At 45.6% G+C, this 53,475-nt stretch overlaps 3 protein-coding genes across 6 annotated transcripts; 2 read left to right on the top strand and 1 right to left on the bottom strand.

Moving 5' to 3' along the window:
- The first annotated feature begins 218 nt into the window (after positions 1 to 218).
- CRTAM (cytotoxic and regulatory T cell molecule) lies at positions 219 to 14,697 on the top strand. Its single transcript, XM_068171962.1, has 9 exons — positions 219 to 438; positions 4,099 to 4,251; positions 6,040 to 6,192; positions 6,365 to 6,496; positions 9,426 to 9,596; positions 10,030 to 10,755; positions 12,920 to 13,066; positions 13,731 to 13,814; positions 14,546 to 14,697. Exons 1-9 carry the CDS (start codon positions 390 to 392, stop codon positions 14,695 to 14,697), a joined length of 1,767 nt encoding a protein of 588 aa, XP_068028063.1. The 5' UTR covers positions 219 to 389.
- A 2,097-nt stretch (positions 14,698 to 16,794) lies between these two features.
- Positions 16,795 to 37,338, top strand: JHY (junctional cadherin complex regulator). 4 transcript variants are annotated; one of them, XM_068171956.1, is made up of 10 exons: positions 16,795 to 16,844; positions 17,370 to 17,399; positions 20,769 to 21,175; positions 23,263 to 23,750; positions 27,648 to 27,751; positions 31,677 to 31,942; positions 32,683 to 32,938; positions 35,088 to 35,168; positions 35,763 to 35,888; positions 36,584 to 37,338. In XM_068171956.1, the coding sequence occupies exons 1-10, from the start codon at positions 16,812 to 16,814 to the stop codon at positions 36,779 to 36,781; spliced, it is 1,989 nt and encodes a 662-aa protein (XP_068028057.1). In that variant the 5' UTR covers positions 16,795 to 16,811; the 3' UTR covers positions 36,782 to 37,338. The 4 variants fall into 4 exon arrangements, with proteins under 4 accessions (XP_068028057.1, XP_068028054.1, XP_068028055.1 ...); XM_068171953.1 differs by having other exon boundaries at positions 31,383 to 31,942; XM_068171954.1 differs by lacking the exons at positions 16,795 to 16,844; positions 17,370 to 17,399 and adding an exon at positions 19,361 to 19,380 and having other exon boundaries at positions 31,383 to 31,942.
- Positions 37,339 to 45,119: 7,781 nt separating this feature from the next.
- BSX (brain specific homeobox) lies at positions 45,120 to 47,112 on the bottom strand. The gene is made up of 3 exons (XM_068171975.1): positions 46,787 to 47,112; positions 45,783 to 45,979; positions 45,120 to 45,412 (listed from the first exon to the last, which is right to left on the bottom strand). The coding sequence occupies exons 1-3, from the start codon at positions 47,052 to 47,054 to the stop codon at positions 45,173 to 45,175; spliced, it is 705 nt and encodes a 234-aa protein (XP_068028076.1). The 5' UTR covers positions 47,055 to 47,112; the 3' UTR covers positions 45,120 to 45,172.
- Between the last annotated feature and the right edge of the window lie 6,363 nt (positions 47,113 to 53,475).

Genomic DNA, 53,475 nt, shown 5'->3' with positions numbered 1-53,475 from the left:
TCCGCGCATCCCTCCCCTGCTGAGCCAGGCGGGGCTGGAGCGGCGAAATTCGGAGTCCCCGATGATGCTGTCGCCCACGGAGGGACCCGTGAGGTCACCGATGTCTCAGCATCCGAGGAAACTCGAGGTGGGGGCAGAGGGAAGGGGCAGAGACCCCGGGGCTGTGAAGTCACCGTAAATGTGCTGAAAAGGGACCGGTGACAGCGGCAGCCCCGCAGAGGGAGGAAACCGAGCCCAGCTCAGCCCAGCTCAGCTCAGCTCAGCTCAGCCCAGCTCAGCCCAGCTCAGCTCAGCCCAGCTCAGCCCAGCCCAGCTCAGCCCAGCTCAGCTCAGCCCAGCTCAACCCAGCCCAGCTCAGCCCAGCTCAGCCCAGCTCAGCCCAGCTCAGCATGACCGTGCCCGGGGTGCTGCTCACCCTGCCGCTGCTCCTGCTGCGAGGTAAGCCCGGGGTTATCTCATCCCAGCCCTTCTTCCCAGTCCAGCTGGGAAAAGCATTCCCAGAGCTCCGGCACACCGGGCACAGGGCTGTGCTGGTGGTGTCTGGGTGACAAAACAGTGTCACCCCATTCCCAGCTTTGTCACCGGGTTTAGGAGTCAGTGAGCTCGCTGACTCCTAAACCCCGGATCAGTGAGACCCAGTTACTCCTGGCAGCTTGAGGTGACAAAGGTATCAAAAGATTCTGCCTAAAATTTGGGCAGAGGATCCAAACGGATGCTTGCTTTGCTCGGGTCAGAAATCCAAGTGTGCCTCTGTTGGTGCATTGGGTGAAGTCAGAGAGATTTAGGGAGAGCTTGCAAAGTCCTTTGTACAAGAAAAGCACTTCAGATGCTCAATCGTCTCACTCCTGCTAGAGAATGCAGTTATTCGGATCTCCTTTGTCTTCCGGGCACAGGAGTGTGACAGGTCCACGTCTGACTGTGCCAAACAGAGGATCCAAGAAGGATCTAACAGAGGATCCAGGGAAGGAAGCAGCAGGGCAGCAATCCATGACAGGATCCCTGCAGGCTTCACTCCTGACCTTTGCAGGAGAAATGGGTGCATGACCCTGGGGCTGCAGCAATATTCCTTCTCCCTCCTGGAACAGAAACCACTGCAGGGCTGTCGCTGACAATTTGCTGATTCTCAGTACAGCCCCTCTCCCCCGTTTTGCCCCAGACTCCTGCAGGATGAATTTGTAGCTGCTGCCTTGGCTTCCAGAATTAATTCAGCTCCATCCACAGGTCAGCAGCCAGGACAAAGCCAGCTCATTAAATGGGGTGATGGTGGATTACAGTCTCACAAATAACTCTGCACCAAAACTCATTAAATGGGGTGATGGTGGATTATAATCTCACAAATAACTGCACCAAAACCAGCTCATTAAATGGGGTGATGGTGGATTACAGTCTCACAAATAACTGCACCAAAACCAACTCATTAAATGGGGTGATGGTGGATTACAATCTCACAAATAACTGCACCAAAACCAGCTCATTAAATGGGGTGATGGTGGATTACAGTCTCACAAATAACTGCACCAAAACCAACTCATTAAATGGGGTGATGGTGGATTACAATCTCACAAATAACTGCACCAAAACCAGCTCATTAAATGGGGTGATGGTGGATTACAATCTCACTAATAACTGCACCAAAACCAACTCATTAAATGGGGTGATGGTGGATTACAGTCTCACAAATAACTCTGCACCAAAACTCATTAAATGGGGTGATGGTGGATTATAATCTCACTAATAATTGCACCAAAACCAACTCATTAAATGGGGTGGGTCGGTGGGTTAGAATCTCACAGAGAACTGCACCAAAATCATTAAATGGGATGATGGTGGATTACAATCTGAGAGATAACTCTGCACCAAAATCATTAAATGGGGTGGCTCTGTGGGTTACAGGCTCACAAATAACTGCACCAAAACTCATTAAATGGGGTGGCTCTGTGGGTTACAATCTCACAGATAACTGCACCAAACCTAACTCATTAAACAGAGTGATTGTGGGTTACAACCTCACAAATAACTGCACCAAGACCAGCTTATTAAATGGGGTGATGGTGGATTACAATATCACAAATAACTCTTCACCAAAATCATTAAATGGGGTGGCTCTGTGGGTTACAATCTCACAGATAAATGCACCAAAATCCTTAAATGGAGTGGCTGTGTGTCACAATATCACAGATAACTGCACCAAAATCATTAAATGGAGTGGCTGTGGGTTACAGGCTCACAGATAACTGCACCAAAATCATTAAATGGAGTGGCTGTGGGTTACAATATCATAGATAACTGCACCAAAATCATTAAATGGAGTGGCTGTGGGTTACAGGCTCACAGATAACTGCACCAAAATCATTAAATGGAGTGGCTGTGGGTTACAATATCATAGATAACTGCACCAAAATCATTAAATGGAGTGGCTGTGGGTTACAGGCTCACAGACAGCTCTGCACCCATGCTCTCAGTGCAAGTCTCAGTGCAAGGAGCTCTCAGTCACTTCCTGGGGGCTCCAAGAATAGCAACCAGAGTAGAACCACTCTGCTCAGGGCATCCTGCAATTTCCAGCGCCAGATTTCTGCCCTTTCTTGCCAGGAAGGTGGGTCTGGCACTTGATGGCAGAGTGGTTTTTCTGATTGGGCTCCACGTGGGACAAAAGCCTCCACACCTGGAGCTGCCATGGGGACACCTCCCACATTTAGTGACCACAGTGGCTGCAGAGCACAGCCCCTGAGCAGGGAAGAGTTGCCCTGTGAGTCATGCTCTGAATAAAACCCATTTTCCAGTGGTCTCCCATGGAAATTACCTTTCTGCCCCGGGTTGGAAAAGCAAGAAACACCCCCAGCTCTTCTTGCTCAGCCCCGCCACAGTCACCCCAAAGGTGTGATGTGCCAGACCCCACGCTGCTGGTGGTGACAGGAAACCATCACGGGGACAGAAATACCCGAGGGGCCGTGGAAAACCACACACAACCCCCAGCTGCCTCTAAACAACTCTCACCTCCTGTCACAGCTCCTCTCAAGGACGGGCACAGCCACAATCCCCATGGGCAGCTGCTGCCTTACAGGGAGACAAGGCTGATTCTAGAGGTACAAAAATCAGCTCCAGCAAAATTCCTGACAAAAAAAAAAAAAAAAAAAAAAAAAAAAAATCATTTCTGAGCGATTTAGAATTTTTAAGAATGTGAAAATCTTCCCCAAAGCCCAAAAAGATTCATTTCCCCAAACTGCAGTGGGAACTGGCAGCCGACAGCTACGTGGAAAATCAAATCAAAACACCCAAAACAGGAATGAAAACAAAACTCTCCTGCTGCCCATTTATTTAACTCCAAGCCAGGCACCAGTGTTAGCATTCTCCAGGGCATGGTTTTTTGTCTGGAGAAGGCAATTCATTCCAGGTCATCAAATATTTTCACCAAGTGTTTTACCTGCCTTAGAATGGCTGGAGAGAAAAAACACATTTTACTGCCCGCCTGTGAAATGAGCTGGGAGAAGAGAGAGTGAAATTTCATTTTAGTAACCTGTGCTAGGCCAGGTTTGGGCTTTTTTTTCAAAAGAAGTTTCATTTCTGAGTTTAAAAAGCCTCATTTTTAGAGGTGTTGGAAAATCATTCAGTCACACACTGAGCAAATCAGGTTCAACAGCTCCAGAATGGGACATAAAATCAGAGAATGGTTTGAGTTGGAAGGGACCTTAAATATTACTTAGTTATAATAATAGAAAAAGTGAAAATTGAATGTTTGTGTTTAAATACAAGGAGAGAGTGCACAAAATGTGTCTGCTTCAGTTCTTTATTAAACTAATAATAAAATAATGAAATACTTTCTAATAATGAAATATTTCCTTGTCTAAGAACTGGTTAATATTTAAATCAGGTCATGCTGGCAGGTAAAATCCCAAACCTTTGTCCCACAGTGACATCACAGCCTGTGATGACCTGTCCAATGACAATAATTTATTTCTATCCCTACAACCACACTGGCAATGTAGAAATATTCAAAAACCATTGCAAGAAAGGAAAATTAACACATTTCTCTGTGCAAAATATCACTGCTTTGCTTCGTGTCACAATTTCCCACTTGTTTTTCCCCCTGGTGCGTGGCAGGGGGGTTTCCAGGGGCTGCCAGTGACTCTGTGACTCTGAAGGAAGGAGAAAATCTAAATCTTCACTGCAACTTCAGCACCCCCAGCAACACCAACTTTACCCTGCAGTGGTCAAACCCTCAGGGCTTCACCATTTTCCTCAACACCCACCAGGGTAAGTGTGAAACCCCAGCGTGATGGCACTTCCCACCAGGGCTGGGGACACTGAGCTGTCCCTGCTGCTGTGACATCCACGTTCTCTGGACAGACAGACATCATTCTGTCTCTCAGGAGGAGCACAGAGAGGAGAAAACAATCTTTATCTCTGCTCCTCGGTTTTCCCCATGTGGAATGTGGTGTGGAGATTGTTCACCTGCAGTGATGGCTGGGTTGGATTCAGGTGAAGTTGTTTGGGGTCAGTGACCAATGGGACCCAGCTGTGGCTGGGACTCTCAGCAGAGTCACGAGTTTGAGTTAGGTAAGTAAGAAATAAATATATAGAATAAAATAGCATCTCTTTCAATAGTATATTAATGTAATATAGGATAGTTTTAATAAAGCTATCCTTCAGCCTTCTGATCTGGAGCAGACATCAGCATTTCTTCCCTGAATCAGGGTCCACCACATTTTTACTGGATGCCACCGGTTGTAGCTGGGTCCAGAGGATCCTGTCCCTTCCTGGTCACCAGAAATTGATGCCTTTTGGGGCTACCTAAAAAGAGGCCAGACAAAATTAAGGGAATAAAAGCATTTCTATTTATTGAAGGGTCTTCAGGTACATTTAGGGCAGACAAAACCCACCCAAAAATGGACTCATGGGTTTCACACTTTTATAAGTTTTGTCCATTTGCATATTGGGGGTGAATCTGCCAATTACAGCTTCAGCTAATGAAGTCATTTACCCCAAGTTTGCTCCCCCAACTCACTTTTGTTTCCATCTCTCTGGCCTGAGGCAGTGAGGTGTCCTTGATTGCCAGGCCTGGAGAGGAATTGTTGTGTCTGCCCCAAATGGGGAAGCAGCAGCTCACACTGGATGTGGAGTTTAGAGTTACACACTAAAGAACTGCAGGTTACAAATTGATGGAAAATAGAAAATCTGAAATCCTAAGTCACCAGCTCCTTCCCTTGGTGGGGTTTGAGCTGCAGCCCTTTCCTGGCAGAAGGGAAGTGGTGGTAAATCATTTGCTGAGGGATGGAAACCCCCTGCAGCCGAGCTCTCAGGGATGAGCTGGAGCTCCCAGCAGTGGCCAGAGGTCAGCACAGAACCCACTCTTGGCTTCAAGGACAGGAGGGGACGTTCCTGGCAGCCCTGACACTCTTCCACTCACAGGAATTCGGCGCAGTGCATCAGGAGGAGATTTTGGGGAAATAGCAATGATTTTGAAATGTGCTGGCAAAACCAAAGTTGCCATTTCTGCTTTTCCCCCTCCCATCTCTCCATCCTTCTCTCTCCTCCTCTTGGTCCAAATGCAGGACGAGGAGTGCCTTGGCCTTCCCCTTCTGCAGCTATTCAGCATTCCTTGTCAAATCCTTTCTGTTTTAATTATAAGAATGACTGGGATTTGCCCAAATTTCTGGCATTTCCTTCCAGCTCAGTATTTTGTCAAAACCTCAGCTAAAAAAAATTAAGATAAAAAGCAAAGTTTTGAGGTCTCTTTCCCCCTGATGATTGTACAAAGCCCCAGTTTCAGTTCAATTTAAGGGCAGAAAGTTTCATTTTCTGTGCTGCAATTGTGGGAAAAGTTCATGGACTTGTTGGGCTGACCCTGAGGGCTCCTGTAAATTATGCAGCAGGAGGAAAGAATTAAAGATTAGAAAGTCTAGCGAGAGAATGGAGAGTAGGAGATGCTTTCATTAGAAAAACTGAAACTTTAAAATGCCATAAAATGAAAACTCTCCTCATGCTTTGACTTCCTGTGCTGAGCCAACCCCCGTGGTGTGCTGGCTTTTCTGTTCCTTGCAGTTTTAAGAGACCAGAGGTACAAACTGCTCCATTATTCCAAGGATGAATTATCCATCCAGCTGTCCAACCTGACAGTGCAGGACGAAGGAATTTACAAGTGCTTCTACTACAGCAGGCACGTCCAAAACAAGAGCCAGAATGTTGAGATTTTGGGTAAGTTCCCTCACCTGGTTCTTTGTCCTTAGAGGAGCAGAACAGAGCCAGCTCCTCAAATCTACACCTGAATTTTCCCATCATTTTGCTTTTAGCTCAGTCCCCTCTGATAATGCTGATGAAAAGGAGTAGAAAATGCCCCAAAAACTGATCCTAAATCTTCCTGCTGCAGCTGCTCCTTCCCACCCCGTGCTGGAAGTCTCCCAGAATGAAGGAAGAGGCATCAAACTCTCCTGCTACACCCAGGGGGGCAGACCCCAGCCCCAGATTTCCTGGCTGCTGGACAACGGGATCGAGCTCCCAGGTAAGAGCTCAAAGACTCTTTGGGCACCAAAATTGGTTTTTATCAGTTTTGGGTGGTTTAAAGATGCTGGAGGGTGAAATATCAGCTGGGTCTGCCACTCATGGCTACAGCTCGGTGCAGGTCTGGGGAACAGTCAGCACGGAATTCCAGTGGAATAAAATAAACCCAAACCCCTGGAACTTCAGCATTAAATTCCACTGGGATAAAATAAACCCAAAATCCTGGGACCTCAGCACTGAATTCCAGTGGAATAAAAATCAACCCAAATCCCTGGAACCTCAAACCCTCTAAATTCTACAGGAATAAAATGAACCCAGAATCTCGGAATTTCAGCACTGAATTCCAGTGGAATAAAATAAACCCAAACCCCTGGAACCTCAGCACTGAATTCCAGTGGAATAAAAAAAAAAAAAATAAAAATAAAAAAAAAAACCTTGGAATTTCAGCACTGAATTCCAGTGGAATAAAATGAGCCTAAACCCCTGGAATTTCAAGCCCCATAAATTCTACAGGGACACAATGAACCCAGAATCTTGGAACTTCAGCACCAAATCCCAGTGGGATAAAACAATCCCAAAATCCTGGAATTTCAGCACTGAGTTCCACTGAGATAAAACGAACCCAAAATCCTGGAACCTCAGCTCTATATTTCAGTGGAATAAAATAACCCCAAACCCCTGGAATTTCAAACCCCATAAATTCTACAGGGACAAAATGAACCCAGAATCTTGGAACTTTAGCACCAAATCCCAGTGGAATAAAATAACCCCAAAATCCTGGAATTTCAGCACTACATTCCACAGGGATAAAATAAACCCAGAATTTTGGAACCTCAGCATTGAATTCCACGGGGATAAATTGAACCCAAAATCCTGGAACATCAGCACTGAATTCCAGTGGAATAAAATAAACCCAAACCCCTGGAATTTCAAACCCATACATTCCACAGGGATTAAATGAACCCAGAATCTTGGAAGTTGGGATAAAATTAATCCAGAATCTTGGAAACTCAGCACTAAATTCTAGTGGGATAAAATAACCCCACAATCCTGGAATTTCAGCATTAAATTCCACTGGGATAAAATGAACCAAAACCCTTGGAATTTCAGCACTGAATTGCAGTGGAATAAAATGAGCCCAAACCCCTGGAATTTCAGCATTAAATTCCACTGGGATAAAAATAAACCCAAAATCCTGGAACCTCAGCACTGAATTCCACTTATTTGGGATAATTCCACTTTATTTGGGCTAAAGCAGCCCCAAAATCCTGGAGACACGAATTTCAAAGCTCCAGCTGCCTTTTTTCTCCTTTAACCTGTCTGCTGCACAAATAACTGCCATTCTACCAGTGCTATAAATAACATTATTCTACAAATCTCTGCCCTCTCAGCTCCAGTGCACATCTGTATCAAAATGTGAGAAAAACACTCAGGGATGGCTTTTTCTTTCACACATCAACAAACTCTTACTTGTGTTTTGCATCATCCAGCAACATATTTAAAGCTGAACCTGTAACCTCCCCTGGCCCAAGACGGTTTCTTTTTAAATAAGAGCTCTAGAAAACAGCAGAGAATTGTGTTTTCTGGCCTGAAATTAAAGTTAATAATAAGAATAAATCAGGTTGGCAGATAAAACCTGGAGGTTTTCAATGCAAAAAAAAGGTGTTTTAGAGCAGTGCATGGTGGAAAAGCAGGTTTTCAAATCCTGCCTGTGTTTGGGAAGAGCTGGGCTGTGTGTGAGGGCCTGGGAATACCAGCTGGGAAGTCACAAAAAACTCAATATATCTCCCCTGATATTTTATCTCTGTCTCTCACAGTAGTTTTCTCTTCACGTTTGCATGAAGAGGTGGGAGACACAAATTTAATTGTTTGAAAGACAAGAAAGCATTGCCCTAATCCAGTATTTCTCCAAATTCTGTGTTCTTCTCCATTTTTTGAAGGCTTGGAGTAAATCTCCTTCCTCCCCCTTCCATTCCCAGCTTTAATCACTTCCTGCAAATATTTACACTAATCAGAAAATAGCTAATAAATCTTAATTACTGACAACACCAGGGCTCAGCAGGGGCAAAGCAGCTGTAATTACTGAGCTGCTGCTGACAAAGATGATTTCTGAAATCCTTTTGGAGCTCTTACCTGGCCCTGCTGGGGATGGAAAAGAGGGTTGAGAGATGCTGATCTGGAAAGGTTCATTTGGAAATGGGGAATTTCTTTCATTTAAGGGTAGCAGAGTAAGGGGAGCATCAAAAGCTCTGCATTCTAAACAGAAATATTTGTGCCCTTCAGGCAAACACCTGAAACACCTTCCCCTCCACCAGGGCTGTTCAAACACATCTCTGCTCACATCAAACACGACTTTATTTTTCCATATCATCAACATTACCTGGAGTAATCAGGTAATCAGTGGTACTGGGAATCCCACCAGACTCCTAACCCTTGCCTAATTCCTTGTGGCAAGGCAAGGAGCCCTGGTGTGTAAATTCCAAGAGCTGGAAAAGGGGAAGAGTCAAACCCGTGCTGTAGCAGCACTGTAGGATTTCAGTGTGGCCCTGTTCTTTTGAGAGTTTTAAAGTTTTTCTAAAAGTTCCTATGCCTTCTGATATTTGCGTATTTCAACTGAGTTTTCTCACACGTGTTCATGTAAATAATGATTGTTTTGCATTCTTCTTTGTGGGAGGAGAGAATTGATGGACTGTTGGTTTGCCCAGTGTGGTTGGAGAGGCGGCAATTCCATCCTCCAATCCACTGCCACTTTTGCTATTGTATATATACTGGAGTCAGAAAATAAAGTTGGCTTTTTAGGTTCTTTTGCTTTCCTTTTACATCTAGCCTGCTTCTGTGAGTTATTTCGTGTCGCAGTGTGACGTTTCAGGGTGATAGAAACACTTTTATTTATTTTATTTCATTTTTTTTTTCTCCCAACGGGTGTGCAGGTGACACCAGGCACCAGCTGGGAGCTGATGGGAAGACATGGAGCACAAGGAGCACACTGAGGATCCTCAGCTACAGCCCAAAAGTGACAGCCAGCTGCATCACCCAGCACCCTGCCCTCGGGGCACGGGGGCTGGTGGCATCTGTCCACCTCCAGGACCTCCCCAGCACGGGTACTGCAGCTCCTCCAGCTCTGCCTCTCCGATTTCACTGCCCTGAGATGCTGAAAATGATGCAGATGCACACAGAAGCGTGGGGTCTGCTTTTAAATGAGCAACCTGGGCCAAAAAAACAAAGGGTTTGGAGCTGTTCCTCAGTGGCAGAGCTGGGCAGCAGCACCTGCCCCAAGCTCTCCACAGCAAAGTGTTTCATTTTATTCCTCATTCCAGAGCAGCAAATACATTCTGAGGGCAGGAAAGCTGAGGGTGGGACTGGAAGTGAGACCCTTGATCAGACAGAAAAGCCAATAAACAATCCAGAGCATGGAGCAGGGCAGAAAACCCAAACAATCCAGAGCATGGAGCAGGGCAGGGTAGTTTTTCAAGGATCTGCTCGGTGGCAAAGCCTCTTGTGATTTTTGTAATTTTTTGTGGGGGGTTTCTTTAGGCTGCAAACAAGCAACCCGACTTTCAGAGGATGCACAAGTTCCCAGCCCTTCAGACAATCCAGCAGTTTCCAGTTCTCCAGAGAATCCAGCAGGTACCAGCCCCTCTGCATCCCCAGAGAATCCAGAAGTTTCCAGCCCCTCTGCATTCCCAAAAGATCCAGAAGTTTCCAGTCCCTCTGCATCCCCAGAGAATCCAGAAGTTTCCAGCCCCTCTGCATTCCCAAAAGATCCAGAAGTTTCCAGCCCCTCTGCATCCCCAGAGAATCCAGAAGTTTCCAGCCCCTCTGCATCCCCAGAGAATCCAGAAGTTTCTAGCTCTTCTACATCCCCAGAGAATCCAGAAGTTTCCAGCCCCTCTGCATCCCCAGAGAATCCAGAAGTTTCCAGCCCCTCTGCATCCCCAGAGAATCCAGAAGTTTCTAGCTCTTCTACATCCCCAGAGAATCCAGAAGTTTCCAGCCCCTCTGCATCCCCAGAGAATCCAGAAGTTTCCAGCCCCTCTGCATCCCCAGAGAATCCAGAAGTTTCTAGCTCTTCTACATCCCCAGAGAATCCAGAAGTTTCCAGCCCCTCTACATCCCCAGAGAATCCAGAAGTTTCCAGCCCCTCTGCATCCCCAGAGAATCCAGAAGTTTCTAGCTCTTCTGCATCCCCAAAAGATCCAGAAGTTTCCAGCTCAGTACCAACGACAGCCCAGCCATATCTCACAGATGTCACATCTAATGGTGAGTTTGGTCTCAGTCACCTGAATTTATCAAAGCTGAAATCACAATTACAGAAATGCTGCAGGGCACAGCGTTCCATCCCACGTGCCAGAGGAGTGTGGGACAGAGCGCAGCATTTCTTGCTTGTTCCCTCATTTTCCCAGCCAAAATCTCTCTCCTTGGAGGAGGAAGAACAGGAGCAGGGTGGAAGCCAGGCTTGGATGCTCCGGATGGGCTGCACTAGATGGCACTGTGCAACAACTCTTCACAGAATTTAGAGACTCACAGAATTCATAGAATGACCAGGTTGGAAGAGACCTTCAGGATCATCCAGTCCAACCCAGCCCCAACCCCTCAACCAAACCCCGGCACCCAGTGCCACATCCAGGCTTGTTTTAAACACACCCAGGGATGGGGACTCCACCACCTCCCTGGGCAGCCATTCCAGAACTTTATCACCCTTTCTGTAAAAAACCTTTTCCTGATATCCAGCCTAAATTTCCCTTGGTGCAGTTTGAGCCTGTGTCCTCTGGTTCTGTCAGTGCTGCCTGGAGAAAGAGCCCAACCCCAGCTGGCCACAGCCACCTTTCAGGGAGTTTAGAGAGTGACGAGGTCACCCCTGAGTCTCCTTTTCTCCAGGCTGAGCACCCCCAGCTCCCTCAGCCATTCCTCTTCATCCAGCCTGCACTTCCCAAACTCAGGAGTTTTTCTCAGCACAATCAAAACCTCCACAGGCCAAATAAATAACCCAAAACCCCACCAAGAGTTCTGCACCTGCTTAGCACGACAGGCCCTGCAGTGACAAATCAACTGCTGCTTTAGAAACGCCCAAACTCTTGGGTTTTATTGGTTTAAAAGTGATAGATCAGTGACTGCAAACAGCACAAAATGAATGTATCCTGATAAAGCCTGCTCTGATAAATCCAGGTACGTGTCAGGACAGCATCCATGGAGAGGGAGCCTCAATCTTTTATGGGGGGATGGAACCAGAGGGGCTTTCAGGTCCCTTCCAATCCAAACCACTCTGGAAGTCTGTGGCTCTTGCTGGGTGTGAAAAGGAAAGGGAAATTTCTTATGAATGCAAAGTTTTGGTACACGCAGCACACACCGTCCTTTCAGCACTGCAAATCAAAGTTAATGATTATATATGTCATTAACTATTCTGTATTATCAGTATATATGATATTATATATCATTACATATTATATATCGTTACCTATATTATATCCTAAAATGAAGTTCAAAACTTCATTATTTGCATTCATTAAGGTGAATTCTTCACATTTCATTGGGTGAATTCTTCTCCCCCACCATATCCATTGGGGCGAAACCATTCTTGTTAGAATTCCCAGGACACTCAAGAGCAATTATAATCATTATTATTGTTATTGCTGTTGTTGTTGTTGCTATTATATATCATTATATATTATATTATATATCGTTACCTATATTATATCCTAAAATGAGGTTCAAAACTTCATTATTTGCATTCATTAAGGTGAATTCTTCACATTTCATTGGGTGAATTCTTCTCTCCCACCATATCCATCGGGGCAAAACCATTCTTGTTAGAATTCCCAGGACACTCAACAGCAAATTCTAATTATTATTATTGTTATTGTTGTTGTTGTTATTATATATCATTATATATTATATTATATTGTATTGTATTATATTATATTATATTATATTATATTATATTATATTATATTATATTATATTATATTTATTATATTATATATCGTTACCTATATTATATCCTAAAATGAGGTTCCAAACTTCATTATTTGCATTCATTAAAGGGAATTCTTCACATTTCATTGGGTGAATTCTTCTCTCCCACCATATCCATCGTGGCGAAACCATTCTTGTTAGAATTCCCAGGACACTCAACAGCAATTATAATCATTATTATTGTTATTGTTGTTGTTGTTGTTGTTATTATATATCATTATATATTATATTATATATCGTTACCTATATTATATCCTAAAATGAGGTTCAAATCTTCATTATTTGCATTCATTAAGGTGAATTCTTCACATTTCATTGGGCGAATTCTTCTCTCCCACCATATCCATCGTGGCGAAACCATTCTTGTTAGAATTCCCAGGACACTCAACAGCAAATTATATATTATTCTTGTTATATATCAGTAACTAATGTGCACACCCCTGTGTTGCAGAGCGAGATCCCCCGTCCAGAGGACTCCTGAGGCAGCAGAGGAATCTCCTGCTGCCCGTGCTGGTGGCTGCTCTGGTTTTGGTGCTGCTCGTCATCGTCCTGCTCTTCGTGCAGAAGCTGAAGAAAGCCCACGGGGTGTGGAGGAGAGGTGAGGGCGGTAGCCGGGAGCCGTGATTCCGGCGCACCCCGAGCAGCTCAGGCTGCGAAATTCCCCTTTTGCAACTCTTCTGTCGGCATTTTTGTGCTCAAGGCAGAGGGTGAGGAGGAATAATGGGGGGAAAAAATGGCATTCTCGTAATTCAGAATCTCATTCTCGTAATTTTGTGGGGTTTAAATTAATTTATTTATTTAATTTTTAAAAATTTATAACATACCATATCATATTACATTATATTACATTATATTATTTATATTATATTATTTATATTATATTGTATTATATTATATTATATTATATTATATTATATTATATTATATTATATATTATATATTATATTATATTATATTATATCACATCCTATCATATAATATCATAATCATATTTATTATATTACATTTATTATATTACATTTATTATATTATATATTGTATATATCTATATATTATTGTATTTATATATTATTTATATATTATTATATATTATTTCTATTATATATAAAAACTAAATAATTAATGTTTTAATTTTTTAATTTTATTTAATTAAAATTAAATTATTCAACAATTCAGTTATTTAAATTAATATTTGTGGGTTTTTCCCACAGAAAATTTAATAATTTAATTATTTAAATTAATGTTCGTGGCTTTTTCCACAGAAAATGATGTTTCAGAGCAGACACTGGAGAGTTATAAATCCAGATCTAACGAAGACACTCCAAGCCATGAGAAGAATGGACAAGGTAAAAAAAGCTTTAATTAACATATTCTTGTAACTATGTTATTGGCCTAAATAATAATTAATTCTTGCTTTATTTAATTCTAATAAATAATTTTACAACAATATTCTATATAATAACATAATAGTATATAATATTATAATACTATTATGATAGTATTTATAATACTATTATGATACTATATACTATATATTATAATAGCAATTATAATAACGTTATAATAGTATTATAACAGTATAATATTATATATCATTATAATATTTCATTAATACTATAATATTTAATTATAATAAATAATCCTTGCTTTATTTAATTGCTGCTGACTGGCCAGAGCAGGTGGGAGCCATAAATAATGAATAAGAAATAACCAAATTTAAATAATAAAAAACAAATGGCAAATAAGAAATAAGACATAAGAAATAAGAAATGGCAAGTAATAAATAACAAATCACAAATAACAAATAACAAATAATAAATAATAAATAATTATAAATGGCAAGTAATAAATAGCAAATCACAAATATCAAATAGCAAATCATAAATAATAAATAACAAATAACAAATAACAAATAAATAATGAATGATAAATGATAAATTATAAATAATAAATAATAATTAATATATAATTATAAATGGAAAGTAATAAATAGCAAATCATAAATAATAAATAGCATGTAATAAATAGCAAATCATAAATAATAAATAACAAATAATAAATTTTTGTTGTGTTTTAGCTGGAAATGCCAAATCCAACATGCAATATGTAACAGAAGGACCTGTGGAACACCCTGAGAAGAATCCAGAAACCCCGGAGAAGAACCCAGGTGACAAAACCATGGCAAGAAGGGAGGAGATATTTCCATGTGGAAGGGAGACAGATGTGTAACGGTGGGACAGGGGCAGCAAACTGCAGTTTCCCCATGTTTGTATGCGAGTTTTCAGGGATCTTGACTTGAAGGAGCAGGAGGGACAGCGAGCTCCATCCCAAGGCACCTGGGGGTGCTTTTGGCACCCGGCAGGGTGGGGAGATGCTCCTGGAAACCTGGACGGAGCCACCTGGAACCCTCAGAGCGCTTCGCCAACCTCTGCCACGACCAGCTCATCACCCCCAGCAACACTCAGCGTCCTGGGCGGACATCCAGGCCCAAATTTAGATATTGATGATTGATTTTGTCACCTCCTCTGTGACCACAGGTGCTACGAAGCAACTGTGACTTTTCTTTTCTCCCTGGGACTCCAAACCTGGACTTGCAGCTGGATTTAACCAAGCTGGGAAGCCGCCTGGTGTTTAAAGGGTTAAAAATTAAAAAAAAAAAAAAAAAAAAAAAAAAAAACAACAACAGAAACCCAACCAAATTATTCTGTAATTCGATGATCCTGCGAAGTCTTCAGAAAGCAGCCTGATGTTTAAGGGGTTAAAAATTTAAAAAAACCCAACAGAAACCCAACCAAATTATTCTGGGATTCGATGATCCTGCGAAGTCTTCAGGAAGCAGCCTGATGTTCAAGGGGTTAAAAATTTAAAAATACCAACAGGAACCCAACCAAATTATTCTGTGATTCGATGATCTTCAGGAAGCAGCCTGATGTTTAAAGGGTTAAAATTTTAAAAAAAAACAACAGAAACCCAACCAAATTATTCTGTGATTTGATGATCTTCAGGAAGCAGCCTGATGCTTAAAGGGTTAAAAATTAAAAAAAAAACAACAGAAACCCAACCAAATTATTCTGGGATTCGATGATCCTGAGAAGTCTTCAGGAAGCAGCCTGATGTTTAAGGGGTTAAAAATTAAAAAAACCCAACAGAAACCCAACCAAATTATTCTGGGATTCGATGATCTTCAGGAAGCAGCCTGATGTTTAAGGGGTTTAAAATTAAAAAACCCAACAGAAACTCAACCAAATTATTCTGGGATTCGATGATCCTGCGAAGTCTTCAGAGATGTTCCACGTGGGGCTGCCCAAATGCTGGGATGAGGGCAGCAGGAGAGCCAGGGCTTCTCCAGGGCTTTGCAGGAACCCTTCCTGCTCCAGAAGGGTAAAAGGAAATGTGGATTCCATCCGTTTTTGTCCTTCGCGGAATCACAGAATAGCTGGGGTGGGAAGGGAGCTCTGGAGACCCCCCAGTCCAACCCCCCTGCCCAGGCAGGGTCACCTGGAGCAGGGACACAGGGACACACCCAGGTGGGGCTGGGATGGCTCCGGACAGGGAGAATCCAAAACCTCCCAGGGCAGCTGAGCAGGGCTCGGCCACCTCCGTGGGAAGCTCTTCCCCTCCAGTTCTTCCCTGACTTTCCTGCACCGAGAAGCCCAGAATGTAAATCTCATTAAATAAAACTCATTCCAGACTATTATTTCTCACTGGAAATACGAAAAAACGATGGGAACTGGGGTTTGAATGCCAAATGAGATAAAAGGCCTTGCGTATTCTGTTTTCCAATGGAAACAATTCCATTTTTCATTGGAAACCAATCCATTTTCCAGTGGAAATAATTCCATTTTCCAATGAGAACAATTCCATTTTCCAATGGAAATAATTCCTTTTTTCAGTGGAAACAATTCCATTTTCCAGTGGAAATAATTCCATTTTCCAATGGAAACAATTCCATTTTCCAATGGAAACAATTCAATTTTTCAGTGGAAACAATTCCATTTTCCAATGGAAACAATTCCATTTTCCAGTGGAAACAATTCCATTTTTTCAGTGGAAATAATTCCATTTTCCAATTGAAATAATTCCATTTTTCAGTGGAAATAATTCCATTTTTCAGTGGAAACAATTCCATTTTTCAGTGGAAACAATTCCGTTTTCCAATGGAAACAATTCCATTTTCCAGTGGAAATTATTCCATTTTCCAGTGGAAAGCGGCTGCTCTCGGGCGCTACCACAGCGCCCGCGGCAGGGGGGGAACCGCGCTCCCCCCGCGCCCGCGCCTGGTGGGTGCGGCCGGCGTCCCCCGGGGTTGCCGCGGCAACGGGAACAGCGCGGAACGGCCCGGAATGGGCCCGGGCCCCAACGGCGGGGACAGGGACACGGGACAGGGACAGGGACACGGGAACGGCGGTGAGAGGGACAGGGACACGGGACAGGGACACGGGACAGGGACACGGGACAGGGACAGGGACACGGGAACGGCGGTGAGAGGGACAGGGACACGGGACAGAGACAGGGACAGGGACACGGGACAGGGACAGGGACACGGGAACGGCGGTGAGAGGGACAGGGACAGGGACAGGGACACGGGACAGGGACACGGGACAGGGACAGGGACACGGGAACGGCGGTGAGAGGGACAGGGACACGGCACAGGGACAGGGACACGGGAACGGCGGTGAGAGGGACAGGGACACGGCACAGGGACAGGGACACGGGACAGGGACAGGGACACGGGAACGGCGGTGAGAGGGACAGGGACACGGGACATGGGACAGGGACAGGGACACGGGACAGGGACACGGGACAGGGACAGGGACACGGGAACGGCGGTGAGAGGGACAGGGACAGGGACAGGGACACGGGACAGGGACACGGGAACGGCGGTGAGAGGGACAGGGACAGGGACACGGGACAGGGACACGGGAACGGCGGTGAGAGGGACAGGGACACGGGACATGGCACAGGGGACACGGGAACGGCGGTGAGAGGGACACGGGACAGGGACAGGGACAGGGACAGGGACACGGGAACGGCGGTGAGAGGGACAGGGACAGGGACAGGGACAGGGACACGGGAACGGCGGTGAGAGGGACAGGGACAGGGACACGGGACAGGCACACGGGAACGGCGGTGAGAGGGACAGGGACACGGGACAGGGACAGGGACAGGGACACGGGACAGGGACACGGGACAGGGACAGGGACACGGGAACGGCGGTGAGAGGGACAGGGACAGGGACACGGCACAGGGACAGGGACACGGGAACGGTGGTGAGAGGGACAGGGACAGGGACAGGGACAGGGACACGGGACAGGGACAGGGACAGGGACAGGGACAGGGACACGGGAACGGCGGTGAGAGGGACAGGGACAGGGACAGGGACACGGGACAGGGACAGGGACACGGGAACGGCGGTGAGAGGGACAGGGACAGGGACACGGGACACGGGACAGGGACACGGGACAGGGACAGGGACACGGGAACGGCGGTGAGAGGGACAGGGACAGGGACAGGGACACGGGAACGGCGGTGAGAGGGACACGGGACAGGGACAGGGACACGGGAACGGCGGTGAGAGGGACAGGGACAGGGACACGGGACAGGGACAGGGACACGGGAACGGCGGTGAGAGGGACAGGGACACGGGACAGGGACAGGGACAGGGACACGGGAACGGCGGTGAGAGGGATAGGGACAGGGACACGGGACATGGCACAGGGGACACGGGAACGGCGGTGAGAGGGATAGGGACAGGGACACGGGACAAGGACACGGGACACAGGACATGGGGACAGGGACACGGGACAAGGACACGGGACACGGGACAAGGACACGGGACACGGGACAAGGACATGGGACAGGGACACGGGACACAGGACATGGGGACAGGGACACGGGACAGGGACACGGGACACGGGACAGGGACGCGGGACAAGGACACGGGACACAGGACATGGGGACAGGGACACGGGACAAGGACACGGGACACGGGACATGGGACACGGGACAAGGACATGGGACAGGGACACGGGACACGGGACAGGGACACGGGACACGGGACAGGGGACACGGGACAAGGACATGGGACAGGGGACAGGGACACGGGACACAGGATAAGGGCCCGGGACAGGGGACAGGGGCACGGGACACGGGACAGGGACACGGGACAGGGACGCGGGACACGGGACAGGGGCACGGGACAGGGACACAGGACATGGGAACGGTGGTGATAGGGACAGGGACACAGCACAGGGACAGGGACATGGGACACAGGAACAGCGGTGAGAGGGACAGGGACAGGGACACAGCACAGGGACAGGGACACGGGAACAGAGGGGTGAGAGGGATAGGGACACAGGACACGGGGCATGGGACACGGGACAGGGACACGGGAACAGCGGTGAGAGGGACAGGGACAGGGACACAGCACAGGGACAGGGACACGGGACAGGGACACGGGACACGGGAACGGCGGTGAGAGGGACAGGGACACGGGACATGGGACATGGCACAGGGACACGGGAACAGAGGGGTGAGAGGGACAGGGACACAGGACACGGGGCACGGGACAAGGACACAGGACACGGGACAGGGACACGGGACAGGGACACGGGACAGGGACACGGGACACAGGAACAGCGGTGAGAGGGACAGGGACGGGGACACAGCACAGGGCCAGGGACACGGGAACAGAGGGGTGGAGGGACAGGGACACGGGACCAGAGGGTTGAGAGGGACAGGGACATTGCACAGGGACAGGGACATGGGACACGGGAATGGCAGTGAGAAGGACAGGGACACGGGACACGGGACAGGGACACAGGACATGGGAACAGCGGTGAGAGGGACAGGGACAGGGACACAGCACAGGGACAGGGACACGGGACAGGGACACGGGACACGGGAACGGCGGTGAGAGGGACAGGGACACGGGACATGGGACATGGCACAGGGACACGGGAACAGAGGGGTGAGAGGGACAGGGACACAGGACACGGCACAGGACACCAGGGGATGGGCGACTGGGAGAGGGGACAGTGGTGAGGGGACAGGGACAGCAGACCAGGTAAGGGGACATGGAAGAGGGGATCCTGGATGACGGGACCAGGGACAGGGGACCGGGATGAAGAGGACTGGGACAGAGTGAACAGGGATGGGGAGGGGGGACAGGGGACAAGGGACAAGGACGGGGGGTGAGGGAAAGGGGACAGGGAACTGGGACAGTGGACAGGGCACATGAGAGAGGAGGTGGGGATGGGGGAAGTGGGAGAGGGGACAGGGGACCAGGACAGGAGATCAGGGGCAGGGAGTGGGGACAGGGGATGGGGTGAGGGGACAGGGAACGTGGGATTGGGTGTGGGTGAGGACACTGGGGACAGGGGACATAGGACTGGGTGAGGGACATGGAAGAAGGGACACAGGAGAGGGGGTGAGAGGAGGCAGGGACAGGGAGCTGGAGACAGGGGAGGCCTCGGGGACACAGTGGCTTTCTTCTGGGACTGTGGTCCTGCTCCAGGCCAGGAGATTCCCCTTCCCTGCCCATCCCAGGCCCTGCTCCCAGGGCTGCGGTGGTCACTGATGGGAGCAGGGCACACAGGGCACACAGGGGACACAGGGCACTGTCCAGGTGTCAGGGCTGCCTGCAGGGTGAACTCGGCTATGAGCAGCAGGGTAAAATATCCAAAATTCTTTATCCTCAGGTACTGAAGTGACCCTGCCTGTGCACCTCTGACCGTGCTGGTGCCGGGGTGTGCTGGCACGGATGCACATCTCAGCACAGAACATCTCAGCACAGAACATCTCAGCACAGAAGACTCCTTTTCCTCCCTCCCACTTCAACTCGGGAATATCTGGCAGTGCAAACGACTTCTGAACACTTGAGCCGAGTGTAAAGAAACTCTCATCCTAATTTAGACAGAGCTCCAGTTCTCCCTGTGCTCCCTGTCACACCTTCTTGCTGATTTTACATGGCCAGGGGGTATAAAGTTGCATAAAGAGAGGAAACAAAATTCATTTTACCTCTCAAAGTTAAGAGATGCTTTGCCTCAGCTTAGTTTTCTTTGTCACAAGTTGGTTTTGCATTATTTATTACCACCAATAGCTGAGATTTCATAGCAGTAAATCCTGTATTTGATACGTAGAGATCTTGACATTATTGCTTAAAGGAAAATCAGTGGGACAGATGAGAATAGAGAATTGTTTGAACAATAGAAAGTCAAATTCTGAGCCTAAGCCAATGGTAGCAGCCAAATGCAGCTTTTAAATACTATTAAAATGTTTTATGTGTTCTCCAAATGCAGGGCTGGTGTGAGCCATCAGTGCAAAACGGGATGAATCCTTCAAACATGAAATACATTTCAGTCTCTTCCCCACACACTTACACCACGAACAACATCGAGGTCCCTCCAAAAATCCTCGTGCCTCCCGTTTTCCAACCTGCGAGCTGGGAAAGGGAAAGGAGCTCTGCCTCCAGTCTGGAGGATTCCCAGGATTCTGACTCTGAGAGCCTGGAAAAGGAGAGGCAGTACCAGCTGGCACTCCAGCAGAGGATCCTGGAAAATCAGGAGCTGGTAAGGCAGGATGCTGGTGACATCCTGGAGGATGACATCGTGGAAGAGGACAGCTTGGAGGAGATGAGTTCTGAAGAGAAAGGAGCTGAGTATGACACAAAAAAGAAAGGAAAACCAAAGATTTATGGCAATGGAAGGTAAGGCAAAAACTTTAGTGGAGTAGAATAATTCGGACGCTTTTAGCCTGATGTTCCTCAACGCCACATTTAAACATCCTTCAGAAAGCATTAACTTGGTGCATAAAATAAAATTGAATATCCTGTCATATGCGTGGAAGGTTTAACCCTGGATAAATTGGGAATAATTCTTGAGTTTAAAGAGATTACATTAAACCCAAAGTAATAACAATGTGCAGTTTCAATTTAATAGTCTACTTAAAATAAAATGACAAACAAATGAAGGCTAAATGATTAATAGCATGCTTTTATTCACCTCCTCAACAATCAAAACGGCCAGTTATTGAATATTTTATTGTGAGTGCAAATGATGTTAATTGTACTAGAAACATGCTCTAATTTTTAGTAATTTTTTTGGACTGAATACTGTGCTGAATGTGAGGCTCTTCATTAAATGGAAATTTGATTTTATTTTGTTTGAACTCAGCCCAGTAAGTACTCCAGTGCAGTCCATTAAGCAGAGCAAATATCACAGCACATACATATGAAACCCCCTCTTTACATCCATTACCAACCTCGGAATTTGAAGAGGAAATGCTGCAGCTGTTGTCTGCTCACCACACTTTTGTTGAGGAGCACAGAGTCCATCCAACCTCCCCATGGAGCTGGGGGCAGGAATAAAAGGTGCCCTTTTTCTCTGGGGATGATTAGGGATGAAGGAGCTCTTCACACTCATTTTGTCCCCGCGCAGTGACCTGGGCTGAGTCCCACAATTGGGTTCTGTGCACACATTTCAGCACAAAGGGACTCTTTAGCATTATCCTCTGCCATTTCAATCATTGCAATTAGCTCACATATTTCTGTACTCACTTCAGAACAGCCTCACCTCGTGCTGTTTACCTGCAGCCTCTGCCAGCTGGGAATAATGATGTTTTCCCTGGTGGAAATCGGCTCCAGGAGACCGTGGCAATCATGCTCACCTGGAAAGCAAAGACAAACAGATTATTTTGTTATTAGGAGCCGCTTGAAATATAGGCAGAGGCATGTAACTCCTTGAGAAAGGATGAATAAATGATGTATTTATTTTAATATCATTAACAAGGCCACAGGTTGGGGAATCCAGCAGATTTCTTTAACAGGAGCTGAAGAATCAACCAGGTTTCAGTGCCTGTAAATGTCCTCTGGCAGAGTCACCAAGAAACCAGGGCTGTACTGCAGGTCCAGGGAAGAAAAAATTGTGTTAAAAGTGTTTTTTTTCTCCCCCATTCCTTCCTCCTGCCACTGCCTGCACATCTCCTGGAAGCCTGTTTGGATGGATTTGACTCCTGCAGTTGGTTTTCCTCCCATTGGATCAGATCTTTAATCAGAAATTGGATCAACTGAGGATTTTTTAAGGCAGAGCATCTGGCTTTGCTTTATAACAAATGTAACTCAGAGCAATAATTTGGCCACTTGTTAAAAAAAATTGTCAAACACACAGACTTTTCATTTATGTTTTCTACTCTTATCTAATCAACGTTTGTTTTTTAATAAAAAGTGATTTTACATCTTTTCTAGAAAGAGTTTTTTTAATCAAAGCATCGTGATGTTTCACAGGAATAAGGTGAGAAAATAAGAACACAGAGCTGGAGGCTGTTCTTGATTGGACAGTCTCAAAAGGACACTTGAAAAAACAGACTTTACCAGGGATTTCACTTTTGTTTCACTCTGCAGAGCCTTTGAAGAAGGAACAACACAAACTGCCTTTTGTAGACTATAAAATTTTTAAGGAGACAACAGAACAGTGCAATTTATCAATTCACCTTTTAGCTGATTCTACTAGGATTTAAAAATTTCTATGCCAAATTTAGGTTAATGATTGTATTCCACTGTGATCTGAGTGTTAGACCAATTTATCATTCACTGATGATGGAAATTAAAAAGGAAGACCAAGTCCTGCCTAAATTTTCTACCAAAAAATCCTTGATAAAATTGTTCTGATCCCAGTCCCATACTGAAAGCACTGAAATAATTCATTTGGCCACGGCAGGACATCTGTTTGCACACTGAAATAATACAGAATTTGTACAATTTATGCAGAAATAATTTGGTGTTTGTTTTTTAATTAGGAAAAAACTGCCTGTGGACAAATATTCCAGCCTGAGATACAATCCTCATTGGAAGAGTGCAAAAAAGGGAGCGGATTTTTTTGAGGCAGAGAAGGCATCCCAAATTTTTGGAGGAAGCAGTGGGGACTTTTCACTGGATTCATTTTATCTCCATTCTGATGGCTCCTCAGAAAATAATCAACAGGAGGCAAAGACCCAGGATTCACTCCCAGGGTTTGGTCCAGAATTATTCAGCTTTTATGGAGCAAATGTGGCCAGCAACAAACCTGTTGGGCCACAAGCCAAAAGGAAGGAACCTGCAGATGGATTTCATTCCAAAGATAATCCTGGCCATGCCTTTCCTCCCCAGAATCAACAGGATCCACCCCAAAGAGCAAAAAAAAACTTTGTGAAAAAAAATAAACGGACTTTGGGGTTACAGTTGCAGAAGATTAATTCCTATCTTGAGCTGCACAATAAAAAGCAGCAATTTCTTCAAGAGCAGGTGGGTAAATTTATAAATTCCCTAATTTCTGTAGATTAGGTCTGTCCAGTGTTGAACTCTCAGCTTTGCAGAGGGGAGAAGCAGATTTGAAATCCATCATGCAAGTAAGTGACAGCTTTGGATTTCCAGGGAGAATCTTGTTCTTTATGGAATAATTGACAAATCTCCAGCTGCTCCCAAGCCCAGTGGTGGCCACGTTCCAGCTGCCTGTTCCTGGCCAGGAGAGTGTCACAGATGTCACACTACTTTTTAATCTTGATGCTAAGGAAATTCTGTCTTCTTTCCTGGCATCTGCTCTGCCCCTTATCAGTGGCTCTTTTTATGCTGCCTGTCATTTTTTCTGCTTGGCCAACACGAGTTTGACAATTATTCTCTCTGCTCTGCCTTATTCCAGATTTTTCTCAATGGAGCAAATGCAAAGTTGGTTAGAAGGAACCTTGAAGCCCCTCCATGAGCAGGGACACTTCCCACTGTCCCAGGCTGCTCCAAGCCCTGTCCAACCTGGCCTTGGGCACTGCCAGGGATCCAGGGGCAGCCCCAGCTGCTCTGGGCACCCTGTGCCAGGGCCTGCCCACCCTGCCAGGGAATAATTCCTAATTCCCAATGTCCCATCCAGCCCTGCCCTCTGGCAGTGGGAGCCATTCCCTGTGTCCTGTCCCTCCATCCCTTGTCCCTCTGCAGCTCTCCTGGAGCCCCTTCAGGCCCTGGAAGGGCTCTGAGCTCTCCCTGGAGCCTTCTCCTCTCCAGGGGAGCACCCCCAGCTCTCCCAGCCTGGCTCCAGAGGGGCTCTAGCCCTGGAGCAGCTCCATGGTTTCCTCTGGACTGTGCTTGGCCTTGAGCTCCATGAGGTTTCCATGGGCTGATGTCCCAAGCCTGTCAGGATCCCAGACCAAATTTGATGCTGGATATCAGCACTTGTGTCTGGAAGTTCTGACTTTGCACAGACTCAGCCAGCTTGTGGCAAGATTCGAGAGGAAATGTAATTACAGTTCCTAATGAACCATTAGAAACGAGTTCATTGCTTTTCCTTGCTACTTATTATGCATAATGAGAAGTGGGGGGGGGGGGGTCACTGAATCACTCCATACAGAAAATTCTTACCTTGGAAACCTCCAGGGACGTTGTGCTTCAAGTGACACCTCTGCCAAGGCTAATGAAGAGTTGACACAACATTAGAGGGAATTCTCTGACTTCGTTCCAGTGGCAGGAATGATGGACAGGATTTTTTTCTAGTAGAGCTATTAAGAGCACTTGTTTTTTTCAGTTCTAATTTGGATGATGGTAAAAATAATGAGTGTGGATAGATGCTAATTAGAGCTATGTTGATATGATTATGTTTGCTATTCAGGGAATTCTGGAAATCTTTCCTGTCTAAGTGTTGGAGCCAGGGATCAGGACTTCATTGTGGAGACACCGTTCAAAAATATGGAATGGGCAAAGGAATCAGTTAGAGCCAGGGTTATGAGCTAAGATTATCTTGCTGAAGTGGCTGTGGGGACAGCAGAGAGGTGACGCAGCAGGCAGAGGGGGTGTAGGAAAGTGTGTTCCTGACCTAGACAGGTTACAGGGAAGTTGTGGACTTTCCCATCCCTCGAAGTGTTCCAGGACAGGGCTTGGAGCAACCTGGGATGGTGGAAGGTGTCCCTGCCCACGGCAGAGGGTGGGACAAGATGGGCTTTAAGGTCCCTTCCCACCCAAGCATTCCACAATTCTGTGATTCCATGAGTGGCATCACCACCTGCTGTCAGCCACCCCTGGATCTGCTGCAGACAGGCAGGAGTTACTGATTAATTTACTGTTAATTGACAGTTCATTTACTGATTCCTTACCAAGATATCCATGGCTCAGTCTTGTTGGAAGGGGTGAAAAAAGTCCTGAGGGGAGGATTGTGGTGGTCCAGGAGCCAACTTTGGTCACCCCCCGGGAAAACTCTATCCAAAAGTGCAAAACCACCAAGTAGGTGAAGAAACAAATGAGCCACATGTCACCAATCAAACTCTGCTTCCCTAAAATGATTTTTCTGAGCTTTGCAGGGGGTTGAAGCTGAATTTATTGATCTGCTCACTGCTGGCTGCCAGGGGTTGTGGTAATGAAATAGTGTTTTCTTTGAGGGCAGGACTTCGTGCACAACTGAGTTAAAATACTTCCAGCCTCCTTCTGCAAGATTTAAATTTGCAGATTACAGATTTTCTCTGTGCTGGAGGTACCAAAACACACTACAAACCCGTGCCGATCTGTATATTTACTAATTCATATAGCATTTTATACAGCATCAAGTCCTTTGCAGTGTTGCCTGATTCCTAAAGAACCCCATGATGAGTTTCTTTGAGAGAGAGAGAGGCAGAAGGAGAAGCAGTGGCCCAATCTAGCTCAGCTGTGCTCAGTCCGAGTTGCTTTCCTACCTCCAAGCCCCTTACTTCAAAGCCAGGAACATAATGTACAATTTTTTAATGGCTCTAGAGCAAGGCACTCAGACTCTCTGTGCACTGAGCCTTCCCTCGGTGTAAACACCTAATCAAGATTGCCTGTGCTTCAACAATAGCAGCCAAATGCAATTCGAGAACCACAAGGCTTTGAAGTCCTCGCTGCAAAGGCTGGTTTGCCAGTCTGGGATAATGACATGCCATGATTGCTGCCTTTGTTGTATCTTTTCAGTGGAGAAGCAATTATGGGCCTCAATTTAACAGAATAGGCATTACACAGCTTATGATTCTCAAAATGCAATTTCATTTGATCATTTTCTCAATTTGATTGGTATTAATAGAATGGTTCACAAAAAAAAAAAAAAAAATGCTGGCAGAGGTTGTGTCCTGTTCCTCTTTCAAAGAGATAATGTAGAAGTATGTTTTACCTGCCCAGCACTCCATCAATGCACTGACTCAGTTGGTTCCACCAAAAACATCTTATTCACTGCAAATCTGTGTCTGTCCTCAGCTCAGGAACACCAACCTCTGTGGTTTTTTTTAATTTTCTTGTGAATTTTTCCAGGGATTTACGTTGAATTTGGAGCCATGAGATCACCCATAAATTCAGCAATAAACCCTGCTCACCTTTTCTTAGCTGCCCTAATCTCTTACCCCCAGAGTGAGAGGCTCAGCTTCCCACATTTTCTTCCCACTGATGATTTTCAGTTGATAATTCTCTTGGTCATAAATATCTTCCCACTGCCAGTTCTCCTGTGGGACCCCTCTGGGGTGGAGCAGAGATTCCTGTCACAGTGACACTGCCCAACACACTTCCACTAAAATACTCAGCAGGATAGTTTGGGACAAGAAATAGAAACTAAAAAAAATATCTAAAATTGGATTTCCTGCTGTTTTATAGATTAGGAAAAAAAATATTTCTGTATTTACAAAGGTATCACTTGGCTTTGTGCAGTGATAACTGCACAAACTCAAAAAACTTGCTCCAAATAAATTTCCAACCGTGGTTATGTGGAGTTCTCCTTGCTTGTGAGCTTGTTTTGCCCGGCTCTGTGTATTCCAGACTTTATTTCTGCAGCTCCTCCTGTGCTTTTCGCCCCCATTATTGTGTTTTGCCAGCTTTTCCTGCGAGCCTCTCTTGCTGAGGCTGGGATGTGTGTGATTGCTGGCCAGGGATGGTTTCTGCCTGTTTTTCTGTTATTAGGTGCATCCAGAGGCTCTCATGGAAATGGAGGAGCCCAGACATTTGAGAGTTTCTGTGCTGCACAATTTTCCTTTCTTTTATTCCTCTTAAAAGTAGAAGGAATCCTCCCTCCCATTCATTGGGTTTTGCTTCTTTTTCTCCTTTAACCATTTCTCTCCTTGTCATCCATTCCATAATGCCAAATTTTAATTTTAATAGGCCACAAATGATTTCTCATTATTTCCTCATCACCTGATTGCTGTGGCCATGAACATTCCTGGTTTTTAGGTCACAGATCCTACACCAGTTGATGAAGAACCACTCCAGAATGTCCCAGCATTCCAGACTGGGAAAATGAAGCCTGAAGACAAATGGCACTCAAAAGGACAGCAGCTCAAGGTTCCTTTATGAGAGAATTTAATAATGGAAATTCAGTAGAATTTCTAATTTTAGCATTTTAAATTTTAAAAATTTAGAATTTTTCAGTTGAAATACATCTATAAAAGCACTGAATTTGAATGTTTAAAGCTGTCATCTTGCGGCTTTTAAAGTAATTATTACTGACAATAAATCCTTAAATATTTGTCAATAGATAAGCACTGTAATTTAATGCATGTGTGCTTTATGTACTTAATAAATTTAAAGCAAAATGCCAAGAAATTCTGAGCTCACAGAATCTATTATTGTCTCTTTAGGAAATTATTTGGTTGATAATCTAAAATTACAAACTAGTACATGGTCATATTCGATGGTTTGGGAGAATTCTGAACCAGAACTTCACCATTTCTGCCTAATTTGTCCCCTAAAATTAAGGGGGAGCGAATTAATTGCCATAAACCAAAAAGTGCAACCAAATAATCTCCTGAATAAATTCTCAGAATCCTCCCAAACCATATTAATTTATAATTTTAGATTATCAACCAAATCATCTCCTAAATAAAATCAGTCTCGCAATCCTCCCAAACCATCAAACACAGCCATGTACTAATTTGTAATTTTAGATTATCAACCAAATCATCTCCTAAATAAACTCTCAGAATCCTCCCAAACCATCAATCATAATTCTGTACTAATTTATAACTTTAGATTATCAACCAGATCAACTCCTAAATAAATTCTCAGAATCCTCCCAAACCATCAAACACAGCCATGTACTAATTTGTAATTTTAGATTATCAACCAGATCATCTGCTAAATAAATTCTCAGAATCCTCCCAAACCATCAAACACAGCCATGTACTAATTTGTAATTTTAGATTATCAACCAGTTCATCTCCTAAATAAATTCTCAGAATCCTCCCAAACCATCAAACACAGCCATGTACTAATTTGTAATTTTAGATTATCAACCAAATCATCTCCTAAATAAACTCTCAGAATCCTCCCAAACCATCAATCATAATTCTGTACTAATTTATAACTTTAGATTATCAACCAGATCAACTCCTAAATAAATTCTCAGAATCCTCCCAAACCATCAAACACAGCCATGTACTAATTTATAATTTGAGATTATCAACCAAATCATCTCCTAAATAAATTCTTGGCTCAGAATCCTCCCAAACCATCAAACACAGCCATGTACTAATTTATAATTTGAGATTATCAAGCAGATCATCTCCTAAACAGATCATAATTCTGGCAGCAGCCTAACTGGGAGCAGTCCCAAACAGACAATTGCTCATTGTGCCAGGCCACGAAGCTCCAGGAGTCAGGATTCCCAGGGCAGAAGCTTTTCCCACACCCCTGGAGCTGGCTGCGTTCATCACCTGCATTAATCCGATTTTTGAGTGCCTTTGCCGCGTGCTGGCTGCAGGGGCTGCTCACAAAAGAACCGCGGAGAGACAGGAGGGTGGCATGGAAGATTTCAGCCCTTACTGGGATTTAATGGGTTGAGAATGGATTTGTGGATTCCCTGGAAGGACAGGAGGGTGGCACGGAGCATTTCAGCCCTTACTGGGATTTAATGGGTTGAGAATGGATTTGTGTATTCCCTGGAAGGACAGGAGGGTGGCACGGAGCATTTCAGCCCTTACTGGGATTTAATGGGTTGAGAATGGATTTGTGGATTCCCTGGAAGGACAGGAGGGTGGCATGGAGCATTTCAGCCCTTACTGGGATTTAATGGGTTGAGAATGGATTTGTGGATTCCCTGGAAGGACAGGAGGGTGGCATGGAGGATTTCAGCCCTTACTGGGATTTAATGGGTTGAGAATGGATTTGTGGATTCCCTGGAAGGACAGGAGGGTGGCACGGAGCATTTCAGCCCTTACTGGGATTTAATGGGTTGAGAATGGATTTGTGGATTCCCTGGAAGGACAGGAGGGTGGCACGGAGCATTTCAGCCCTTACTGGGATTTAATGGGTTGAGAATGGATTTGTGGATTCCCTGGAAGGACAGGAGGGTGGCACGGAGGATTTCAGCCCTTACTGGGATTTAATGGGTTGAGAATGGATTTGTGGATTCCCTGGAAGGACAGGAGTGTGGCACGGAGGATTTCAGCCCTTACTGGGATTTAATGGGTTGAGAATGGATTTGTGGATTCCCTGGAAGGACAGGAGGGTGGCATGGAGGATTTCAGCCCTTACTGGGATTTAATGGGTTGAGAATGGATTTGTGGATTCCCTGGAAGGACAGGAGGGTGGCATGGAGGATTTCAGCCCTTACTGGGATTTAATGGGTTGAGAATGGATTTGTGGATTCCCTGGAAGGACAGGAGGGTGGCATGGAGCATTTCAGCCCTTACTGGCATTTAATGGGTTGAGAATGGATTTGTGGATTCCCTGGAAGGACAGGAGGGTGGCACGGAGCATTTCAGCCCTTACTGGGATTTAATGGGTTGAGAATGGATTTGTGGATTCCCTGGAAGGACAGGAGGGTGGCATGGAGCATTTCAGCCCTTACTGGGATTTAATGGGTTGAGAATGGATTTGTGGATTCCCTGGAAGGACAGGAGGGTGGCATGGAGCATTTCAGCCCTTACTGGGATTTAATGGGTTGAGAATGGATTTGTGGATTCCCTGGAAGGACAGGAGGGTGGCACGGAGCATTTCAGCCCTTACTGGGATTTAATGGGTTGAGAATGGATTTGTGGATTCCCTGGAAGGAAATGCGAGTCTTTCCTCCAAGTGGGCAACACCTGATGCTGTAACTGGAAAGTGATAGATTTAAATGAATTTCAGGTTTGGAGTGTGGCAGTTTGGCTCTAAATAGCAGTCCTGGTGTGCTTGAATTCTTGAATTCTGGATTATGTTTTGCAGGGAGGAGTGCCTGGTTTAGAACATTATTTTTACCATTTATAGTTTATAATTTTTATATATAATTTTGAATATAATATAATTTTGAATATAATATAATATAATATAATATAATATAATATAATATAATAATATAATATAATATAATATAATATAATATAATATCTAATTATTTTATCATTTATATACTATTATTTCTATAATTTATTATTATTTTATTATATATATATATATATATAAAATTATTTCTGTAATTATCATCAGGCTGTTCTACCATGGGCCAGTCTAACAGTGTGTGCAAAGCCATTTTCCCCTGACATTTGGCACATAAAAAGCAAGAACTGATTTGATTTTTGGAGCATTTTTCCCAGATGGTTGACAGAGAGGTATCACTTATCCACAGGGTTAGATCTGTGTGCTTTAGGGCACCATTTTTGCACCTCATGCAGATAAAACTCCCTCCGTCCTCATTTACCACACCTGGTTTGCATCTGCAAGGGCCTGATTTTATAGTCCAAAGCTGCAGAATTTGTCTGAGGCCATCAAGCAAAGTTTTGATGCAGAATTATCCATTGAGCAGCACTTAAATAACATCTCTGCTCCTGTTCTGGACTGAGGGTTCCTTCATATTTGAATTTTGGGTTAAATCCAGCCATCAGCAGGGTTAGATCCAAGCAGCTCAGTGAGATTTTGATGTGAGTGATGAAGCTTCTGCATGAATATCTCAAATATCCACTGTGAAATTCACCCAGCCGTTGGTAACTCGTTTCAGGAGCAGCACAAGTTCCTGCAGAGAAATAAACCAGAGTCCGAGCCGCCTCTCAGTGGAAGAGCTTTCCCAAGGAGTGATGGCCAAGAAGCCCCAGGAGGAGCAGCAGAAGCAAAGCCTTGGATCCAGCAAATCCCAGAATTTCAGGCAGCTCCCCGCACAGTGGGGCAGGAGCACAGCTCTGCACCAAATCCAAGTTCTTCTCTTGGCCCAGCAGAAAAATCCCAAGGTGGCTTAAATAATTTCCCAAATTCAATCCTTGCCACACCTGCCTATCATTTTCTCCCAATATTCCAGAATTTTTATCCAGCAGAAGTTTTAAATCCTGAGTGTGCCAGTAAGGAGGACAAGAAATACCAGCATGACTCTCCAGCTGGAATTCCACATCATTTTCCAGCCAATGCCATCCCTGGGCAGCATTTTTCCAGGAATAACAGCAACAGTGGCCAGGCACATCCAGAATTGGGGAATATTTCATCTGATTTTAATGCAATTTTTCAAGAAAGAGTGAAGGATCAAGCACCGCTTCCAGATTTCAAAAATCACATTCATGAGGATAACAGGTATTAGAATAGTTTATGATACAGATTTAAGTGATAAAATAATATTATCATAACCCTGTGATGCCCAGAAAAGAAACAAATTGAAAAGAAAATGCTTTAAAGTCCAAAGTATAAAGTTATTTTGGTACAAACCTGCCATTGTAATTTACTACTAATTGAAGATTCATTATAGCTATTGATTTTTAAATATGGCAGTGGAAAAGGGCAGTTCTGTCCTCCAGGTATGGAAATTTCCACAATTTAAAATTTCCTTTCAGGAGGCTGGGTGGGAAAATTTAAAACATATATATATAGGAAAGGAAATTGTGCATAAATTAAGAGTTTGTAGCAAAATTGGCTTTGCAGGGTGATATCCAGGGCCAGTTCTGTCCCTAAAGGAGAGAGCAGAAAAATCCTCAATTATGTAGAATTTCACCTGTCTTGATTTTAAAAGATGAAGGTTTTATTTCACATAAACAAATAATTCTATCAGTACTCAGCAGGCCTGATCCAAAACCTTTCATTGGCTTCAGCTACTTTTGCTTGAGGCTGAAATTTCCCCATTTGTGTTTCTTTTTCCATTTATTTTCCATACACTTAGGTGCAAGCAAAGTCATTTTTTTGTGAAATCCTCATCATCCCATCTCCCTGCTCCCATCTTCCATGTTCAGGTTGATTGCTGAGCTCCCTGCTGTGTGTAAATTCAGATTTTTACTCTTTCCTCCTCACTTTTGAAGGCCTTTTCCATGCTTTGTTCGCAGTTCACCGACAGCTGCTTGTAGAATCTCCCGTTTTAGAGAAACGAAGGAGCAGCATCAGCCAAGAATTTCTGATTTTGATGATTTTGCTGGCACGTGGTTGTGGGGTTTGTTCCCACCTGCCCTGCCCCAGGTACAGAGGGGCTCCCAGGGAGGTTCAGGAAGCGCTGAAGGAAACCCAAGGAAAATGAGACGAAGCAGCTCAGAAGGATCTCTCCTGCAAAGGGAAAAGCAAAACCAGCCCAAAGCCAGCAAGAAGGTGAGAAAATAGATGTGGGTTGGGTGGTTTAACATTTCCATTCCCCCTCTAACGTTTCTTCTTAATAATCCAAAGGGTTTAAAAAAAAAAAAAACTATAAATAGGGACTGAGAAATGTTGTAAAAGCACACAGACACACAGCAGAGCATTAAAAATTATGGAACAAAGGTAGAAATAGACAGTGAAATCATTTTAGAGCAAAGGGATCCACTTGGATCAGTCTGGTTTAGCTCCAGGGACACACAGAGCAGTGTTTGTCCTGTCATTTATCCCCAGATAAAATTATTTGGGGTCAGGCTGTTAGTGTGGAGCAGCAGGCAGCCTCAGATCTGAGCCATCCATTATCCTGCTCACGCTCCTTTATTGTGCAGCTCAAATCTCCTGCTTTCCAAGGGATTCCAACCCCAAATTTGGAGGATTTGTGAAGCTAACAGCATAAACATCATCCCAAACCTCCTGATGGTCCTTATTAAAACTTGGATTTCTGTCTCCTCTGCATGCCCACTTATCCTGGTGTCACCACTTAGCACAGCTGCAGGGGCACAGCAGAAGGCCGCCCGTGACAAATTAAATGTTTGAGAAGTTTGCTCCAGGTCTCAGGGCAGACAAACTAAGCTGGAGTAACGATTTCATGCAGTTTGGGTATTGCTGCCTGAGCGCCTCTAAGAAGAATTAGGATTATGATGGTAACTGAAGGGCAGATCTCCTTCCCTTTCTGTCCAAACCATTGTTTCTTGTCCCGCGCTTGCAGCAGTTTTCTCACGCTTCACATGTGAGGAATGCACAGAGAATCAGACTGCTTGTGCTCCCAGGAAAATCCAGCTTTTCCTAAGAATCAAATGCACTCATGCTCATTGCAACTTTCTGTAGTCTTTTCATCCTAACTATTATTTGAAAGTGTGTTATAATACTACAAAGCATAACATGCCAGGGTGCCCTTTACGTGTGCTGTGGTGATGTAGGATGGTTAGGCAGTCTGGCCTCATGGTGGACAAATTGCACAGTGCCTATGAATCTTCAGAAAAACTTCCTTGTTAAAGTCATATTTTGGATTTTAAAGGCTGTACGTGGTGGCTCATTTGTTCAACTTGGTTACTGCTTTGTTTTGTGCAATGCATTATTTGCTGGACAGAATTCTCTCACAACCAGCATTCAGAGATTGGGAAAGGTGCAAAAGAAAAAAAATCTTGTTGTACAACTCCTACCCGATTTTGGAAAAAATATTTAAAATCATTAGATGAAAAAAAAAAAAATACTGATTTTGTGGGACATAGCGAAATTAACTCCTCACTGTACCTCAAATTAAAAATTAGTGAATTATAGCAAGGAAGAACAGGGATAGCTGACACAAAGAAACCTCTCAAATAGGAAATTTAGTGCACAGAATTAATGTAACTGCAGTTGAGTTTAACTTGAACCTGTGTTTTGAAGAAATGCCCATTTTATTTCATTTTATTTGCATATAGAAATTGATGTTCCTGCATTACTCTGTGGTTGAAATTACCACAGAGATGATCATAACGAGCTTCACTGACAAGTTTTAAAAACATAATTCCCTTCTAAAAATGTGGCCTTGAAAGAAAATAAAAATATTATGGAGGCATTGGAGTCTTTGTGTGATGTCCTGAAATATTGGAATGGCATCACCCACCACCCCTGCCTTCTCTGTGCACTTGCAAAGCCTTTGCTGTGCAGAAAAACATGGATTTTCCAGCTGTCTGTGGGCAACTTTGAGAACAAGGAAAGGTAATTCTCACTAATATCAATTGCCTGATTTTTGCCACCAAAGTCAGGTAATTTTATCTGCTTCTCTTACAAAAAATGTCTTTGGAGTCTCATTCTAATCACAGTCAAATGAGTGGCTTCAAGCTGTTTCCAAATAAAGCTCACAAAAGGTCATTTTTGACTGGGAAAATATCACTTTGTGATTGGCATAATTGGCAATTTCCCACCTGGATCCAAAGGAAATTCTGTGCCATTTGACTTTTGCCATTAACTCATTCCTGTTGGTAACTTATTTAAAATAAGATGTGCTAGGGTGGGACTGAGATTGCAAAAGAAATCCTGATGTTTCCACTACAAGACTTCCTTGAATTATTCACTCTGTGAAATCATGTCAAGGAAAATCTGTTTGCTGTTTGGTTTTCAGCTGGGTAGCTCCAAATTCTACTTCAATCTGAGTATGAAGCTTGGAGGCCTTGGACCTGACTATGAAACAATCAAAGAGAAAGTGAGTAAACCAAAAGTGAATTTAGACAGGGGAGAGTGGCAGAGAAAGCATAATTTATGATTATCTGGGACTTTATATCCTTGGCTAGCTGGAGATCCTACAGGAAAATTCAAATAAAAGCAAAGGCAGCTCTCCTGGGGATAATTTTAACCCTCTAATTTTTAAATTCCAGAAAAAGGAATTAATCAGGGCTGACTGCACATCAGGAAATGACAAACTCAGGTGGCTGAGTTGTTATTCCCAGCGTAAAGATCCACCAAATGTTCAAAGTGGAAGTAAAAGTTGTGTAAACACAAGAAAATATTTGGCTGCACTCTGGTGAAATGGAGACAGATTGTTCAGGACAGAACAAAGATGTATCTGTCACATTTCTGCTGAGCTCCATCCTCTATTCAGTCCAGGGAAATGCTCTTAAAAGGGAAAAGCAACTAAAAAAAGCTGTGCCATTTATCAGGGCTTCCTGTTGTGTGCTGAGGAGATCAATGGCAAAGCCAGGTTGAACAGCAGCAGAGGTGGAAATGGAATATTGGTGGGAAAAGGCTTTCATTGATGGATCCCCCATTGAATTCCAGTCCCCTTTTCTGCTTTTCTCAGAAAGAAAAGCTAAAGCTGCAGAAGGAATATTCCAGGCAAATTAAGGAATATAACATGAAGAATATTACTGTGGTTCAGAGGTTTCTGCCCGCAAAACCCCAGGTGTCTTCAGGGTCCAGACAGAAGGTAAGAGCTGAGTCCCTTCCCAGGCTATTTCTGAGGGGTGCAGGCTCCAGGACAGAGCTGTGAATTCAGTAATATCAGAATTCCTCGGTTCCTTGCATTTATTCCCAAGCATAAACCACTAAGAGACAAAACTTTATTGTTTGGGTGGCAAAAAGGGGTAACATGAGATAATGCAATTTCCACTGGAGACATGAGGTGTTCCCAAATCCCTGCAACAAATAGGCACCAAAACCCATCCCAGGTTAAACCAGGGCTCTGCCAGCTCCAGCATTTCTGTAAAGCTCTTTCCATTCCCTCTCCAATTCCACGTTCCAGGCATTATTTTGCTTTTTAATTTTGATAGTTAAGTGCATTATGCAGGAGAACCTGAGCTTGTCCTGTTAACCTGCAAAACTCCCTGCCTGAGGGCAGGAGCCTAATGAGACTGGGAGAAAAATGTTTATAAATGTAATAGATTTGTGTTGCTCTTTCTTTTTTCAAATAAAAACACTTCTTCAGTGTCTAAGGTGGCTTCCAGTGGTGTCAGGAAGCAAATCTTGGGCTGGGTTATGTTGCAGTCACCGCTGAAGGATCTGGGATTGAATTCTGTCAGAAACAAGATCAGGAATTTAGACCTATCTTAACCCACCCAGATATTTTTGGAAATATTGGCCAGGTTTTCTCTCCCTCAGTTCCCCCAGTTTTTCTGCTTTTAGGCTCTGGAATATGCCAAGAAGATTCCAAGACCAAGGACTTTCATTGCGAGGCAATCAGAGCAAGAGGTGAAGGAGGCTCTGCCCCAGGCTCCAGCTGGAACCAGGTTTCCCAAAATCCCATCCCTGGAATCTTTGTGGAGCAGGCACGAGAGGGAGAAGGAAGTTGTGGCTGCTTTTGAAGCCCTTCACCTCTTATAGGCATTTGGGAAATCTCAAGGATCAAGGCAAAAGTGCCTGAATTGTTTTATTTTCAGCTGTGACCATCGCATCATCATTTCCCAGTCTGCTGAAATTTATACTGGTTTTAAGTTTAATTATTTTTAAATCTGAGAATTGTACCTATTTTGTTTAATAAATAGACCATTTGCATTTATAGCATTTTAAATATAGTCCTCTGTTCTTTTTCTTTGAAATAAATGATCTGACAGTTGCATCTTCCAGACCAATCAGCTCTTGGCTTGTCGCAGCTGGATCATTTTTAAACAAATAAACAGGCAGACATATCTACAAAACATTAAAAATAAACTTCTGTTTCATCTGATGATCTTACCACCAGCAATATTTCTCTTTCTGAAGTGCAGAAGAGACTTTTGGCCAGAAATAAATGCAAAAATAATCCATTGCTACTAAAAAAGAGAACAAAAATATGCTCCAAACACAGCAGTTGGTAATGACACAATGCTAATTAATTAATTGTTACTCTGTTATCTTTTAGTGAAGAGTTTCCACAAAAAGATCAAAATTTAGAAGCTTCATTTGGGACAAGAAAATTCCAAACAAGCCCTGGCTGAGCATGCAGACAATCTGGGATTAGCCAGGAGCAGTTGGAAAATATATTGGGTAACTGAGGATAATTGAGAGCTGCATGTTTGAGAGGAAACAGCTTTTAACAGATTAAGGCTGTAAAAATAACAACAAACAGATGGGTTTCTTATGGTGCTTCCATTTCTTTAACTTAGCAATTTATGAATTAAGTCACCATATGAAATGTGATTAGAGCACACAGCGAGGGAATTTGGGCTAAAACCTCCTGGAAAACAGGCTGGATAAAGGAAAAAAAAAAAACCCAGCCACCTTGTGATGATGTGGAATTGCTTTATCCCATTTATTTGGTGTCTGTTTTATGGGGCAAAATTTCATTTGGAGCAAAGCAATCCCAATTCTGCCCTTCCTCGTGGAGAAGGGACCTGGCCTTGCTTTATACCCTGATGAGAGGCAGGAACCTGATCAATTATCCCCTTGGATTCACAGCTGGAAGTTCAGGACATTTTGGGAATATTGAGACAAACCCAACCACCTTGTGATGATGTGGAATTGCTTTATCCCATTTATTGGGTGTCTGTTTTATGGGGAGCTCCCAGTTTAATTTGGGGAAAAGCAATCCCAATTCTGCCCTTCCTCGTGGAGAAGGGACCTGGCCTTGCTTCAAACCTTCAAACCCTCCTGAGGAGCAGGAACCTCTCCTCCACTGCTGAATCAGCCCCTTGGATTCACAGCTGGAAGTTCAGGACATTTTGGGAATATTGAGACAAACCCAACCACCTCGTGATGATGTGGAATTGCTTTATCCCATTTATTTGGTCTCTTTTTTATGGGGAGCTCCCAATTTAATCTGGGGCAAAGGGACCTGGCCTTGCTTCAAACCCTCCTGAGGTGCAGGAACCTCTCCTCCAGTGCTGAATCAGCCCCTTGGATTCACAGCTGGAAGTTCAGGACATTTTGGGGAATACTGAGAAATATTAAGAATATTTTGGGAAGCCTTGGTGGAAGAAGCATTGTCCAACACGGGAACACGGGTCAGGCTGCAGGGGGAATGTTTTCCATGGCATTTTTGTCACGTACAGCATCCAATTCCAGCTTCTGAACAGAACCTTCCTCTTCCTCAGCCTCTTTCCCCTCTCCTGTGGGCACTGCCAGGCTGGGAAATGGTTCCATGCTCTGCTTTCCTACTTTTATTTTTCAACCAAACTGTAACACTTTGAAGCATTTCTGCTCAGGGCACCTCAACTTGTTGTTCCTGCTTAAAAGTGATAATCCCCCCTTAATCCAAACTTCAAGTGCCTGTTTTAATGAAACCTTCAGATGAATATCAAAGAGCTATTTACTCGTATCTAATATTTTAATTAGATTATATTCTCAATTTAACCCATTAAACCCCCTTTGATGAGCTCCATGTTTAGTGTTTAGCCCCAGATGCTGGAGGTAATGAATATTGGACCTTTGATTTAATGAGAACTTCTGCCTTTCCAGCCTGACTCCCTTTGTATCCCTTTTTTTTTTCTTCTTTTTTTTGCTTTTCTGGCCCATAGAATTCATTTAATTGAAGAAGTCTCTTATCACCACACATTAAGGAACCTAAATTAGCATCCCTTTTCTGATGAGAAAATGCAAGCAGACATTTTCTCTTTGATCTGAGGGCTGAGTTGAAGTAGGCAACAGCCCCCTGAAAATGAGCTGATGGCTGCATTATTTGGCTGCCATGCAGATGTGTCCATGTGGTGCAAAATGCTTAATGTCTTAATTGATCGCCTTCCTCCCTAGCTGGCATCCTCCTCCCAGAAATTAGGGGAGAAATCTGTTCATTTGGGTTGTTGTTGTTTTGTTTTGTTTTTTTGGTTTTTTTAAATAAAACAATGAATTTTTGGGAAACATTTAAATATTAAACCTGTGCAAAACTCGGGTATGATGCTGCATCTGGAGGAGCACATTTTTTATATGTTTTATTATTGTTTTAATAACCACTTATATATATATAAATACTGATGATGGTCATCTCACAAACCAATTAGAAATTCTGCTTGTCCTGGTGTTTTGGGTGTTTTAAATCCCAGAAAATTACATTTTTACATGGAAAGAAAATCTTTCAACCTACCTCAATACAAATTCATATTTTCCCCGTGCTTCACAGATATGGTGGCACAAAAAAAAAGACAAATGAGCATCCAACTGCTTAACGCCAAAGGCCAAAATTTAATGTATTTCAGATTAGGAAGGCAAAATATTTAAATAAAAATCAGCCTCAAATGTTGAATTAGTTATTGAGGGAGGGGCTGAGTGGTGTCACTGAGCACAGAGAGGAGTCTGTGTGCACCACCCAATGGAAATTCCCAACATTTTCTTGGCAACACCTTTCCAGTGCCATCATTTCTCAATACTTGAGGTTCTGGAAGTGTTGCAGCTGAGATCACTTTCAGTGGGCAAAACCTTGGTGTCAATTCTACCTAAAAAGTGTTGCTGTAATTACATCTCCATTGTGTTTCTTCCAAAAATAAGCAAAGTTGGCTTCTCAGTACCTCACAAAAGGCATGAGCAGGCTGCTGGCACCCTCAAGAGCATTAATTTGATCAGTTAAATACATTAAACAAGGCAAAACCTCACAGCCAACATTCCAGCTCTAAAAATAAGATGAGGACTGAAACCAGATGAGGTTTTGCCCAAGTGCTGCAGTCCCTGAATGCTTCAAACAGCCACCAAGGAGATCTGCTGTCCCCAAACCAAGCACCTGATTGCTGGTTATCTCCTGCCAAGGATCCAATCTTGTCCTTGATGCCCAAACCTGAGAGTTTTCCATGTGAGAAAAAGCAGGAATGTGGAGAAAGGAGCAGGTCTGGTGTGAGGAGGAGCTGGAGACACAGAATCCAGTGATGGGTAAGGGCAGGGAGAACATCCTGGTGGGTCAGAGGTGCTGCTGAGCCAAAATCCTGGAGCATCCTCAGCTTTGCACAATGCCAGGGGCAGAGTGGGGAGCTGGAGGTGCTGCTCAGAGCTGGCTTTGTGTGCTGGGAGCACTGCAGGGTTTGTCCTGCAGCCCCAGCCGAGCCAGCACAAGGATGCACAAGAGCAGAGAATCCCAGTCTGGGGCAGCACCTGCAGTGGTTTCAGGAATGGTTTCAGTGGTTTCAGGGATGGTTTCAGGAATGGTTTCAGGAATGGTTTCAGTGGTTTCAGGAATGGCTTCAAGAATGGTTTCAGTGGTTTCAGGAATGGTTTCAGGAATGGTTTCAGGAATGGTTTCAGTGGTTTCAGGAATGGTTTCAGGAATGGTTTCAGGAATGGTTTCAGGAATGGTTCCAGGAATGCTTTCAAGAATGGTTTCAGGAATGGCTCCAGGAATGGTTTCAGGAATGGTTTGCTGCAGTGGTTTCAGGAATGGTTTGCTGCAGTGGTTTCAGGAATGATTTCAGGAATGGTTTCAGGAATGGTTTCAGTGGTTTGCTGCAGTGGTTTCAGGAATGGTTTCAGGAATAGTTTCAGGAATGGTTTCAGGAATGGTTTCAAGAATGGTTTCAGGAATGGTTTCAGGAATGGTTTCAGGAATGGTTTCAGGAATGGTTTCAGTGGTTTCAGGAATGGTTTCAAGAATGGTTTCAGGAATGGTTTCAGGAATGGTTTCAGGAATGGTTTCAGTGGTTTCAGGAATGGTTTCAGGAATGGTTTCAGGAATGGTTTCAGTGGTTTCAGGAATGGTTTCAGGAATGGTTTCAGGAATGGTTTCAGGAATGGTTCCAGGAATGGTTTCAGGAATGGTTTCAGTGGTTTCAGGAATGGTTTCAGGAATGGTTTCAGTGGTTTCAGGAATGGTTTCAGGAATGGTTTCAGTGGTTTGCTGCAGTGGTTTCAGGAATGGTTTCAGGAATGGTTTCAGGAATGGTTTGCTGCAGTGGTTTCAGGAATGATTTCAGGAATGGTTTCAGGAATGGTTTCAGTGGTTTGCTGCAGTGGTTTCAGGAATGGTTTCAGTGGTTTGCTGCAGTGGTTTCAGGAATGGTTTCAGGAATGTTTTCAGTGGTTTCAGGAATGGTTTCAGGAATGGCTGAAATGTGGGCAGCTCACCTTCGTTCCTGCCACCACAAAGCTGGGTGCTAAAACCTTAAAACCAACTTCTTCCTTGTAAAAATGCAGGGAGAAAAGCCACCCGTGGGATCAGGATCACACATTTCCACCCTCCTGCTTTCCCAAGGATTAATGCTGGAGCAGCTGTCCCCACCCCTGCAGGGCAGCCACCAGTGGCTCACCCAAGCTCTAGAAACAACATAATCCAAGAAACAAGGAATCTGGAAACAAATCCGAGAAATCAGACCTCTAGAAAGAAATCCAAGGAACAAGAAATCTAGAAACAAGGTAAACCCAAGAAACAAGAAATTTAGAAACAAGATCAATCCAAGCAACAAGGAATCTAGTAACAAGATAAATCCAAGAAATAAGAAATCTAGAAACAAGATAAAGCCAAGACCAAAATCAGCCACTTTTTAAGCCAGAACCATCCAAGCAGGAGTTTGCAGTTGATTGAGGTGATGCTGTTTGTTGTTGTGACTAGAAGAGAGGAAAAATTCCTCAGCATGGCCCACACCCTTCAGGACATGAGTGATTAAAAAAAATGCTCTGAATCCAGCAGGCAACAGAGAGAAATGAGGAGAGAAATCATAAAAAGAATTTTACATCATGCCCAGGTCATTGCTGGGCTTGGCCGTGGGTTATTTACACCTTCCCCAGTTCCTCCATGTGTGTATAACAGCAAGAAATTAAAATTGTTAGCTCTATAAATGCCCTTAAAACCTATATCTGATCTGCTTTTATGGAGCTCTGGCCATAGAATGAAAGAATTGGGGTTGGAAGTGCTTTTCAAACCCATAGAAGTTCAAACTCTTTAAGGCAGCATGCAGGAAAATGCTCAAAATCAAAACAGAAAGCAAAGGTTCATGGCAGGATTTTATAGATTGGGTTTTGATTTTCTGTAATGAAAACAACAACAACAAAAAGCATTTACCACTTGTGTCTTAAATTAATCACCAGAACACAATTTCATTTCAGAAAAATTCATTGAAGAATTTTGATAAAAATCAATCTTGTTGAAAAATAGGAAATCCACCAACATTTCTTGTTTCCAGCAACTATTTCCTGTGAGTCACTTCCACTCCAGCATTCCCCAAATGAACACATTAAGTTTTTTAGTTTTTTTTTAAAGAGAGAGAGCAGCTCTAAATCTCTCCCCTACTCCTCAAGCTTCTTGGGAAGAGCAGGGAAAAGTCAACTGCTCGGAATAAGTCAGGATCCAAGAATAAAACCTAATTTCATTTATTCCAAATGAAAAAATCTCTGAATTAAACCTCATTTCATTTATTCCAAGTGAAAAAATCTCTGCTAGAAACAAAAAACCGCCTGCCCAGCCCTTCTTTTTTCCCAGAACCATCTCCATTCTCCAATAACCTGTTCCCAAAACGTTGCCCAGACTCCCTGGAAATGACATTTTTCCATCTCCAGCTGGGCAGGAGCTGGCTGGTGACCCAGGGGATTTCTCTGGCAGTGAGTGTTTCCTTCAGCTGTCTCAATTTCAGGGGTTTTGGCAGCAAACTTTGTGGGATAAGCAGATTCCCAAATCTTCCTGTTCCCTGCAAGTCTCTGATGTCCAGCTGGGATGGGGACATCCCTGGACTGGGAATATTCACACTCTGCCTGTGTGACAGCGGTTTTTAATCTGATTTTTAGCTTTAATTGCCAGCCAAGATGCCTAAAACCGCCCAGAGGTGAAGATGGTTGTGGGGTTTGTTTTATTGATCGGCAGAAATACTTTGGGAAGGCAGTTCCTGGAGTGGCAGGGGAGCAACAGCAGAGATTTGAGGGGGTTTGAGTCGTATTTTGACTTTTTCTCATAGATCTGGCACCCCAGAGCAGAGCCAGGCCAGCCCCGAGCCATTCCCCACCCTGGAACAGCAGCGGCAAACGTGGTCAAAAAAATATCCCATCAATATCATGTGGATCCCATCAATATCATGTGGGTCCCATCAATATCATGTGGATCCCATCAATATCATGTGGATCCCATCAATATCATGTGGATCCCATCAATATCATGTGGATCCCATCAATATCGTGTGGATCTGATCTTAATTTTAATAATTCCCAATGAAACGCGTGCGGGGTCGGGGAGGCTGACAATAATCGCAGAGGAAAATACACAGAAAAAGTGTGAAATTTCCAGGTTTTTCAGATTTTTCCCATCGCTTCCCTGCCCACGGGAGCTGGGAGAAGGGGAGAGCCCGGAGCCGGGAGCGGCATTTCCAGCCGGCTCTGCTTCAAACCGAGCCGAGCTTTCATGAGCAAAGCGGTTGCTTTGCCTTCTGAACCCTAATTTTTAGGGAGGTGACTGGCATTTTGTTGGTGGAAATGATTGTCCTGAAAGGATTTATTAAAGACAAGCAGCTTTTCCTGGCTAGTTGGATGGGTGTTGGGGGTTTTCCTCTACACACAGTGTGTGAGCTTTATTTTACATGTAAAAAACTAGAAAGGCAGACTCACGAAAAAAGGAAGCAAACATACACATTTCAATCATCTATACTTTATATATTAAACAGGAAAATTAAACGTTTTTCCCTCACAAAACGACATGTCCCAAAAATCCAAAATGTCCTGAAAGTGCTAAGAACGCCAGATGACCAAATGAAATTTCCGATAAAAACCGAAAAATAAGGAAATAAACTAAATAACCTAACAAGACACCTCCACGCCGCCGTGAAGCTGCTGCAGCAGAGAATATCTGAGCCAGCACAGCCCCCGCTCCAGGCTTTTCCCGGGAAAATTCCCCATCCTAATATCTCCTCCCTGGAGATGCTGAGCCTCCGCCGCGCTCCCGGCGCATTTCCCAGCCAGCAGCTCGGCCCAAAACCAAAACTAAATAATAAAAGATCTGAATTTACCTGGAAATGAACCCCATTTCCCTGGCAGGAAGGTAAAGGCAAAGCGAGCACGGCCGGGGCTGCTCCAGCTGAGCGCGGCACGGAGCGCGGGGAGGCGGGAGGGGGATGCAGGCGGGGGACAGGAGCCAAACGCGGGACCCGCTCCGGGGCTGTTTCAGAGGAAAAGGGAATTATCCGGGATCCACACCTGGAAGCCGGGCAGGGATCAGGCTGCCGACACTTCTCCAAGCTGTAGAAAATCCCTTTTTTTCCTGGCTGGGAGCGCCGTTTGCTCCGTGCAGCCCTGGCAAGATCGAGTTGTTGGTGATGTTCCCCCTTCACTTCCCCGTAGCGGAATGAAATCAAGCGGAGTTTTTGCCTTACCTGTTTCTTTGGAGGGCTTTTCTTACAATTCTTTTTATTTATGCACATCTTGAAAGCTCTGCCCGACCTCCCGCACTGGGGACGGAGACGGCGAGCGTGGGAAGAGCGGCGAGGATTCAGGGACTCGGGGAATAAAGGATGAAATTTGCCCTGCCTGCCGCTCCCAGGAACCACAACATGCTGCCACGAGTATACATTTATTTTACACCCGAGGAAAGTTCGGGGAACGAGGAAAACTCCGACACTTCGGAGGGAAGGGGGAACCTAAAGCAAACCCGGCTCGTTTCTCTCCCCCCGCCCCAGATTTCCGAGCAAAGCCCAGCCTTGGGGTGATGCTGGGGGGCACCGCAGGGTCCCGGCCCCTTCGGGGGCATCGCCACCTTCACCCCGGGGAGGGGAGGGGGCTCCCCGCGCATCCACACCCCCTTCCCGAGCCGTGCCCCCCTTCCCGAGCCGTTCCCGAGGTGGGGAGGCGGGGGCGACCTGCGGGGCCGGGGCAGAGCCAAGGAGAGGCAGGAGAGCCCCGGCTGTCCTAGAGGCGGTGGGGGCAGATGTCCCCCTCCTCCAGGATGTCCACCTCGTCCTCGGGGTCCTGCAGCAGGAAGGGGCCGGGGGGGCCCTTGCGGGGCTCGGCTCCGGCCGGTTCGGGCAGCTCGGGCTCGGGGGAGCTCTGCTCCCTGCTCTCCTCCCCGCCCGCCTGCTTCGGGTCGTCCTGCGTCTTCCGCAGCTGCTTTTTGTGCTTCATGCGGCGGTTCTGGAACCAGGTTTTCACCTGGGGAGAGGAGGGAAAGTGGGAGACAGATTGAAAAAAAAAAAAAAAAAAAAAAAAGAAGGGGGAAAAAGTGGTAAAAAATAAAGGGAGAATGATGCTGGGTGTGATGGATGTGGGGATGCTGAAGGGGATGCGGGGATGCTGGAAGTGATCCCGGAGTGCTGAGTGGGTGGGATGTGAGGATTCAGAGGGGATGCGATGTGCAGGATGCTGGAGGGGATGCAGGGATGCTGCGCGGGGATCTGGGATGCTGGAAGTGATCCGGGGAATGCTGAACGAATGGGATGTGGGGATGCTCCTCGGGATGTGGGGATGCTGGACGGGATGAGGGCTGGGGACAGGGGCCAGACCCAGTCCCCGCTCCCCGTACCTGTGTCTCGGAGAGGCTGAGGGCCGTGGCCAGCTCCACCCGCTCGGGCGTGGAGAGGTACCGCTGGATCTCAAACCTCTTCTCCAGGCCGGAGAGCTGCGAGTCGGAGAACACGGTGCGGGCTTTGCGGCGGCGGCAGTGCTTCCCGGGCAGCTCGGCGTGAGCGTGGTGCTGGAAAAGCGCTGGCACCGGCATTCCTGGGGGGACACACGGCGGAGACCCCGGTCGGCCACGGAGCCGGGACCGGGGCAAACCCCCAGGAATGCCGGACTTTTCCTGCGGCGGCTCGGGGTGGGCTCTCCCTCCGCTTCTTTGAATTTTTTGTTGTTTTTTCGTTTATTTCGTTTTCGAGGTCGATTGATTGGGTTGGGTTTGGGGGTTTCGTTGTGCTGAAAACGGGGGGATTTTCCAAGTGCTTCGCCCCCGCCGAGCCCACCCCGGGAAGGTGAAGGGAGCCCGGGCAGCGCTGCCACCGGAGGGGACCCGAGGCTGGCGCGGACACCTGAACCCTCCCGGCGAAGAAACCACAACGAAATGGGCACGGAAAGAACCGGGGGAGCCCTGGGAAAGACGTGGAAGGGGGAAGCGATCCTTCACGGCCCCGTTGACACACGGCTTGGGAAACTTCGGAGGTTTTCTCCTTGCAGAGCAAGGAACGGGCCCGGGGACGGGCAGAGCCGCAAGGTGCGGGAGAGGAGCGGGGCTGCTGGAGGAGGAAAAGCTTGGACAACGAGAGGGAAAAACGAGGTTATCGGTCCCAAAATAAAAGCGATTTTTAAAAAATAAATAAATTAAAGGCAAAGAGAGGCAAACTCTCAAGGTTTTGGGCATCCGCTAAGGAAGTGGCTGCCCCGGGGCGAGCTGCTCCTGCCCCGGGGGATGCAGCAGGGTGGTGGCGAGGGATGCAAAAGATACCCGGCCGCCCCAGAGCCGCTCTTTTACCCTTGTCCCCAGCCGAGTCCCCACCTGGACGCCCCGAATCCGTCAGGTGCTGCCGCACTTACCCGAGGTGGTGAGGAAATACGGGTGGTGGTGGTGATGCTCCGGCTTGTGCAGGGCGGGGTGCGGGTGAGGCGCCAGCAGGGTCGGGGTGGGCATCAGGGGGTACCCATAGTCCAAGAGGGGCACGCGGGAGGCCAAGGAGCCGGGGAAGTGCTCGGGGGGCACCTCCCGCAGGGGTTTGGGCTTGTGCAGCAGGATGTCCTCGATGAAGAAGGAGGTGGGCCTGCCCGTGGAGACGGGGAGCACGGGCGATGTGAAGTTGAGGTTCATGGCGGCTCGGTCCCCCTCGGGCAGCGGGCAAGGGACGGAGCCGCGCCGAGCTGCGGGAGCAGAGAGAGGGGGCGGCCGGCTGCACCCGCGGGCCGCCAGGGAAGAAATGAAAAGAATGATGGAAATCAATAAATAAAAATGTTCCTTTTTTTAAAAAATCCGCAGTCAAAATAAATAGCGATAATAATTTTTAAAAAAACGAATCCCCCAGGCAGAAATAAGCTGGAGGAGCCGGGGGAGGCGAGGCGGGCGCGTCGGGGATGCGCGGGGCGCTGCGCGCCTTTGAGGCGCGCTGGGAAGGGGGATGCGCGCTGAGCCAATGGCGAGCGGGGGGGGGACGGGCCTGCCGGGCCACCCAAACCACCCCGGGGGCGAGGAGGGGGCGAGGAGGGGGCGAGGAGCCGCCCGGGAGCCGCTCCGCAGCCTCCCCGCGCAGCGCTCCGCACCAGCGCGCTCAGCCCCGCTCCGAGCGCGGCGCTTGGGGCGTTTCCCCAAACACGGGAGGGGGATCTCCTTTTTTGTTTGGTTTTTTTTTTTTTTTCTTTTCTTTTTTTTTTTCTTTTTTAAAATAAATAAATAAATTTAAAAAGAACAAAACTTGGGGGAAATAAACCAGCGGTTCTTTCCCACGCTCCGCTCCCAACCTGTCCCCGCGCACTCAGCTTCTCCCTTCCCTCTCAGCTCTCATCCCACCACGGTTTTGTTCCCATCCCTTCCCCGCTCTCTGTTGCGCCAACACTTTTTTTTTTTTTTTTTGGGTCTTTCCTCTGTTTGTCTTTTTTTTTTTTTTTTTTTTTTTTGCCTTTCCTCACCCCTCTAATCTGCACCATTCATTTCCCCGGAGTCAATTTGCTCAAATGAGGGTGATACACCACATCATAGCCGAGATAATTTCGGTTCGCATCTCGGAAAATTGCTCTAATTATTGATGTTAAACTCAGGGAAATTAAAAGAAGGCGCTTCTCCTTCATCTCCTGATTTTAAGCTCTAATTTGTTGAAATCGAGTTGTCATCACAATTCCAATCACTACCGTTAATAGTAAAAGTGTTCTAATAGAGGCAGAATTCGCACAACCCATGCTATTAGATAATTAAGAAAGATGTTAGAAAGACAAGTGCTAATCCTTGGGCACACGGACAGCGTTTCCATCTGATCCAGCAGGTAGAACAAATTAATTACCCGAATCAATTAGTCCTAAAAGTACAGTTCTCAGGGAAGTGCAAGCCATGCCTTCCATATGGATGAGCTGGTAAATGGTAAATAGATGAGGAAAAAGCTGTAAAAGAATAGAAACGGCGAGCGCCGGGCTTTAATGAGTGCGCGGCTCGCGGGTTCTCCAGCGGTGCACAGCCGCGGGCCGGGGGACAGCGGTGGCTCCTTCAGCAGCTGCCAAAATTCGGGACGTGGCGGTCGGAGAGCTCTCCGTGCCCGCAGGAAACCCCACGGGAGCGTTTGGTGCCCCGTTAGAGCCACACCCACGCTTGGTTTTGTGCCGTGGTGCCCGCGCACAGGCAGCGCTCGCACACCTCGGCGGCGTGTATTTATGTATGTTAAATATACAGGCGTTTCTGCCTTTATTTTATGCGTTGTATTTGTATTTATAGCGCGTATTATATTCTTATCTGTAATATCAATTTTTTTGTATTTTAAATGATATATATATTTATACACACAGTTGCCTGCAGAGTACGGATCAGCTACCCTGCTGCAGGAAAGCAGGAGGAGTCTCCCAGGACTGGGGGAAAAACTCAACTCCTCTTCTCTCCCTCTTTTTCCCCAGGAAAAATAAATAAAAACTCTCCTCTCCTCTCCTCTCCTCTCCTCTCCTCTCCTCTCCTCTCCTCTCCTCTCCTCTCCTCTCCTCTCCTCTCCTCTCCTCTCCTCTCCTCTCCTCTCCTCTCCTCTCCTCTCCTCTCCTCTCCTCTCCTCTCCTCTCCTCTCCTCTCCTCTCCTCTCCTCTCCTCTCCTCTCCTCTCCTCTCCCTCTTTTTCCCCAGGAAAAATAGACAAATAAATAAACAGTCAAATAAATAAATAGTCAAATAAATAAAGTGATAAATAAATAAATCACTGGATTAAAAAATAAATAGATAAAGGCAATAATTCTGTTGCAGTGGCTTCTCCTGAAATGACCATTAGGAGTTTTAGGCTGACGGATTTTAAAATCCAACTTTCTGTGCTGGAGCAATCGAGCCGATGAATTCAGGGTGATGAAACGGGGCTAAAGCCCCCCTGTTAATGAGGAGTGTGTAAGCTGCTTGAGGGGCCATTTCATCAGCTGAGATTGCTCTGCCGGGGGGGCCGGGGCTTCACCCGGCTCTTGGGGGGTAAATTTGGGTATTTAAAGCAGAGCTGAAAGATTAAAGCTGGGTCACCGCAGCCAGATTGGGTCACAGCTTCAGGACTCGGGCAAGAACATTGACAGGGCTGATTTTGGAGCTCCTCTTTATTTAGGGCACGGGTGAATGAGGCAGAGCAGGAAAGGAGCTGTGTCTTGGTGTTAATATGCAGCAAAACTCGTCCCCAAATGGTGCAGTGGCACCTCAGGCATGACAGCCTCTCCCTGCTGCTGTTTTGGGGCAAGAAGCAGAGGGTGCAAACCCCATCTGTGGAGAAGGGACAGGACGGCAACCCCAGGAAGGGGAGATCTCCCCTGCAGTGCTCACATCCAGGGATTTTTTATAAGGTAACATTTCACAGCTGTTTGTGACAGAAATGGGGTGCCAGGTATGTCTGGTCCTCTCTACCCCAGAAGTCTTTTCCCTGTTTTTCCCCATTTGTCCCTCTTCTGCAGGTCCCTGGGGTGATGGGGACTCAGCAGAGTGGATTTCATCCAGAGACCCCCAAACACGCCCAGGAGCAGCCCCTGGATCCTGGATTAGCCCTTTGCCAGGCTGGACAGACACATGGACACGAACAGAGCTTTCCCCTACACACCCCATCCCATTTGCTGCCAAACTCTGGGAGAACAGACCCTGTGGAGGTGTCCCCCAGCAGAAACTGCCCCAAACCTGCAGGGCTGGGGGCACATCCAGGAGCGAAAAGTACAGGGATGAGGATAGGGAGCAGGAGCAGGATCGAGATCAGGATGGGGATGGGGATGGGGATGGGGATCGGGAGCAGGAGCAGGAGCAGGAGCAGGATCGAGATCAGGAGCAGGATGGGGATGGGGATGGGGATTGGGATCAGGAGCAGGAGCAGGATCGAGATCAGGAGCAGGATGGGGATGGGAATGGGGATGGAGATTGGGATCGGGATCAGGAGCAGGAGCAGGAGCAGGATCGAGATCAGGAGCAGGATGGGGATGGGGATTGGGATCAGAATTAGGAGCAGGAGCAGGATCGAGATCAGGAGCAGGATGGGGATGGGGATTGGGATCAGAATTAGGAGCAGGATCGAGATCAGGGGCAGGATCTGGATCAGGATTAGGATCAGGATCAGGATTGGAGTCAGGATCAGGAGTAGGATCAGGATCAGGATCAGGATTGGGATCGGGATCAGGATCAGGATTGGGATCGAGATCAGGATCAGGATCAGGATTGGGATCAGGATCAGGACCAGGACCAGGGCCAGGACCAGGACCAGGATCAAGATTGGGATCAGGATCAGGACCAAGACCAGGACCAGGATCAGGATCAGGATTGGGATCAGGATCAGGATCAGGATCAGGATCAGGACCAGGACTAGGACTAGGACCAGGACCAGGACCAGAACCAAGACCAGGAACAGGATCAGGATCAGGACTGGGATCAGGATTGGGATTGGGATCAGGATCAGGACCAGGACCAGGACCAGAACCAAGACCAGGAACAGGATCAGGATCAGGACTGGGATCAGGATTGGGATCAGGATCAGGACCAGGACCAGGACCAGGACCAGGACCAAGACCATGGCAAGGCAGGGAGAAGCTGCAGCTTGGGCTGTTTCACTCACTGGGTTTTTCCCTCCCCATTTGGGAGGAACCAGAGGGGAGGACCAGCATTTTCCCTTTTCCCATCCCCCCTAAACACCTTGGGGGACTCTGTAAATCCCAGCCTGGCACCCAAACAACTCAGTCCTCCTGATTTTTATCTAACCACAGCCATGCTGCTGTGGAGCTTGTCTCTTGCTCCTTCAATAAAATAAAACTGATTTTTACAGGCTCCAAGAGGTTCATAAACCTGCTGGAAGTGATGCACCCCGTTTCTGATTTAATAACACACGTGCTTTGCTTAGATAAACATCATCACTCGCACACTTAAGTTCATTTGAAGACATCACAGGGAGAATTTTACCCAGGAAAAGAGAAATGTATTTGACTTAAAACCTCGGGGGTCATTTCAAAGGTCAGCACGGCTGCATTGATGCTGGCAGCTTTATTTCAGTGTGCTGCATTAGGGATAAATTTGGTGTGGTTTAAAAATACAGGCACTTACCTTGCCGTGGCTCTTGAAGAGGTAAGGTAGCTCAGGAGCCCGGCCTTTTCATGCCTTTCAAGAACAATCCACTCCAAAAGGAAGGGTTAAATTAAAAACAGACAGCCTTGATAGGCTCCAAATGGGAGCCTGGCTGCAGCAGAGAGGGCTGAAGAGCCCGGGCTGAGTAGCCACACATGTAACACCGAGAGAGGGCTTTTGAACACAAAGCTTGGCTAATGGAGAATGTTCCTCCCTTGATGCTTCAGGCTCAGCCACTTCCCATTCCCAGCAGAGTAAAACCACTCCTGGCTTGCCCCAGCCCCTCTCCCAACCCCATCCTGGCTGCCTTTGCCCGAATCTGCCTTTTCTCCTCAAGCTCAGGTTCACCTGGCACCCTGTGGAGAATCCAGGAGCGGGATGGATGTCCTGGTGCTGAGGGATTTTATCAATCCAGCTCACCTGAGACACAGTGGGAACCCCTGGAGCATCAGGCTGGGACTGCCCTGGAAATTTTCTGCCATTTCAGCATTGCCACAGAGGAACAGGAGCTGAGCTCCTCGTGGGTCCCTTCCAGCTTGGGATATTCGGTGATTCTGGGAGTATTTCTGCTGAAAGGCCTCTGCTGCCCTGGCAGCAGCTCAAGAAGAGCTCAGAGGATGGGTTTGATGTCCCAGGGCTGAGAGAGGGGACATGAAGCTTTAAAGAGGAGTTTTCCTCCTAACCAGGCTTGGTGGCAGGGGAAGATCCATCCAAGTTTTCCAAGGCTCATCATTCATCCCTTGGCTTCTGCTCCCTCAAAGCCCTGTCATTGCCCAGCCTGGCACTGTCCTTCCCCTGTGCTTGAGAAGAAGAAAATCCAGAATGGGAAGCAGAGGGGAAATCAGCCTGGTGGTTTCTCCCCAGACAATAAACACTCAGGTTAAAAGCTCTGTGTAATGCTGGGGAAATCACTGAACCTCCCCAGAAAAGCACAATAATTCCAGGGCTGAAGTGCCATGGGAAAAGCACAGGGGCATGGAAGTGCTGCTGATGGGAGAAGGTTTTGAGACAGGAAGGCACTTTTGAGGTTTCTATCCCACCAAGAACTGCAGGAATCTTGGGAATAAAAAGGGATAAAAATTGAAAGTGTAAAAAGATTATTGCTTCCTTACACAGCTCCCAAACTCAGGTACCCAAGGGTGGGCTCAGCAGTTTCATTCTCAAATCCAGCATTTTATCTCTCTACTGAAAATTTGCCTCATTATCTGAGAACCCTGAGCATTTCCTCAAGGCAGAGAATAAAAGCAGTAACATTGACAGGTCTGGCCAAACACTTCCCTTAAAAGTGACACTTATTAATTGAGACCTTTTTCATTACCCATAGCAGTTTTCAGCTTCAGCAGGGTGATCTGGGCATTTTCAAAACCCAGCAAGATAGAGTCTCTTCTCTATTCTTTCTTTCTTTCTTTCTTTCTTTCTTTCTTTCTTTCTTTCTTTTTCTTTCTTTTCTTTTCTTTTCTTTTCTTTTCTTTTCTTTTCTTTTCTTTTCTTTTCTTTTCTTTTCTTTTCTTTTCTTTTCTTTTCTTTTCTTTTCTTTTCTTTTCTTTTTTTTCTTTTCTTTCTTCTTTTCTTTTCCTTCCTTCCTTCCTTCCTTCTTCCTTTCCTTCCTTCCTTCCTTCCTTCCTTCCTTCCTTCCTTCCTTTCCTTTTCTTTTCTTTCTTTTCTTTTCTTTTCTTTTCTTTCTTTTCTTTTCTTTTCTTTTCTTTTCTTTTCTTTTCTTTTCTTTTCTTTTCTTCTTTCTTTTCTTTTCTTTTCTTTTCTTTTCTCTTTTCTTTTCTTTTCTTTCTTTTCTTTTCTTTTTTTTCTTTTCTTTTCTTTTCTTTTTCTTTTCTTTTCTTTTTCTTTTCTTTTCTTTTCTTTTCTTTTTTTTCTTTTCTTTTCTTTTCTTTTCTTTTCTTTTCTTTTCTTTTTTCTTTTCTTTTCTTTTCTTTTCTTTTCTTTTCTTTTTTCTTTTCTTTTCTTTTCTTTTCTCTTCTTTTCTTTTT

Source organism: Anomalospiza imberbis, chromosome 24 (genome assembly GCF_031753505.1).
Source record: "Anomalospiza imberbis isolate Cuckoo-Finch-1a 21T00152 chromosome 24, ASM3175350v1, whole genome shotgun sequence".
NCBI classification, from domain to species: Eukaryota; Metazoa; Chordata; class Aves; order Passeriformes; family Viduidae; genus Anomalospiza; species Anomalospiza imberbis.
Note: the sequence above shows the minus strand (reverse complement) of the source record. Positions and strands in the feature narration are given on the sequence as shown.

Excerpts from the sequence above, each read along its gene's own strand:
- BSX (XM_068171975.1), bottom strand. The coding sequence starts at position 47,054 with ATGAACCTCAACTTCACATCGCCCGTGCTCCCCGTCTCCACGGGCAGG. Across the intron at positions 45,980-46,786 it reads GTATTTCCTCACCACCTCGG|GAATGCCGGTGCCAGCGCTT; the intron begins GTAAGTGCGGCA and ends GTGTCCCCCCAG. Across the intron at positions 45,413-45,782 it reads TCAGCCTCTCCGAGACACAG|GTGAAAACCTGGTTCCAGAA; the intron begins GTACGGGGAGCG and ends TCCTCTCCCCAG.
- CRTAM (XM_068171962.1), top strand. The coding sequence starts at position 390 with ATGACCGTGCCCGGGGTGCTGCTCACCCTGCCGCTGCTCCTGCTGCGA. Across the intron at positions 9,597-10,029 it reads CCAGGACCTCCCCAGCACGG|GCTGCAAACAAGCAACCCGA; the intron begins GTACTGCAGCTC and ends GGGTTTCTTTAG. Across the intron at positions 10,756-12,919 it reads CACAGATGTCACATCTAATG|AGCGAGATCCCCCGTCCAGA; the intron begins GTGAGTTTGGTC and ends CCTGTGTTGCAG.
- JHY (XM_068171953.1), top strand. The coding sequence starts at position 16,812 with ATGGGCCCGGGCCCCAACGGCGGGGACAGGGAC. Across the intron at positions 16,845-17,369 it reads CCAACGGCGGGGACAGGGAC|GGGACACGGGACAGGGACAC; the intron begins ACGGGACAGGGA and ends GGGACAGGGACA. Across the intron at positions 23,751-27,647 it reads ATTTCTTCAAGAGCAGGTGG|ATCCTACACCAGTTGATGAA; the intron begins GTAAATTTATAA and ends TTTAGGTCACAG.